The sequence below is a fragment of the Triticum urartu genome, chromosome 7A (assembly GCF_056163025.1).
Source record: "Triticum urartu cultivar PI428250 chromosome 7A, HENAU_Tu73, whole genome shotgun sequence".
Taxonomy (NCBI): Eukaryota; Viridiplantae; Streptophyta; class Magnoliopsida; order Poales; family Poaceae; genus Triticum; species Triticum urartu.
In genome coordinates, this window is record NC_141879.1 from 269,060,988 (window position 1) to 269,133,076 (window position 72,089).

Genomic DNA, 72,089 nt, shown 5'->3' on the forward strand with positions numbered 1-72,089 from the left:
CAAGGTTCCGCCTCGTGGCGGCGGAGTCTCGTCCGGGAAGATGGCTTATGATTTTTTTTTCTCATCGAAAGACTCCATATAGCAGAAGATGGGCATTGGAGGGCCACCAGGGGGCCCATGAGGTAGGGTGCGCGCCCAGGGGGGTAGGGCGCACCCCCCACCCTCGTGGGCAGGGTGTGGCCCCCTGGTGAGCTTCTTGCGCTCAGTATTTTTTTTATATTCTGAAAGTGACTTCCGTGAAGTTTCAGGACTTTTGGAGCTGTGTAGAATAGGTCTCTAATATTTGCTCCTTTTCCAGCCCAGAATCCCAGCTGCCAGCATTCTCCCTCTTTATGTAAACCTTGTAAAATAAGAGAGAATAGGCATAAGTATTGTGACATAATGTGTAATAACAGCCAATAATGCAATAAATATCGATATAAAAGCATGATGCAAAATGGATGTATCAACTCCCCCAAGATTAGACCTCGCTTGTCCTCAAGCGAAAGCCGAAATCAAAAATATGTCCACATGTTTAGAGATAGAGGTGTCGATAAAAATAAAATATGGACATGAGGGCATCATGATCATTCTTAGAACAGCAACTTATATAATTCTTGTCATATGATCTCTTATGCTAGGGTAATAATTCAATCACAATTTCAAGTATGAATCATAAACTTCATTGAAAACTAACAAACTATAATCTCATTCATTGGAGCAATTGCAATTTATCATAACATAGGAAAGAGTCAATATAAGAGCTTTTCAGCAAGTCCACATACTCAACTATCATATAGTCTTTCACAATTGCTAACACTCACGCAATACTTATGGGTATGGAGTTTTAATCGGACACAGAGAAAGATAGGGGCTTATAGTTTTGCCTCCCAACGTTCTACCTCAAGGGTAATGTCAACAATAATAGTTCATTAAAACTCACATCCAATTAGCCATATATACCAGGATCTTTCCAACATGTTTTGCTTGCCAAAAGATAAAATGTAAAAAGGAAGGGTGAAGATCACCATGACTCTTATGTAAGGTAGGAGATAAAAGTAATAGACCCTTCGCAGAGGGAAGCAGAGGTTGTCATGCGCTTTTATGGTTGAATGCACAAAATCTTAATGCGAAAGAACGTCACTTTATATTGCCACTTGTGATATGGACCTTTATTATGCAGTCTGTCGCTTTTATTTCTTCCATATCACACGATCGTATAAAGCTTATTTTCTCCCACACTAATAAGTCATACATATTTAGAGAGCAATTTTTATTGCTTGCACCGATGACAACTTACTTGGAGGATCTTACTCAATCCATAGGTAGGTATGGTGGACTCTCATGGCGAAACTGGTTTAAGGGTGTTTTGAAGCACAAGTAGTATCTCTACTTGGTACAAAGAATTTGGCTAGCATGAAGGAGAAAGGCAAGCTCAATCATGTTGGATGATCCATGACAATATAATTTATCTTAGATGTAAGAAAACATAACCCATTATGTTGTCTTCCTTGTCCAATGTCAAATCTTTAGCATGTCATATTTTAATGAGTGCTCACAATCATAAAAGATGTCTAAGATAGTATATTTATATGTGAAGACCTCTCTTTCTTTATTACTTCCTATTAATTGCAACGATGACCAAAACTATGTTTGTCAACTCTCAACAACTTTTATTCATCATACTCTTTATATGTGAGCTCATTACTCTCCATAAGATCCATATGATCTCTTTGTTTCCCCCTTTTTTCTCTTTTCTTTTATTCACTCAAGATCATGGCAAAATAATCAAGCCCTTGACTCAACACTAATATTTATTATATATAGCTCATGGACTCGATTACATAGAAGGATCATAAAGCAAAACTCACAAATAGATCATACTAAAAAGCTTTTATTCTACTAGATCAAGATATTATCAAAATGATCGAACTAAGAAAAACGATAAAGATAGAAGTGATGGTGATACGATATCGGGGCACTCCCCCAAGCTTGGAAGTTGCCAAGGGGAGTGCCCATACCCATGTGATTATGTCTCCTTTGTTGGTGAAGAAGTTGATGGTTTTGTTGATGGCGTAGGCTTGTCGTCCTTCTTCCAAGGCATAGGCTCACCATCATAGAAAGATGATCGAGTCTCCTGAAACCTCAAATCTACAGCCAAACTCATCCTCTTGAATCTATATTCATACTCACAATTTTGATTTTGCAGGTCATAGATCTGGGCTTGGAGGTGCTTGATTTTCTCATGAAGCTTGAAGATGGCCTCCCGAATGTCCTTGACGTCTAGCTTGTGATTGTTGGTGAACTCCGTGAGCATAATGTGATTGGAATCGAGTCCACGCTCCACCATCTCCTGACACTTGAAAACTTCTTGCTCCGATGCCTCGAGCCTTGCCTCCGTGCTTCTGGTCTTCCTTGGTCCCTCGACATCGCGGATGTGCAACAACCCCTCACGCATCTCAATGGTTTGAGAGTGTTGCAGCACTTCCACGGGGTAGGGGTTGATGACCTTCTCGAAGAACTGGTCCTTGGGGGCACTTGAAGATGACATGATGACCTGGATCTGTCAGAAAAATAGCTTGAAACAAAGACAGGAGATTTTTGCGTGATACGGTGGTAAAACCTTCGGGAGGTTATATAATGAATTTTTACCAACCAAAATATGTGTCATGTAAGAAAACGGAGTCCGGAGAGCACACGAGGTGCCCACGAGGTAGGGGGCGCACCCTCCACCCTCGTGGAGCCCTCGTGTCCTTCCCGGACTGCTTCTTATTTTTCTATTTTTCTAAATATTCCAAACGGAAGAAAATTGCCATTAGAACTGTTTTGGAGTCGGTTTACTTACCGTACCACATACCTATTCCTTTTCGGAGTCTGAAACATTCCGGAAAATGTCCCTTATGTATTCCTCTGGGGTTACGGTTTCAATAACATTGGTTTCAACATTTATAGGATTACCTGAGATATAATGTTTAATTCTTTGACCGTTCACCACCTTTGGATTTGTGCCTTCGAAGTTGTCGATTTTTATGGCACCGGAACGATAGACCTCCTCGATAACGTAAGGATCTTCCCACTTAGAGAGAAGTTTTCCTGCAAAAAATCTTAAACGAGAGTTGTATAGCAATACATAGTCACCTACATTAAACTCACGCTTTTGTATCCTTTTATCATGCCATCTTTTAACTTTTTCTTTAAATAATTTGGCATTCTCATAGGCTTGGGTTCTTCATTCATCAAGTGAGCTAATGTCAAATAACCTCTTCTCACCGGCAAGTTTGAAATCATAATTGAGCTCTTTAATAGCCCAATAAGCCTTATGTTCTAGTTCGAGAGGTAAGAGACATGCTTTTCCATAAACCATTTTATACGGAGACATACCCATAGGATTTTTATATGCAGTTCTATAGGCCCATAATGCATCATCAAGTTTCTTGGACCAATTCTTTCTATATCTATTAACAGTCTTTTGCAAAATTAATTAGAGCTCTCTATTACTCAATTCTACTTGACCACTAGACTGTGGGTGATAAGGAGATGCAATTCTATGATTAACATCATATTTAGCAAGCATTTTACGGAAAGCACCATGAATAAAATGTGAACCACCATCAGTCATTAAATATCTAGGGACTCCAAACCTTGAAAAAATAACTTCTTTAAGCATCTTAATACAGGTGTTATGATCAGCACTACTAGTTGGAATAGCTTCTACCCACTTAGTAACGTAATCAATAGCAATTAAAATATGTGTATAACCATTAGAGGCAGGAAAAGGTCCCATATAATCAAAGCCCCAAACATCAAATGGTTCAATAACAAGTGAATAGTTCATAGGCATTTCTTGACGTCTACTAATATTACCAATTCTTTGACATTCATCACAAGATAAGACAAACTTACGGGCATACTTGAAGAGACTAGGCCAATAAAAACCGGATTGCAATACCTTATGTGCAGTTCTATCTCCAGCGTGATGTCCTCCATAAGCCTCGGAGTGACACTTGCGTAGGATCTATTCCTGTTCATGCTCAGGTACACAACGTCCAATAACACCATCTACTCCTTCTTTATAAAGATGTGGGTCATCCCAAAAGTAATGTCTCAAATCATAGAAAAACTTTTTCTTTTGCTGGTATGTGAAACTAGGTGGTATAAATTTAGCAACAATATAATTAGCATAATCAGCATACCATGGAGTAGTACGAGAAGCATTTATGACATTTAATTGTTCATCAGGAAAGCTATCATCAATAGGTAGTGGGTCATCAAGAACATTTTCTAACCTAGACAAGTTGTCTGCAATGGGGTTCTCAGCTCCTTTTCTATCAACAATATGCAAATCAAATTCTTGTAGCAAGAGAACCCATCTAATAAGTCTAGGTTTAGAATCTTTCTTTTCTATAAGATATTTAATAGTAGCATGATCAGTGTGAATAGTTACTTTAGAATCAATAATATAAGGTCTGAACTTATCACAAGAAAATACAACTACTAAGAATTTCTTTTCGGTAGTAGCATAATTTCTCTGAGCATTGTCTAGAGTTTTACTAGCATATTGAATAACGTTTAATTTCTTATCAACTATTTGCCCTAGAACAGCACCTACAGCATAATCACTAGCATCACACATAATTTCAAAAGGTAAATTCCAATCAGGTGGCTGAACAATCGGTGCAGAGATCAATGCTTTCTTAAGTATTTCAAATGCTTCTACACAATCATCATAAAAAAACAAATGGTATATCTTTTTGTAATAAATTAGTCAGAGGCCGAGAAATTTTTGATAAGTCCTTAATGAACCTCCTATAAAAACCGGCATGACCAAGGAAACTTCTTATACCTTTGATGTCCTTGGGACATGGCATATTTTCAATAGCATCAACCTTGGCTTTATCAACCTCAATACCTCTTTCAGAAACTTTATGCCCCAAGACAATACCTTCATTAACCATAAAGTGGCACTTTTCCCAATTGAAGACAAGATTAGTTTCTACACATCTCTGCAAAACTCGGTCAAGGTTGCTTAAGCAATCATCAAAAGAGGATCCATAGACGGAAAAATCATCCATGAAAACCTCACAAATCTTTTCACAAAAGTCAGAGAATATAGCCATCATGCATCTTTGAAAGGTAGCAGGTGCATTACATAAACCAAAAGGCATACGTCTATAAGCAAAAGTACCAAAAGGGCAAGTAAAAGTAGTATTTGATTGATCATTGGCTGGCACAGGTATTTGAGAGAAACCAGAATAACCATCTAGAAAGCAAAAATGTGTATGTTTGGATAATCTTTCTAGCATTTGATCGTTAAAAGGTAAGGGGTAATGATCTTTTTTAGTAGCTTTATTTAATTTGCAGAAATCAATTACCATCCTATAACCTGTAATAATTCTTTGCGGGGTCAACTCATCTTTATCATTAGGAATGATAGTAATACCTCCCTTCTTAGGGACACAATGGACAGGACTTACCCACTGACTATCAGCAAGGGGATAAATTATACCTGCCTCAAGAAGTTTTAGTATTTCCTTTCTTACCACTTCCTTCATCTTAGGATTCAGCCGTCGTTGATGATCACGAGCTGGTTTGGCATCTTCCTCCAAATTTATTTTGTGTTGACACAGAGTGGGACTAATGCCCTTAAGATCATCAAGAGTATATCCAATAGAAGCAAGGTGCTTCTTCAGAGTTTTCAGTAATCTCTCTTCTTCATGCTCTGAAAGGTTAGCACTAATAATAACAGGATATATCTTTTTCTCATCAAGATAAGCATATTTAAGAGTATCGGGTAAAGCTCAAACACGGGATCACCCTGATACATCTCTAACGTATCTATAATTTTTGGTTGCTCCATGCTACTTTATCTACTGTTTTGGACTATATTGGGCTTTATTTTCCACTTTTATATTATTTTTGGGACTAACCTATTAACCGGAGGCCCAGCCCAGAATTGCTGTTTTTTGCCTATTTCAGTATTTCGAGGAAACAGAATATCAAACGGAGTCCAAACAGAATGAAACCTTCGGGAACGTGATCTTCTCACCGAACGTGATCCAGGAGACTTGGACCCTACTCCAATAAGTTTCCGGGGAGGTCACGAGGGTGGAGGGCGCCCCCCCTGGGCGCGCCCCCTGCCTCGTGGGCCCCTCGGAGCACCACCGACGTACTTCTTCCGCCTATATATCTCCATATACCCTAAAAACATCCGGGAGCAACATAGATCAAGAGTTCCGCCGCCAGAAGCCTCCGTAGCCACGGAAACTCAATCTAGACCCGTTCCGGCACCCTGCCGGAGGGGGCAATCCTTCTCCGGTGGCCATCTTCATCATCCCGGTGCTCTCCATGACGAGGAGGGAGTAGTTCTCCCTCGGGGCTGAGGGTATGTACCAGTAGCTATGTGTTTGATCTCTCTCTCTCTCTCGTGTTCTTGAGATGATGCGATCTTGATGTATCGCGAGCTTTGCTATTATATTTGGATCCTATGATGTTTCTTCCCCCCTCTTCTCTCTTGTAATGAATCGAGTTTCCCCTTTGAAGTAATTTTATCGGATTGAGTCTTTAAAGACTTGAGAACACTTGATGTATGTCTTGCCGTGGATATCTGTCGTGACAATGGGATACCACGTGCCACTTGATGTACGTTTTGGTGACCAACTTGCGGGTTTCGTGACATTGGGAACCTATGCATAGGGGTTGGCACATGTTTTCGTCGTGATTTTCCGGTAGAAACTTTGGGGCACTCTTTGAGGTTCTTTGTGTTGGTTGAATAGATGAATTGAGATTGTGTGATGCATATCGTATAATCATACCCACGGATACTTGAGGTGACATTGGAGTATCTAGGTGACATTAGGGTTTTGGTTGATTTGTATCTTAAGGTGTTATTCTAGTACGAACTCTAGGGCTGTTTGTGACACTTATAGGAATAGCCCAACGGATTGATTGGAAAGAATAACTTTGAGGTGGTTTCGTACCCTACCATAATCTCTTTGTTCGTTCTCCGCTATTAGTGACTTTGGAGTGACTCTTTGTTGCATGTTGAGGGATAGTTATGTGATCCAATTATGTTAGTATTGTTGAGGGAACTTACACTAGCGAAAGTATGAACCCTAGGCCTTATTTCCTATCATTGCAATACCGTTTACGCTCACTTTTATCATTAGTTACCTTGCTGTTTTTATATTTTCAAATTACAAATACCTTTATCTACCATCCATATTGCACTTGTATCACCATCTCTTCGCCGAACTAGTGCACCTATACAATTTACCATTGTATTGGCTGTGTTGGGGACACAAGAGACTCTTTGTTATTTGGTTGCATGGTTGCTTGAGAGATACCATCTTCATCCTACGCCTCCTACGGATTGATAAACCTTAGGTCATCCACTTGAGGGAAATTTGCTACTGTCCTACAAACCTCTGCACTTGGAGGCCCAACAACGTCTACAAGAAGAAGGTTGTGTAGTAGACATCAAGCTCTTTTCTGGCACCGTTGCCGGGGAGGCTAGGTAAGTGAAGGTATATCTTTAGATCTTGCAATCGAATCTTTTTGTTTCTTGTTTTAGCACTAGTCTAGTTTATAAAAGAAAACTACAAAAAAATGGAATTGAGTTTGTCTCATACGCTTCATCTTTTTAATATCTTTCGTGAGTATGATGGAAAGGATAATTGTGCTCAAGTGCTAGAAGAAGAAATCTACAAAATGTTTGGCACTAAATCTTTGAATGATGAGCATGATTGCAATGTTGTTAGTACGAATTCTTTGAATATCCATGATGCTAATGATGATTGCACTAGTTATGATGAAAATACCTCCTATAAACATGTCAATTTTTGTGGAGTAGATTGGGTTTGCAAGTACACACCAAATAGGGAAGATAGATATTGCAAGAGGCATAAGTACTTAGAAACTAAATAGTTGCAAGAAAGTCTAGATGAATGTGCTGAAAGATTCAATATTTTTCGTGCCCCTTGTGAACTTTGCAATGAACATGGTCATTTAAAGCTCCAATGCTATTTGTTTCATGATCAAGTCGTGTCCAAACATTGTGATAATTTGATTACCCTTGAGCATCATAAAGAGCTTAGCCTTCTTTTGGGTTATGAAGAAATGAAACGTATAACTGAGGGTATTCCAAAGTTTAATCTTGATAGAGTTCTTGATTTTGATCTAGAGAATATTTATATGTATTGTGCGGTGAATTGCATTGAAAACCCTTATATTGCCAACTACATAAAGAAAAGGAAACAAATAGAAGATGGAGAGAATACTAATGAAAGGGAAGAGACTTCCCAATATCCTCCTATTATCTCTTATGATGAATCAGGCAACGAGGAGGAGCCTCCTATTCAACCAATCTCATTAATAAGGAGCTCCAAAAAGAGGACTGAACCCACACACGATGTGGTAAAGAAGAAGAAAAGAAAAAGGAAGAGAGGTAAAAAGGTATCTCTCCCAAATAAAGTTGCTCCTATTATTGTTGTGCCTCATGAAAATGAAGATGATACACTTGATGATGATCTCGTTATGCCTATTGCTTGTTGTCATGATTATGATTGGGAAGATAATGATACTTCTTTAGGCCCAATGAAAATCTTTTGTGACAATACTGGTGCAATTGCCTTGGCAAAGCAATCCAGATTTCACAAGAGAACCAAGCACATCAAGAAACGCTTCAACTCCATCCGGGATCAAGTCTAGGTGAGAGACATATATGCAAGATACATACGGATCTGAATGTTGCAGACCCGCTGACTAAGCCTCTTCCACGAGCAAAACATGATCAGCACCAAGACTCCATGGGTGTTAGAATCATTACTGTGTAATCTAAATTATTGACTCTAGTGAAAGTGGGAGACTGGAGGAAATATGCCCTATAGGCAATAATAAAGTTATTATTTATTTCCTCATATCATGATAAATGTTTATTATTCATGCTAGAATTGTATTAACCGGAAACATAATACATGTGTGAATACATAGACAAACATAGTGTCACTAGTATGCCTCTACTTGACTAGCATGGTTAAGTTTCCTAGACATAGACATGAGTTAAGTTTCCTAGACATAGACAAAGATGGTTAAGTTTCCTAGACATAGACATGAGTTGTCATTTGATTAATGGTATCACATCATTAGTAGAATGATGGGATTGACTTGACCCATATCGTTAGCTTAGCACTTGATCGTTTTAGTTTACTGCTATTGCTTTCTTCATGACTTATACATGTTCCTATAACTATGAGATTATGCAACTCTCGAATACCAGAGGAACACTTTGTGTGCTACCAAACGTCACAACGTAACTGGGTGATTATAAAGGTTCTCTATAGGTGTCTTCGATGGTGTTCGTGGAGTTGGCATAGATCAAGAATAGGATTTGTCACTCCGATTGTCAGAGAGGTATCTCTGGGCCCTCTCGGTAATGCACATCAATATAAGCCTTGCAAGCAATGCAACTAATGAGCTAGTTGCGGGATGATTCATTACAAAACGAGTAAAGAGACGTGTCAGTAACGAGATTGAGCTAGGTATTGAGATACCGACGATAGAATCTCGGGCAAGTAACATACCGATGACAAAGGGAACAACGTATGTTGTTATGCGGTTTGACCGATAAAGATCTTCATAGAATATGTAGGAACCAATATGAGCATCTAGGTTCCGCTATTGGTTATTGATCGGAGACATGTCTCGGTCATGTCTACATAGTTCTCGAACCCGTAGGGTGCGCACGCTTAAAGTTCTGTGACGATCGGTATTATGAGTTTTTGTGTTTTGATATACCGAAGGTACTTCGGAGTCCCGGATATGATCACGGACATGACGAGGAGTCTCGAAATGGTCGAGACGTAAAGATTGATATATTGGATGACTCTGTTCGGACACAGGAAGTGTTTCGGGAGGTTTCGGACATATACCGGAGTACCAGGGGATTACCGGAACCCCCTAGGGGATGTAATGGGCCCATTGGGCCTTAGTGGAGAAGAGGAGGGGCGGCTAGGGCAGGCCGCACGCCCCTCCCCCTCTAGTCCGAATTGGACAAGGAGGGGGCGGCCTCCCTTTCCTTCCACCTCTCTCCTTCCCTTTCCCCTTCTCCTACTCCTACTAGGAAAAAGGAGGAGTCCTACTCCCGATGGGAGTAGGACTCCCCCCTTGGCGCGCCCTCCTCCTGGCCGGCCACGTCCCCCCCTAGCTCCTTTATATACGGGGGCAGGGCACCCCAAAGACACACAAGTTGATCATTGATCTCTCCCATCCGTGTGCGGTGCCCCCCTCCACCATATTCCACCTCGGTCATACTGTAGCGGTGCTTAGGCGAAGCCCTGCGATGGTAGCTTCATCAACATCGTCACCACACCGTCGTGATGATGAAACTCTCCCTCGAGCTCTACTGGATCATGAGTTCGCGGGACGTCGCCGAGCTGAACGTGTGCTGAATGCGGAGGTGCCGTACGTTCGGTACTAAGGATCGGTCGATCGTGAAGACATACGACTACATCAACCACGTTGTCATAACACTTCTACTTAACGATCTACGAGAGTACCTGGACGAAACTCTCCCCTCTCGTTGCTATGCATCACCACGATCTTGCGTCTGCGTAGGATTTTTTTTCAAATTACTATGTTCCCCAACATCATCCGTGAGGTCCGGTACCTGAAGTGGCTGGCGAACCCCGTAGTTGTGCCCAAGAAAGGTGGGAAGGAACATATGTGCATCGACTTCACCAATCTCAACAAAGCCTGCCCTCAAGACCCATTCCCACTTCCGCGCATAGACCAGATCGTCGACTCCACCGCCGAGTGCGACCTGTTGTGTTTTCTAGATGCCTTCTTAGGTTATCACCAGATCAAGATGGCGGTGGAGGATGTGGAGAAGACGACCTTCCTGACCCCGTGCGGGGTATACTACTACACCTGCATGCCGTTCAGACTGCGCAACGCTGGGGCAACCTTCCGGCGACTGATGCACATCGCCCTGGGCCAATAGCTCGGGAGGAACGCTGAGGCCTACATCGAAGACATCATGGTGAAGTCGCGGGAGGTGAGGGCCCTCATACAAGACTTGGAGGAAACTTTCGCCAGCCTGCGACAGGTGGACCTGCGGCTCAACCCAGAGAAGTGCGTGTTTAGCGTCCCTTCGGGCAAGCTATTGGGTTTCCTCGTGTCGCACAAGGGGGATCGAGGCAAATCCGGAGAAGGTCAAGGCAATAGAAGACATGAGCCCGCCCCAAACTTTTAAGGAAATGCAGAATCTCGCGGGTTGCGTGACCTCGTTGGGGCGCTTCATTTCCAAGCTAGGAGAATGTGCCCTGCCATTTTTCAAGCTGATGAAGAAGGGCCCATTCGAATGGACCCCGAAGGCCGACTTGGCGTTTTGAGACCTCCAGAGATATTTGACCAGCCCTCCGGTGATGGTCGCGCCTCGACCCCTCGAGCCCCTGGTGCTCTAATTGGCCGCCACGCCCCATTCAGTCAGCGAGGCATTGGTGGCTGTCCGGGAGGAGCGCCAGGCCAAGGATGCGCCATGTAACGTCGTACCTCTAGCCAGGACGGCGCGGCGCCGGATCGGCACCGCTGAAGCCACGACGATGCCCTCGGACGATCAGACCCCGCAAGATGGCATGTCTGGGCCTATGTAGGCCGTGGTGAGCAACCAAGCTCCTGAGGTCCCCATACCTCGGGAGGCGCCACAACCTCCTGAGGCCACAAGCTGCACCGACGCTCCCACCCTCGTCGAGCACCCTCTACTTTGTTAGCACAGTACTATGGGGCGCAAGGGCACGATACCCCATGCCCCAGAAGCTCCTGCTCACTCTCCTGGTGGCCTCATGCAAGCTGCGTCACTATTTCCAAGGCCACCCAATTAAGGTCGTCTCAGCCTACCCACTGGAGAGGGTGCTCCGGAGCCCCAATGCAGCGGGAAGAGTCACCGAGTGGAACATTGAGCTGCAGGTGTTTCAGCTGGAGTTCGGCACAACCAGGGTCATCAAGGGGGTGGCCCTCGCCAACTTTGTGGCAGAATGGACCAACGCTCTGGAACCCGAAGCGAGCGAGAACCGATCCCTTTCGCTAAGAAGTGAAGCACCAGACGGCTGGGTCATGTACTTCGACGGCGTTTTCGCACGCTAGGGCGCGGGGACTGGAGTCGTGCTCATCTCGCCCACTCAAGACAAGCTCTACTATGCCGTGCAACTCTGCTTCTAGCGGGGCGAGAAGGCCTCCAACAACATCGCGAAGTACGAAGGCTTGATCGCCGACCTCAAGGCTGCGGCGGCCTTGGGGGTGAAGCGCCTCACCATCAAGGGCGACCCTCAGCTCCTCATCAACTTCTCCAACAAGGTATACAAGCCAAAGGACGAGCACATGGAGGCATACCTCGCGGAGGTATGCAAAATGGAAAAGCAATTCTTGGACCTAGAACTGCAGCATGTGCCATGCGACACAAACAAGGAAGCAGATGATATCACCAAGAGGACATCAAGGCGACAGCCCCAGGAGCCTGGCGTCTTCGAGGAGCGGCTCTTTAAGCCTTCAGCGGCCCCTCCGGCTGCGGAGCCTATGCCACTTTAGGAGGAGCTCCCACCGCCACCAACCTTAGGAGCTCCCGCCTGTGGCCTGACCTCAGGAGCGCGCTTGCTCTTTGCGCTTGAGACTCAGGGGGTGCTGGACTGAAGAATTCAAGGCGTACCTGCTGCGGGGGACACTGCCGGAGACAGAGGAGGACGCGGAGCGCGTGGCCCAACAAGCTACGGCGTATTGCATCTAGGATGGTGAGTTGTACAGGAAATGACCCAACGATGTTTCTTTGCGATGCATCTCCAGGAAGCAGGGGGGCGAGCTGCTAGCTGACATACACGGCGGGGACTACGGGCATCACTCGTCGTTGCGCACCCTGGTTGGCAAGGCGTTTCGCAACGGATTCTACTAGCCCATGGCACTCAACGATGCAACCGAGCTGGTGAAATCCTGCGAGGCTTGCCAGTCCCATGCCAAGCAAATCCACCAGCCTGCTCCGGGCCTCTAGACCATCCCACTTTCGTGGTTGTTTGCGGTCTGGGGGCTGGATATCCTGGGTCCATTCCCTCGAGTGCCAGGGGGCTACCGCTACCTCTACATCGCCATCGACAAGTTCACCAAATGGGCGGAGGTGGAAGCCGTCTGCACCATCCCAGCTGGGTCAGCAGTTAAATTCATCAAGGGCCTAGTGAGCCGGTTTGGGGTCCCTAACCGCATCATCACTGATAACGGCTCGTAGTTCACTAGCAGTCTCTTCAAGACATATTGTGCTAACCTTGAAATACAGATTTGCTATGCTTCGGTAGCGCACCCTAGGAGCAACGGCCAAGCCGAGCGCACCAACGCGGAGGTCTTGAGAGGCCTCAAGACCAGGACCTTCAAGAAGAAGCTCGAGGCCCGCATCAGGGGCTGGCACGATGAGCTCCAGTCCGTGTTGTGGTCCATCTGCACCACTGCCACCAAGCCAATAGGCGAGACCCCGTTCTTCCTCGTCTTCGGAGCAGAAGCGGTTCTCCCACACGAGGTCGGGCATCGTTCCACAGGACGCCATGCGGGGGATGGACCTTGTGCTGGGGGAGGAACGCCGCCGTGCAGCCTCGCTCCGGGCGGCAAGGTACCAGCAGGCGCTGCGATGGTACCACTGTCATAGTGTCCGCTCCAGGATGCTCGAGGTGGGCGATCTCATCCTGAGGCGGGTGCTCTCCAGGGAAGGGCTGCACAAGCTCTCACCCATGTGGGGGCCCATTTAGGATTTCCCGTGTCTCCAGGCCTGGCTCCGCGCACCTGGAGACATAGGACGTGATCCCCATCCAAAACGCCTGGAACATCCAGCACCTCTAGAGGTTCTACCTATGAAGCAAGGCCCAATGCCTGTGAAGGTCTCCGCTCGTGACACTCTCACGTAATAATGAGTGGGGCTGTGCATGCTACGGAGTCTCCGGAGTGCTGTCCTCGGGCCTCAAGGGCTCCCTCCCACATCCTAGTGGCAGCACTTAGCTCCGCGCTGGTGAGAAGACTAGACTAGGTGCCGGACGCGGCTGTTCATTTGCTTTATGTAGTTGGTTTGTGTCCCTTTTTATGAAAATTTGGAGTTCCGGCGTTTCTCGATTGCTCGGTTGAACCCTTTCTTTCTCTACTTCCTCGCTCGGTTCTTTGTTTTGCACAAGGGAGGGTGGCAGTTGCCCGACGCTCTCCCTCGCGTACCTCGCGCGGGGGCTGGACAGGTGTGTGTGTGTGTGTGTGTGTGTGTGTGCCGAGCTAACCTAAGCCATGGGCACGCCTAGCTAGAGCCCTATCCTGTCGCTCCAGAGCTTTGGCTCTCCTGACCTTCCCGAGGCACTCTCGATTGAGCTCGTGGTTGGCGCACCCCCACCCCTAAAAAGTTCGTGCCCCACGGGTACCGCGATGTGGTGCATTGGGCCATGATCATGAGGCCTCGTGCGAGGAAGGACAAGGCACCTGACGGGCATCTTAACAATTTATGTGGCCCTATGACGCCTCCTGAGGGCAGCAACTCCCGAGCCAGCAACAAGGAGGGCTCATCAGGTGCCAGAAGGCGCGCCCGCACGAGACGGGAAACTACCATGGGCGCATTCATCTAAGTTATCCCTCCATGTCTACATAAAGCATGAACGCCATAACACAACATAGGAATGGTAAACATAACACAAAGCAAGATAAGCACTACGGTCATTACACGCCCTCGCAGGGCCCCATACTTGTTTCTTGTAAAATGCAGGAAGAAAGGAAAGGATAAGCAAAAATGGCCCTCATGGCGCAGGTGCTCAGAAGGATTGGCCCCCGAACTCAGCCAAAGCCCTCCTCGCGCTTCACTGGAGCACGACGATGGGACGACCCACCACCATCCTCGAAGCGAGCCCGACGACGCGGCGGCTGGTCGTAGCCGCCACTGCTGGAGCTCTCGTCGGAGGAGGAGCTGTCGTGGCCAAACGAGCCATGGTCGCCGCCGGGGGCAAGGTCGCCCTCTTCCTCGTCATGAACGTCGCCAAGGCCAACCGCTCTGTCTCCCTCGCTGTCTCCAGGGCAGCACCCGGCGTGGCAACCATCTTCCTCAAACACCCTCACGAAGAGGGTCGCGACCCCGTCGTATTTGAAGTGGAGGGTGCACCGCCTGCCCAGGCCGCGCGCGCAGGCAAACGCCTGCCAGCCGCGGGCTAGGGCTACGTTGCCCGCGACGGAGACCTCCACCGCGACCCACGAAGCCTTGCTCCAGCAGCCATCGGCCTGCAGCCAGAGGCCGCCGGGACCCAAGGCCGGCAGCTCGACAGCAAAGGAGCGTGGAAGTTGAAGCTAGGTGTCGGCCGGGTTCTCCGATCACACGATGAACTCCGGCAGCACCTCCGCCGAGTGGAAGCGCGGTCGGGGAGGCCGGGTGACCATGGCGCGCCTCCTTTCGTGGATAGGACTACTGCATCTTGGGTGGCTCCCGCCGCGCGAGGGGACGTCGCCATGGCCGCCAGGAACGGCGCCAGACCCCGAAGAAGTTCGCTCGCACCGCGGCCACGACAGGAGTCGCGGCGTGCTTGCGGGGGCGGCCACGACCCCTCTTGGGCGGCGGAGAGTCGGGCCCCTCCTGGCGCACCTTCCCCTTCTCTGCAGCCGTGAATCTCTTCGTCGGCGCCATGGGTGTCGCTGCAAGATGACAAAGCAAAGAGGAAGAAGAGGAAGCAAGCGGGACGGAGGAAGAGATGAGCAACGGGGGCTCCGCCCCTCCGCCAGAGAGAGGCCAAGCGCCGGCCTCCATGATCTAAGGTAATGATGATTTTCTTCTGCATGCAGCAGGGTCTCGTCAAGTCGGGCAGTTACGAAGGCAGCATGGGGAAGCGGAGACGCCCACGACCTATCAATCGCCACGTGTCAATCGAGGCCATAGGCTATTGGGGCCCGCGACGCTCCGCACTTGCCCTTCGGCTTCGCCTCGAAACCAAGTCCGGGTGCGCCTTGGGCCCGGGGGCTACTTTCGGCATCCTAGGAACGGGGGTACCCAGACTTGCCTGCCTGCAGCCCAGGGCGTGGCTCCTCCAACGGCCTGGTACGTCCCATCTTCACCAGCAACCACTCAAGACCCTCGCGAGGGGCCAAGCCTCGCGAGGCGAACGATACCAAGACCTCCCCCGGGGCGGCCTCGTTAGGCAAGATCCTGAGGAGCGGAGATATCTATGCAAGGTGCACCTCGCGAGGTCCGCGTGACGTGAGCCATGACGACCAAGGCCAGGCGGGCGCCAGCGGGCGCAAGGTGCCAGTTTCCTCTTTGGTGCTAAGGAAGCAGGCGCAGGCGAGGAGTCCCGAGGCATCAGGCAAAGATTTCTGTATCGGTGCAACAAGACGAAGACCAGCAGGATGACAGGATGGAGGTCACCGCGGAGCCCACGGCAGCGTCACCACCAGAGCCTTTAGCAGGCGAAGACCACCTTTTGTCAGGATAACTTCCACTACTTGTCTCCCTTCGAAATTGGCAGTTGTGGGATCCCTTCCTGCCTAAACATTTGGGAAGAGGACCAGGGCCTCTATAAATAGGGCTAGCCACCACCATAGTCAAGGATCGGCTCATCTTGGATCGGATCCACTCCATCAAGGCCACCTCACCAGCTCATCGAGCTCAAGAACACCTCTCCTTAGAAGGTTGTCCGTCCACTGTACTAGTTCATCCTCAGCCCACAAGGAAATCCACCACACCACCCTCGAGTAGGGTATTACACCACAACAGTGGCCTTGATACGTCTCCAATGTATCTATAATTTTTGATTGCTCCATGCTATATTATCTACTATTTTGGACATTATTGGGCTTTATTATCCACTTTTATACTATTTTTGGGACTTACCTATTAACCGAAGGCCCAGCCCAGAATTGCTGTTTTTTGCCTGTTTTAGGGTTTCAAAGAAAACGGAGTCCAAACGGAATGAAACCTTCGGGAACGTGATTTTCTCAACGAACAAGACCCAGGAGACTTGGACCCTATGTCAAGACAAAAAAGAGGAGGCCACGAGGTAGGGGGCGCGCCTACCCCCCCCAGGCGCGCCCTCCACCCTCGTGGGCCCCCTATTGCTCCCCCGACGTGCTCCTTCCTCCTATATGTACCTACGTACCCCCAAACGATCAGATACAGAGCCAAAACCCTAATTCCACCGCCGTAACTTTCTGTATCCACGAGATCCCATCTTGGGGCCTGTTCCGGAGCTCCGCCGAAGGGGGCATCGATCACGGAGGGCTTCTACATCAACACCATAGTCCCTCCGATGAAGTGTGAGTAGTTCACCTCGGACCTACGGGTCCATAGTTAGTAGCTAGATGGCTTCTTCTCTCTTTTTGGATCTCAATACAATGTTCTCCCCCTCTCTTGTGGAGAACTATTCGATGTAATCTTCTTTTTGCGGTGTGTTTGTTGAGACCGATGAATTGTGGGTTTATGATCAAGTCTATCTATGAACAATATTTGAATCTTCTCTGAATTATTTTATGTATGATTGGTTATCTTTGCAAGTCTCTTCGAATTATCAGTTTGGTTTGGCCTACTAGATTGATCTTTCTTGCAATGGGAGAAGTGCTTAGCTTTGGATTCAATCTTGCGGTGTCCTTTCCCAGTGATAGTAGGGGCAGCAAGGCACGTATTTTATTGTTGCCATCGAGGATAACAAGATGGGGTTTTCATCATATTGCATGAGTTTATCCTTCTACATCATGTCATCTTGCTTAAGGCGTTACTCTGTTTTCATTAACTTAATACTCTAGATGCATGCTGGATAGCGGTCGATGAGTGGAATAATAGTGTAGATGCAGGCAGGAGTCGGTCTACTTGTCTCGGACGTGATTCCTATATACATGATCATACCTAGATATTCTCATAACTATGCTCAATTCTGTCAATTTCTCATAAGTAATTTGTTCACCCACCGTAGAATACTTATGCTCTCGAGAGAAGCCTCTAGTGAAACCTATGGCCCCCGGGTCTATCTTCATCATATTAATCTCCTACTACTTAGTTATTTCCTTTGCTTTTATTTTACTTTGCATCTTTACCACAAAAATACCAAAAAAATTATCTTATCATATCTATCAGATCTCACTCTCGTAAGTGGCCGTGTAGGGATTGACAACCCCTATTCGCGTTGGTTGCAAGGATTTATTTGTTTTGTGCATGTACGAGGGACTCGTGCGTAGCCTCCTACTGGATTGATACCTTGGTTCTCAAAAACTGAGGGAAATACTTACGCTACTTTGCTGCATCATCCCTTCCTCTTCGGGGAAAACTGACGCAGTGCTCAAGAGGTAGCAAGAAGGATTTCTGGCGCCGTTGCCGGGGAGTTCTATGCAAAAGTCAATATACCAAGTACCCATCACATACCCTTATCTCCCGCATTACATTATTTGCCATTTGCCTCTTGTTTTCCTCTCCCCCACTTCACCCTTGCTGTTTTATTCACCCTCTCTCTCTCTCTATCCTCCCTCTCTTTCTCTATTCACCTCTTTTTGCCCGCTTGCTTTTGTTTGCTTGTGCGTTAGTTTGTTTGCTTGTCGTTATGGCTAGTCCTTTACCTTCTGCCTCTATGTCTAAAATTGGGGAAATTATTGTCGATATGGAAAATAATAATATCATGAAAAATTCTGATACTCCTGCTAAAGAACCACCCATCTTACATACAAAAAAATCCGTGTTGGTAGTGGTAATATTTTTGGAAAATGAGTTGTTCAAGATTTCTTTACTTGTGCCGGTGCTTTACCTTCTATGGGTAGTTCCATCCTTCATAGAACTAGTAGTCTTGCGGACACTATTGCCATGCTTTTAGTTGAACTTGAAAGACAATTCATGCACATGCACCCTTGCATACAAAGGATTTTCCTAGAATTTTCTAACATTGAACATTCTTCTGTTAAGCGTGCCGCTACTATCTTTTTGGCTCGTGAGTTTAGATTCATAATAAAAGAGGCCAAAGAAATCTTTGCGCATTATAGGGTGGACGCTTGTTGTCCTTCCATAGAGGCCATCCTCTTTGATCAAGAATAAATAATGCGTTTTCAATCTCTAGACTATGTTGCTTTCAATGAAAATCTTAGAAAAAGGGTTCCTACCAATGTTTTAGTTGATAGAATTTCTGAACTTAATGATGATTTGGCTATTCGAAATAATTAACTAGGATATTCTCTTGAATATAGGCTCACAAAGTTCTGTCAAAAGAATGCTTACTATGATGAATTGGTTGTGCAATACGAAGGACCAAAGGAGGAACCTATACCTCCTAAGGTTGATCTTGGGGACTTTTACCCCATTAAATTTATCCCTTTTGGTTACTTTTTCTTGCCTCAGAGAAAACTTGCCGCTGAACATAGAGAATATGAAATGAGTTTTAATGATCTATCTTATTATTATGGCAATACCTAGATTTATCCTTGCTTGTTATGCCTAGCTAGGGGCGTTAAACGATAGCGCTTGTTGGGAGGCAACCCAATTTTATTTTTATTCCTTGCTTTTTGCTCCTGTTTAGTAATAAATAATTTATCTAGCATCTGTTTTGGCTGTGTTTTTTGTGTTTAATTAATGTTTCTGCCAAGTAGAACCGTTGGGAAGACTTGGGGAAAGTCTTGTTACACTTGTTGTAAAAAACAGAAACTTTAGCGCTCACGAGAACTACTGCCATTTTTATTTGGAAAGTGATATTTAGTTAATTATTGTTGAAGATGATTAATAGATAAATTCCTCATGTCCATAAATTTATTTTAGAATTTTTGGGGTTCCAGATCTTGCGCTAGCTACAGAGTACTACAGACTGTTCTGTTTTTGACAGATTCTGTTTTTCGTGTGTTGTTTGCTTATTTTGATGAATCTATGGCTAGTAAAATAGTTTATAAACCATAGAGAAGTTGGAATACAGTAGGTATAACACCAATATAAATAAAGAATGAGTTCATTACAGTACCTTGAAGTGTTCTTTTGTTTTCTTTCGCTAACGGAGCTCACGAGATTTTCTACTTTAAGTTTTGTGTTGTGAAGTTTTCAAGTTTTGGGTAAAGATTTGATGGATTATGGAACAAGGAGTGGAAAGAGACTAAGCTTGGGGATGCCCATGGCACCCCCAAGATAATCTAAGGACACCTAAAATCCAAAGCTTGGGGATGCCCCGGAAGGCATCCCCTCTTTCGTCTACTTCTATCGGTAACTTTACTTGGAGCTATATTTTTATTCACCACATGATATGTGTTTTTCTTGGAGCGTCTTGTATGATTTGAGTCTTTACTTTTTAGTTTACCACAATCATCCTTTCTGTACACACCTTTTGAGAGAGCCATACATGATTTGGAATTTGTTAGAATACTCTATGTGCTTCGCTTATATCTTTTGAGTTATATAGTTTTGCTCTAGTACTTCACTTATATCTTTTTAGAGCACGGTGGTGGATTTGTTTTATAGAAACTATTGATCTCTCATGCTTCACTTACTCCCTCCTTCCACCTATATAGGGCCTAATGCGTTTTTCAACATGACCTTTGACTATTGATAAGATTAATAATACATGACATGCATAATGTGAAAATTATATCATTCAAATCTCCTTTCACATACGAATTTGACGACATGCTTTGTGTAAGTTGCATGTCATATATTTTTGCTATAACATTTGGTCAAAGTTGGCCTCGAAAAATGCATTAAGCCCTATATAGATGGAAGGAGGGAGTAGATTATTTTGAGAGTCTTAAATAGCATGGTAATTTACTTAAATAATCCCAATATGCTTGGTATTCAAGAATAATAAAAGAACTTTCTTATGAGTGTGTTGAATACTAAGAGAAGTTTGATGCTTGATGATTGTTTTGAGATATAAAGATGGTGATATTAGAGTTATGCTAGTTGAGTAGTTGTGAATTTGAGAAATACTTGTGTTAAAGCTTGTGATTCCCGTAGCATGCACGTATGGTGAACCGTTATGTGATGAAGTCAGAGCATGATTTATTTTTTGATTGTCTTCCTTATGAGTGGTGGTCGGGGACGAGCGATGGTCTTTTCCTACCAATCTATCCCCCTAGGAGCATGTGCGTAATACTTTTCTTTGATAACTTGTAGATTTTTGCAATAAGTATATGAGTTCTTTATGACTAATGTTGAGTCCATGGATTATACGCACTTTTCTCACCCTTCCACCTTTGCTAGCCTCTCTAATACCGCGCACCTTTCGCTGGTATCATACACCCACCATATACCTTCCTCAAAACAGCCACCATACCTACCTATTATGGCATTTCCATAGCTATTCCGAGATATATTGCCATGCAACTTTCCACCTTTCCGTTTATTATGACACACTCCATCATTGTCATATTGCTTAGCATGATCATGTAGTTGACATCCTATTTGTGGCAAAGCCACCATTCATAATTCTTTCATACGTGTCACTCTTGATTCATTGCATATCCCGGTACACCGCTGGAGGCATTCATATAGAGTCATATTTTGTTCTAAGTATCGAGTTGTAATTGTTGAGTTGTAAGAAAATAAAAGTGTGATGATCATCATTATTAGATCATTGTCCCAGTGAGGAAAGGATGATGGAGACTATGGTTCCCCCACAAGTCGGGATGAGACTCCGGACGAAAAATAAAAAAGAAAGAAAGAAAAGAGGCCATAAAAAAGAGAAAAGGGCCCAAATAAAAAAAATAAAAAATGAGAGAAAAAGAGAGAAGGGACAATGTTACTATCCTTTTACCACACTCGTGCTTCAAAGTAGCACCATGATATTCATGATAGAGAGTCTCCTATGTTATCAATTTCATATACTAGTGGGAATTTTTCATTATAGAACTTGGCTTGTATATTCCAATGATGGGCTTCCTCAAAATGCCCTAGGTCTTCATGAGCAAGCAAGTTGGATGCACACCCACTTAGTTTCTTTTGTTGAGCTTTCATATACTTATAGCTCTAGTGCATCCGTTGCATGGCAATCCCTACTCACTCACATTGATATCTATTGATGGGCATCTCCATAGCCCGTTGATACGCCTAGTTGATGTGAGACTATCTTCTCCCTTTTTGTATTCTCTACAACCACCATTCTATTCCACTTATAGTGCTATATCCATGGCTCATGCTCATGTATTGCGTGAAGATTGAAAAAGTTTGAGAACACCAAAAGTATGAAACAATTGCTTGGCTTGTCATCGGGGTTGTGCATGATTTAAATATTTTGTGTGGTGAAGATGGAGCATAGCCAGACTATATGAAATTGTAGGGATAACTTTCTTTGGCCATGTTATTTTGAGAAGACATCATTGCTTTGTTAGTATGCTTGAAGTATTATTATTTTTATGTCAATATTAAACTTTTATCTTGAATCTTTCGGATCTGAACATTCATACCACAATTAATAAGAATTACATTAAAATTATGCCAAGTAGCACTCCGCATCAAAAATTCTGTTTTTATCATTTACCTACTCGAGGATGAGCAGGACTTAAGCTTGGGGATGCTTGATACGTCTCCAACGTATCTATAATTTTTGATTGCTCCATGCTATATTATCTACTGTTTTGGAGATTATTGGGCTTTATTATCCACTTTTATATTATTTTTGGGACTAACCTATTAACCGAAGGCCTAGCCCAGAATTGTTGTTTTTTTGCCTGTTTAGGGTTTCAAAGAAAAGGAATATCAAACGGAGTCCAAACGGAATGAAACCTTCGGGAACGTGATTTTCTCAACGAACAAGACCCGGGAGACTTGGACCCTACATCAAGACACGAAAGAGGAGGCCACGAGGTAGGGGCGCGCCTACCCCCCCCCACAGGCGCGCCCTCCACCCTCGTGGGCCCCCTGTTGCTCCACCGACGTACTCCTTCCTCCTATATGTACCTACGTACCCCCAAATGATCAGATACGGAGCCAAAACCCTAATTCCATCATCGTAACTTTCTGTATCCACGAGATCCCATCTTGGGGCCTGTTCCGGAGCTCCGCCGGAGGGGGCATCGATCACGGAGGGCTTCTACATCAACACCATAGCCCCTCCGATGAAGTGTGAGTAGTTCACCTCAGACCTACGAGTCCATAGTTAGTAGCTAGATGGCTTCTTCTCTCTTTTTGGATCTCAATACAATGTTCTCCCCCTCTCTTGTGGAGAACTATTTGATGTAATCTTCTTTTTGCGGTGTGTTTGTTGAGACCGATGAATTGTGGGTTTATGATCAAGTCTATCTATGAACAATATTTGAATCTTCTCTGAATTCTTTTATGTATGATTGGTTATCTTTGCAAGTCTCTTCGAATTATCAGTTTGGTTTGGCCTACTAGATTGATCTTTCTTGCAATGGGAGAAGTGCTTAGCTTTGGGTTCAATCTTGTGGTGTCCTTTCCTAGTGACAGTAGGGGCAGCAAGGCACGTATTGTATTGTTGCCATCGAGGATAACAAGATGGGGTTTTCATCATATTGCATGAGCTTATCCCTCTACATCATGTCATCTTGCTTAAGGCGTTACTCTGTTTTCATTAACTTAATACTCTAGATGAATGCTGGATAGCGGTCGATGAGTGGAGTAATAGTAGTAGATGCAGGCAGGAGTCGGTCTACTTGTCTCGAACGTGATGCCTATATACATGATCATACCTAGATATTCTCATAACTATTCTCAATTCTGTCAATTGCTCAACAGTAATTTGTTCACCCATCGTATAATACTTATGCTCTCGAGAGAAGCCACTAGTGAAACCTATGGCCCCCGGGTCTATCTTCATCATATTAATCTCCTACTACTTAGTTATTTCCTTTGCTTTTTTACTTTGTTTTTATTTTACTTTGCATCTTTACCACAAAAATACCAAAAATATTATCTTATCATATCTATCAGATCCCACTCTCGTAAGTGGCCGTGTAGGGATTGACAACCCCTATTCGCGTTGGTTGCGAGGATTTGTTTGTTTTGTGCAGGTACGAGGGACTCGCGCGTAGCCTCCTACTGGATTAATACCTTGGTTCTTAAAAACAGAGGGAAATACTTACGCTACTTTGCTGCATCATCCCTTCCTCTTTGGGGAAAACCAACGCAGTGCTCAAGAGGTAGCAGGCATGAATCAGTATAAACTCTCGTGTCACTTGTTCCTTGGGTTTGGCGAACTAGGCCTGGAGACCATTGCGAGAGTGAGCGAGGAAGAGAGAGAGAGAGAGATCTTCGTGCGCACCCCAGTGTTCGAACCTCAAGTGTTTGCTGGAACCCACGATCCGACAAATAAATCTTGTTGCAACGCACGAGCATTGTCGTAGTATTTTATAAAGGACCATGGAAAATTCTATACCCATAACAGAATCCCCAAAAGTTGCCATGTTAGTTTGGACAACAAAATTTCCAAAATTTGTTTGTCTTTCATTTATATTGTAAGTGCCATGGCATTTATATATTTTTTAGACCATGCAATTTTATTAATTAGAACATGATAGTTTTTAGGTAGCATGGAAATTTAATTATTTTATTAGACCATGACAATGTTGGTTGTTAGACCATGGCAATTTATTTAATTTAGAACATGGCAAATACAATATCTACACCTTGGCAATTTTGTTAGTTAGAGCATGGCAATTTAATTAATTAGACCATTGCAGTTTTTAGGTACCATGACAATTTAGTTATATTAGACCATGACAAGTTTAATGTTTATACCTTGGCAATTTTGTTAGTTGAGACCATGACAATTTTTATTGTCTAAATATTTTTCCTACTTGTTTGAACCATGTCAACTTTCATTGGACTATTCATGGCAGTTTTATATATAACATTTTGTAAAATACTCTATATATATACTATCATATTTATTGACATGACATCTTTTTTCCTATCCATGTCAATTTGTATATATATTTTGGCACGTGTCTACTATACTATATGACAACTACTTCATTTTTATGTACACATGCTTTTGTCTGTTTTTAAATTCATGACTATTTTGTACTAGATTTTCTTAGACGCATGGCAACTTGGATAGCTAGTTTTCATCATCTAAACATGTCAAAAATATGTAGAGGATATGGACATGTATTTTCTGGATCGTTGTCTATATGGCGGCTTCACTACAAAAGGATGATAAATTTGTGTATCTTTTGCCAATTTAAGTTGGACGCAGATATGAAGTTTTTCCCTAGGCCCATTTCTCTGGAGTTAAAACCGGGCTTGTTTTGCCCATATTTTTTGGGTGACCTTATTATGTTGTCTGTTAGCGATAAGTTTGTTGACATTGCATGGTTTGCACTGAAGGGGTCGGTGTAGCGAACAAAACCATTTGATCCATCAACCCTCCCAGCATGAACGGATCATCCATTGCGAGGTCCCTTGAAATTTGTCATTCCACAATTATTAGGGCATTGAGAAATAGAGGTTTTGAGGGCCAAATTTGTCCAGTCCAATTGAAACAGCATAAGAAAGGGCCAAATATGTCTGGCCCGATGAAGTATGTGGCAAAAGTGTGCTCTGGCTATTGCACATGCCAACACTATTACGGAACAGAAGAGAAGTAGAACGGCAAGCTGTATGGGCCTAGGGATAGTCCGTAGACACGGATGCGGGAGCAGGCCATCCAACACTACCCGCACACATCCAAACCTATTTTTTTAAGTTTGCACGCTCAAATAGTCGCATATAGTCTAAAATAGTTCAAATGTTCAAATGTGGCAGTAGTTCCTATTTTGTAAAGTTCAAATATTAGACTCCAATATTGTTGTTCCCCTTAACCGCACGTAGATGCTCAATCAAATCTTCCTTCAGTTGCTCGTGAGTTGCTCGATGCATAATTTGTTAATGCATTTGAACAAACTCTTCAAACATGGCCAGATTCTGATCGGGAAGTTCGATAGGACCACTCATATTCTCAAATTCAATAGTTGCGATAGCATCCTCACCCTCATCCTCCATGATCATGTTGTGCATGATCACATAACAGATCATCACCTACCACAAGGTCTTCGAATCCCATTGTTTAGCAGATCCACTAGCAACTGCAAAACATGCCTGTAGAACTCCAAATGCCCTCTCAACATCATTTCTAGCTGCTTCTTGTCTTTGGGCAAAGTGAGATTTTTTCTGGCCAACTAAGCTAGAGATGGTGTTGACAAAGGTAGCCCACGGAGGATAGATACAATCAACCAGATAGTAGTCCATGTTGTACTCATGCCCATTGACAGTATAGTGGCAAGGAGGAGCTCTCCTTTAGTTAGTCTAGCAAACAATGGTGATCGCTGCAGCACATTCATGTCATTGTGAGACCTAGGTATGCCAAAGAAAGCGTGCCAAATCCAAAAATCATGTGATGCATCTGCTTCATGAATGATGGTGAGCTTCTTAACATGACCCTCATATTGTTGTTGTAAAGCTTTGGGACATTTCTTTCATTTCCAATGCATGTGGTCAAGAGATCTGAGGAAATCTGGCCACCCTCTTGCTTCTGAAATTGCCAAGATCCTCTTGGTGTCTGCCACAGTTGGTTCTCTCATGTACTGAGGTCCAAACACCTCGACCACGGCAGTTGCAAACCTGACTGTGGCATCTTCGCATGAGCTCTCAGACATCTGTAGGTACTCGCCCCATGAATCATCGGCCGTGCCATATGCAGTGTGGTCGTGCACTTCTCGTAACCAGAGAACCCAATCCGTCCTAGGGTGTCCTTCTTCAAGATGAAGTAGTCATGAAAGGACCAGACACCATGGTAGAGATGATCTAAGACATTTTTGTGCATCCGAAAGCACCGACGAAATTTGTCAGCGAAGAGGGTATTGTGGGCAAAGTAGTCGTCCGTCAGCGTCAAATGGCCACGCGCCCGATTGCGGTTGAGCACTCGATAACCCTTGATCAGACCCTTGCAATTGAGAACATAGTCCTCCGCATGCCCTGCGTCTGCAAGCACAACCTACATCATCGCCATCTCATTCGTGTAGTCCTCGTCGGACGACGAGCCTGAAGACTCAACACAGTGCTCGTATATGTACTCCATATCCGTTTCCATTGCTTCAAAGAAGGGGCAAAAAAATTTAGCTCAGGCAGTTCACCGAATGGTTGTCGAGCATGGCGAGCGTCGTAGGAGCGGATGGTACCTAGGCGGCGATCGGAGGAGAGGTATGGAGCGTCGACGGAGGAGAAGTGGCGTGGAGTCCGGGTGCATCCTTGGAGGTGACAGACTCGCCGAGTTCCGGCAAGGGTGTGGCTTGGCTGCGGGGTGGTGGAGCTGTGGCGAAGGCAACAGAGAAAAACCGAAGAAGAGAAAATGAGAGGATAGGGGTGCGGGTCCGAGAGGGATTTTGGGTGGGCCGGGGTGTCGGAGTCCTACGTGACTACTGACCGGACTCCCGCAAAATCCCCAGTTTGTCTCATGTTTGCCGGAAAGAATACGTCTGAATCACTCAGCGACCGAACATGATCCCCATTGAATGGCTAAGCACCGTGCAGTCCGGACGGATGCCCTAAAATATAGGGATAAGTATATTTTTTGTCCTCAAACTCTGGCCATAGTATAAAAATCGTCCCTCAACTTCAAAACCACTAAAACCTAGTCCCTCAACTATTTCAACCGGATACTTTACGTCCCTCACGACGCTTAAAGTGGTTTTGGTATGACGTAGACCCGATTTTGACTAAAACCGTCCAAGTGGCCTAGTTTGTCCAGTTTGGTAACAGCGAATTTTATGTCCAGAATTGTATGTGCTGTGTAAGCTGACCTAACTGAATGAGATTCATAGCAGATTGTTCACATGATTTTAGAGCATTGTGTAAACTGAATGCATGGCAGATTGTTCACTTGTTCATAGATGATTGGACAGAGTACTGAAATGAACAGATTGCATGAAAAACATAATCTGACATAACCGTAAAGTACTGATTAGTCTTACAAGCAAACCACAAACAGGAATTCTCAAAGTCTGACAAAGTAAATGAGAAATAGTCTGACATAACCACAAACAGGGATTCTTACTGCCAGCCATAAAATTTATTGTTATTGAACTGGACAAACCAGGCCACGTGGACAGTTTTAGTCAAAATTGGGTCCGTGTCATATCAAAACCACTTTAAGTGTCACGAGGAACGAAAAGTATCCGGTTTAAAAAGTTGAGGGACTGAGTTTCAATGATCTCGGAGTTGAGGGACGATTTCTATACTATCGTCAGAGTTCGAGGATGAAAAATGTACTCCCTTCATTCCACAATGTAGTTCTTCCTCTATCCACGTGCTTCAACTTTGACCGTAAATTTGACTACCAAGACCGATTGCGGCGGGAGCAAAAATTATATCAGTGAATTCGTATTCGAAATAAGTTTTCAATTATATAATTTTTTCTCCCGCCGCAGTTGGTCTCGTTGGTTAAATTTATGGTCAAAGTTGAACCTCGAAAAGCGCGGACGCACTATATTTTAAAATGGAGGGAGTACTTATTCCTAAAATGAAGTACTTGGTTGTATGGAACCCCTGCTTGGATTTGGGTCTGAACTCTGGTCAGTATCCAACAGTATCTCCCATGTTCGTGCGCGTCTAGAATCAGCACCACGGCTGCTCGTACGTCTGCTTTCCATGTCTTCCCCGGGTTCAGACTGAGGGGCCATGCGCGACCCACACCCGGCAGGCGGCAGCGACCGGAAGGTCTCCCCGCCGGCCGGATCGCTCGGAAACGGAGGTGAGAAACGGACGTCGACCCGAGTAAGCGGGTCTCCTGTCCCCGACAGCGTCGCGCTCCAGCAACAAGGCTTCGAGTACTGAACGGATGGATACACTCCACTCCCTCCCTCGGTAACTGAACTGAAAGCGCATATGCAGCATGGGCATGGGCCTTATCGCTTTATCGGCCTGTCGCTTGGACAAGTCCCTTTTCGTTTTCTTCATCTTGAACCTGATGGATTCTCCTGGTCCTGGAGAAGTGAACATACGACGAGAACGTGTGAATGCCTTGATTTGCTAGTGCTCTGGACACTCGAGTGTTCGCTTCAGTGGCCAGCTGTGTTTCACACCACTGTTCGTTTGTTGCAGCACTACTAGTCACTGCTACTTCGGTGCATTACTTGATTACGATCGACAGCGTGTGTAACATAATACAACAGATATGCTCATATACACGTAGATACACTTAACCCTAAGGCATACATGTATACCTTATCCCTATGAGCACCTCCGAATTACTGAGCCGGCACATCTTTTTAAGATAGACGAAATAAGAAAATTCACTTTGAAACATGAGAGCATATGCTCCTTCATTGAAAAAAAACTTTTCAAAATGTCAAGAAATTTCAAAGAAAAATTTAACACATACATCTCGATATTCTATGTGCACATGTTTTGTGTCTTGTGTAAAACAGACAAAAATGTCTCGTGAAAAGTTCATTTTAACACTAAAAATTGTTTTTTTAAACACAGGACACAAAAGTCATCTATTTCTCGCGAAAACGACTTTGTGAGCATGTAGAATCTCAAGATGTACGCAAAAAAAATTAGATTTTTTGGCATTTCAAAATACGAAATGCGTGAAATTAATTCAGAAAAATACAACCGGCAATGCTAAGTCTAGGACTTAAATCCTGATGGGTTAGCCTAAGTAATCTAGCCATCTGAGTTAGGTTTAGTTCCAGTTTGGGTAGGAGTTCATGTGCTTCTGACATGATTAATGTTCCACCGATGTTGACAAAATTTAGGTCCTGTTTGGTTCTAAATAATTCACTAACTTATAAGTCGAAAAATATAAAAAATGACTTATTTTGCCAAACGGACCTAACTTATAAGTCACCCCTCTTTTATATGGGTCTCATCACCTTTACATTAAAAAACAAGATGAAAAGATGTGCTCAGATAACTTATAAATTAAGTGACAACCAAATAAACGTGAGTTATAAATCACTGATTTTAAATCATCTAACTTATAAGTCAAGTAATTTATTAAAACCAAACAAGACCTTATTTTCTGGTTGACAAATTTCCCGCTCGTCTTCGTGTAGCCCCAGCACGGGCAAAGCCGACTGATCTTTAACACGCTTGGAACCGTGTCCGAAGACCAGGACGACGACGCCGATCACACAACTGGCGTCGGGAAGGAGCCGGGCAATGGATTAGTGTCACCCTTACAAAAAGCCTTTGTATTCTGGAGAAAATTCCTTATTTGACACTGTTTTAAAATCTGGTTTCTTATTTAACACTGGAAAAGTTTTTCTTTTCTATTTGATACTAGTCCTAAATTTTATTCCCTATACGATACTTTCGTCCATTTTAAACCTAAATGACACCCGAAAAGACGATTTTATCCCTTATGCGGTATGTGTGTGCGCGCGCCCATGTGTGCTGTTGTGTGTGTGGGTGCACGCGCACATGTGTGATGCTGCTGCTGTATGTATGTGTGCATGTGTGCTGCTGCCTGTGTGTTTGCTACTGCGTGTGTACGTGCGCGCGCGCGTGTGTGCTGTTGCATGCCTATGTGTTGCCTGCATGTGTGTGTATGTGTGTGTGCTGCGTGCATGTGTGTTGCTGTGTGTGTGCGCACATGCGCGTGCGTGTTGTTGCGTGTGTGTGCGTGTGTGTGTGCACGTGCGCGTGCGTGTTGTTATGTGTGTGTGCGCGTGCGTGTGTGTTGGTGCATGTGTATGTGTTGTTGCATGTGTGCTCCTGCCCTCGCACTGATGCTGCGTGTGTGCGCTATTGTCCCCCCACACACACACACATACGACATGAGGGGCAAAAGAGTCTTTTAAGATGTTATTTAGGCTCAAAATAAACAAAAATGTTATATAGGGAATAAAATTTAGAACTTGTATCAAAGAGGGAAGAGAAACTTTTCCCGTGTTAAATAAGAAAACAGATTTTAAAATAGTTTCAAATAAGGAATTTTCTGTGACTGGAACTTGGAAGAGTCGTCTGGGTCTGGGCTCTGGCATGGACATGTGTGGACGGCAGGCCAGATTAATTAGGCTTTGGATGGAGGAGCATCTCTCCATCCATACAGACAGGATCGTTCCTCGTCCTCGTCTATCTCTATCTATCCTGTAGAACCGCCGGGCAGCTGACCGGTGCACGTAATGCGTCTGATTCTCCTGCGAGGTTGCATGGTGTCACACTCAATCACTCTGGCGTCGACGTCAATCCCAGCTTATAACGGGAAAGAGCCGGCGCGGAAATGAAAAGAATGATATGCTCTGTTGACTTCTCCTACGCCATGCATGGACATCCATCGATGATGGGGCCAAAGCCAAGGCACCGGTGCTTCTCTTCTGAAGCAAGGGAGTGGCAGCAGAAACCGAGAAAAGGCAAGCTTCTCGGTGACGCGGAAGCATCGCTTCTTGGCTCCTTTTTGATCTTGTCTGATGGTTCTGTTCCCATGAATTAGTAGGTGTTCCGTCTTTTTTATTACTCCCTTCATCTCATAATATAAGGGGTAATATAAGACGTTTCTTGACTAGTGTCAAAAAAAGTCTTACATTATAAAACGGAGGAAGTATTTGATTTGAGGAACTGAATTAGTTTTATCTGTTTTATCCCACAATTTTTTTTTCTGTTTTATCTGTTTTTTTAGGGGTTTGTGCTTTGCCTGCTTCTCTAGCCACGCCCGACGTTTAAGCCCCTCGCCTCGCGGCCCGATTCATGGGGACCTCCTATTTAGCCCAAACCCTATTTTCTATTCCTATTTTTCCTTTTTTATTCAAAACATTATAAAAATTTCCTATAAAACATGATTATTTTCAAATTTCTAAACAATTTTCCAGTTATGCAAACTTTCTAATATTTGTTAGTTTTCTTAAATTTACAAACATTTTTAAATTTTTGTCAACTTTTCAAATTTCCCAGACATTTCTAAATTTTGGGAACTTCTTTAAATTTGTGAAACTTTTTCAAATATGTGATTTTTTTAAAAAAATCGACCTTTTTCATTTTCGCAAAATCTTTCAAATTTATGAGTTATTTTTTCAATTTTTTGAACTTCCTTCGAGTTCACCAACATTTTTAGAATATTTTCGTTCTTTTAATGCAAGATTTGTTTTTCCAAATTCATGATTTTTTCCTGAATTTATGAACTTTTCTAAAGAAAATAGAATCCGTAAACTTTGCTTGCTTTCAAAATTATTTTACAGCAGTATGATACCAACAGGTCAGTTTTTTGTTTCCTACCAAACCAACAGCAGAAAACACCAAAACAAAATCATAGAGGGTAAAGCGAACAGCTGGAGCGAAGTTGCACCACGGCCCGCTTGCATGCGCGCGAGCGCCAGCTTGCTAGTTGGCGCTTCCGGCCCGGCCGGTCAATTGGCGCAGCACGCGCCAAGGAAGCCCCCAATTATCTTGTTTCGTTTTTCTTTTTAATTTTTTAAAACTTTCCAAAATTCAAAAAATACTAATTTCAAAAATTTTTTGGATCCAAAAATTGTCCCTGAATCTGAATAATGTTCACCAATTTTAAAATGTTCGTGATTTCAAAAAATGCTCATTATTTCAAAAATACTAGTGAATTTGCATATTGATGAACATTTTTAAACATTACACTGAACAAAAAATTGCATACGATGAACAAGTTTTTTAAAAAACATGGACGAACAAGTTTTGAATTTGATGAACATTTTTTGAGATCAATGAATAAATTTCGAATTTGATGAATATTTTTTTCAAATGATGAACAATTTTTGAATTTGGTGAACAAAAATTGAACAGGTTGAACAAATTTTGGATTTTGCTGAACATTATTAAATCCCGATGAACAAATTTTCAATCCGATGAACTTTTTGTGAATTTGATGAACAAAATATAAATTCAATGAACATTTTCTGAATTCGATGAGCAAAAAAATGTTCATGGATTTGAAAAGAAAACTCATAAAAAGGTGAAAAGGTAAAAGAAGAAAAAAGAAAAGTAAAGAAAAAAACGAAAATTATAACGAAAGAAAAAAAACAAATGGAAAACAGAAAAAAGAACAAAAAATAAAAAAGAATGAAAAACCCACTAGGAAAAAAAAGAAAACCAGAAAAAACTGGTTCAGGGAAAAAACTGATTCAGGTTTTTTTCGTTGTTTTTATTTTCGTTTTGTTTTCTTCTTTCAAAAATGTTTGGGACTTCAAAAAAAGATCTGAACTTCAAAACATGTTCAATCTGTTTTTTCTATAATTTGAAAAAAGGTTCAAAAACCTAAATATTGTTCCGCATTTCAAATAATGTGAAATTGAGAAATGTTCCTGGATTTCGAAAAATGATCTAAATTTTCACAAATGTAAAAGATGTGCCTAAATTGTAAAAGAATATTCATGAATTCAAATAGATGTTCACGAATTAAAATAACTCTGGAATTTCAAAAACAAATCTCCAATTAGAAAAATGTTCGCAAATTGAAAATGTTCATGAGCTATTAGATTTGGACCCAATTTGTAAAAACCATTCATGAATTCCAAAATGTTTGCTAATTTTAAAATAGGTTCATTGATTCAAAAGAACATGGATAAAAAAAGTTCATAAATTTCAAAATTGCTCCAAAAATTCAAGCAATCTTCACGAACTTCAAAAAAATGATCACGACTTCAAGAAAGGTTTATGAATTTCTGGAAATATTCAATCAAAAATGTATGTGAATTCAAAAAATGTTCTATACTTCAGAAATAGTCACAAAATTTAAAAATGTTCGCATATTGAAAAAGAAACGCGGCTTGCGAGCACGCGGGCGCTCATTTGTTCAATCGAGTGGACCTTCATGTTAGAAAAGTATACCCTAGAAAGTGCAACCAATCTTCCACCATGCCCTTCCACCTCCCTCGCGTCTACGGTACGTTACCAAATAAACCACCCACGATCTTGTCCATGTGCATTAATTTGAGGTTTTAATTTCTTTTAAAGCCATAACTTTTTGCTCGAGTATCGGAATTAAAAAACATTTTCATCGTTAGGTTTCTCACGATGCCTTCTTTCAAACTATATCATGTATAGGTATGTTCGTCAATTTGTTGTGTGGACAACTTTGGGTGCTATGACAACAACTTTAGCGTTATAGGGAGTTAGCTCCTTTTTTGCCTAGAATGACTGCCAATTAGGTTGGTTTGTGTAAAAACGAGAAAAACACAGAAAACATGAGGTGCCTTTAGTGCTACATGCATGCAACTTCACTGCACTATGTGTACCTGTGAATTTTGCTAACATTATCCCAACTTGCCTATCCTGACTAGTCGGTTGCCTATGGTTGTTGGTCAGTTGCCTATAGTTGATACTCGGTTGTGCACAAATACTACGGAATTGCGTATGATTGATGCCCATTTGCCTGCTATTGGTAATTAGTTGTCTATCATTGTTGCTCAGTTGACTAACTTTGCAAATTAGTTGCCTACATTTTTGTGAGTTTGCGTATTATTGTTTTTCTAAGTTGTCTACAACATTGTGGAGTTGCCTACCGATGATACTTAGTTGCCTTCCATTAATATTTCAGTTGCCTACAATACATTAAAATTTTGCCCATTAGTGTTGCTAAGTTTCTTGTCTATGAAACTAAGTTGCTTACCATACCAAAATTTGTTGCATGCAACCAAGGATGATGTTAATCTACTCACTAATCATGACAGGCAACTTAGGATCATCTTAGAGTACCTCAAAAACTAAGTTGCCTATAATATTTATCAACTTGAACGAGAAGCTAGTTATAGTAGGAAACTTAAAGGCGAAGTTAGTTAACTTAGTAATCATGGTATCCAACTTTGAAGGAATTTTAATGATAGGCAATCATACTACGCAGACAGACAAGAAGTTACTTTCCTATAACACCGAAGTTTCTTCCATACCATCCAAGTTACTCGTGGAAAAAGTTAGTTGAAACATACTCATATAGTCATACGTGATCTAGTTTTGAAGAGTCCGTCATGGGGAACATAGAAGTGAAAACAAAACTTAATTTTTAACGCCTGGTTCAAAAGTTATAGCTTATTAAAAATTTAAAGATGCAAATTAAATGCATGCAGATTTATGCCTTTCCAACATGTGAAGTCACCGGACATTCTTTGCATGTGGTTTCACGTGTGAAGAGAATTCACGGGCTAACACACCGTAACACCCAGGTGTAATCATGCTACAGTAATCTCTGAGACCAAGCTAATCATTTTGCTATAACAGTGCTTGGTCACTTGATCAATATTCCATTTCAAATTCCAGCTGAATTCAATTTCAAATTGTGTGTGAATTTCTAAAATGCTCAAACATGAAAACTAAAATGTTCATCATGTGTAAAATATTCTCTTGGTAATCTTGGTGGTGAACCAACATTTTTGCAAAATGCCTAAGTGGCCTAAGCTACTTGAAACAGTAACCTAAACAATAAATTAAACGCCTTTTTAATTTATAAAAATTGCAAACTGTTTCAAAAGCGTCACAATCTTTTTGTGGCAGTGCACAATAATTCTAGGAAAATGTTTTCGTCAGTACCATATTTTTGCAAAGTCAATTGTGGCTATAAGAAAATGCAAAAGCCACTGATAAAAAAAAGAGAAAAGGAAAAGGAAAAGAAAAGGAGAAGGGGCGGGAGAGCCCCTGGCCTTCCCATGGGCCTCGGCCCATCTAGCAGGCCGGCCACACTCCCCCCCCCCCCCGGTCGCCTCCTCCCCCTCGCACTGTTCCCCGACCCGAGTCGCTACATGTGTTGTCCCCGCCGGACCCGCCTCGCCGATGTCGCCCGGGAGAGGGGGTAAGGCCTACACCTCCTCGCCTCCTCGATCCCCGCCTCCACTTGCACCACCCCACTCCGCCTCTCCCTCTCCTCCCGCTCACTTCCTCTCCCCCCTCGTCGAGCGTCTCCGCCGTCGCGCCTCCGTCGTTCCCGTGACCACTGCCACCGCCTCGGCGTCTCCCCGGGTTTGCCTGCTCCACCGTCGACTGCTGCGTCGACTAGTTCCACCCGACGGAGCCAGGACCCCCCTGCACCGAGCACCACGACCTCGTCTTCAACCTTGGGCCGCCGGCGATCCCCTTCCTCCCCGGCGAGCTCTGCTGCTCCTAAGCCACCTAGGGTCTTTTGTGACCGCTCGGTGAGCTCCACACCCTCCTTCCCCTCCCTCTGGCTACCCTCCCCTCCCCCTAGCTAGCTGCTCCTACGTCGCGCCATCGCCGCGTCACGGTCGCCGCCATGGCCGATGTTGGCTGCGGTCTCGTGCACCGTGTACTGCTGCCCGCATGCGGACACAGACACGCGAGCACCGCCCCAGCACGCGCCCAGGGCCGCCTGCGGCGTCGCTGCCTTCGCCCACTTGCGGCCTCGCCGCCGTTGGCCCCTGCATGCCCGCGCTGTCACCACTGCAGCTGCTCCTCGCGGTGCTCCATCCGTTGCCGCTATGCTAGTGCACGCTACTGCCGTTGTTCCTTGCTTCTCTTGCTGCTGCTTGCGTGCTGCTGCCGGGTACTGCCGCCGTTTGCCGCAGCTGCTGCCCTGTTCCACCGGCGCTGCCTGCTACTGCACCGGCCACACCCTGCCCGCGCGCGACCCGCCGCCCCGCGCTGCTCTCCCGCTCAGCCGCAGCCCCCTGCCCCGCCACGCTCCCGCCACAGCCGCCCCCTGCCGTCCCCGAGCGCCATCGCGTTGCTTGCTGGTGCTCGCCGGTGGTGCGCCCACGCTTTTCGTCACCGACCGCTCCTGACCTCGCCGCCGGCAAAGATTCCGGCCGTTTCAGCCCGCGCCACCAGCATGAGTGGACGCGGCTCAGCCTCGCCGTTCAAACGCGCCCTCGCACGCTCGGAACCGAGCACCATAGCGCCATTCCGACGCTCTCCGACAAACTCGCCGCCGCAGGAGGCTCGCCGGAGCTACTCCGGCGCCGGCCCTGACCTGGCATGGCATGGGGCCCACCCAGTGCCGTTGACAGTGGGCCCCTGCACCTCTGTTTGACCTCGTTGACCACGGTCAACGCGGGGTACTATTCCCCAGCACTGACTAATGGGGCCCACACCCCTAATTAGGTTAGTCAAACGTTTTTAAAAATAAACCTAATTAGTTTAGTTAATTAGACACTGACAGGTGAGCCCAGTAGTTTTACTAACTAAATTTAGATTAGATTGAACTCTGTTTAACCCACTGTCTATGACAGGTGGGTCCCCCATGTCAGTTTTGACCAGTCAACCGGGCTGTGGATTGCTGATGTCACACATACGTCATGCTGGCGCAATAATTCCTTTTTGTTAAATAATAATTCCAGAAAATACTTTAATCTTTAGAAATTCGTAGAAATTAAACCGTAGCTCGGATGAGAATGTTTTCTATATGAAAGTTGCTCAGAAAAATCCAACAAATCCGAATGCGCGGTCCATTCACCTGTCGCATGCCCCTAGCATGCTGAACATGGAACCGTCCCCTTTCTTTCATCTGTCCGGAATTCGTCTAACGCCGGGAGTTCATCCTCGGATGTTTATCCCCTCCTCTTGCAACGTGTAGTACTACATTAGGACAACCCTAGCTCTGCCTATCGTCATGTAATGCTTAGTGATGCATCTGTTTGCTCTGTATTTACTGTTTCTTCCCCCTCTTCTCTCCGGTAGACCCCGAGACCGATGCCGCCCCTGTGTTTGACTACGTCGACGACGACACTTCTTCCTTTTCAGTAGAACTTCCAGGCAAGCAAACCCCCCTTGAGCATTCCGATATCGCCCATTTCTTTCCCTCTCATACTTGCATTAGAACTGCTACCGCTTTATGTATGATCCTACTCTGATGCATAGCCTATTTTTGTTACTTGCTTATTGTTACCTTACCTTCTTATTCTAAACTGCTTAGTATAGGTTGGTTAGTGACCCATCAGTGACCCCCACCTTGTCCTTGTTGCCCCTGCTTCATCATCGAAGACCCGATTAACGGGATTGAAGACCAGGCCCCGGCACCGCACATCACTTTCCCCTTTTGTTGCTCGACTCCTTAGAGTTACCATCGAGTGCCGAGGGTGGAACCTCTTACATCACTCCTATTGAGATCTCTGTAGTGTAGCTATTCGATCGTGGTCATCGAGGGTGATTTCCTCCTTAACCACTTCCGATACGGTTCTGTCGTGCAACCCCTCAAGTGTGAACCTCGAGGGTGGATCCTCTTACGTTCACCTTGGTGATTACATCGAGTGGAATTCACCGAGGGTGATTCCTCGGGTTTTCCCCTTGGTGTTGGACACACAATTACTATGGTTACTATGACATTACACTGAACCATGTTACTAAAGACGGGTCGGCCCTGAGGGGTACCCGCGCATGCTTAATAGCGAGTGATGTGGAGTCGGGTTGACCTGGAAGGTGCCCGCGAGATACTTATGAGGCGTGGCCGGGCATTCTTAGCCCTTGCCGCAAGTACTCGAGATGGGGCGACGGGGTCACATCTTTCGTGAGTCTCTGCTCGTGACCGCACTGTCAACGCACTAACGGTTTGGATATTTGATCCGAGAGGCCTCTGGCCTGATAGCACTAACCATCACGTGGGCATAGTATGGGCGTTCTGCGTCGTATACATCAGCCGAAGCTTAATAGACGTCAGCGACTGAGCGGCGCGCGCCGGGTTGGACTGCGTAAGCACCTGCCTTTTTGAAGGAGGTAACTAGGTCTGCTCACCGGCCTAGCTACCTCCTTCAAAAAGGCAGGTGCTTGATCCCTGGGCATAGGTTTAGTCCAGCGTGCTGACCTCTCTTTTAAGCCTAGGTCGGGTTGCGGCGTATTGTTTGGCCGAGGCCGGGCATGACCCAGGAAAGTGTGTCCGGCCGGAGTTAATCGAGCATGGTGGGTAAGTTGGTGCACCCCTGCAGGGAAGAAACATCTATCTATAGCCTATCCTACGGCAACGGACACTTGGAGTTGTATCCCGATCGATACAACTAGAACTGGATACTTGTGATGAGAAATGAATGGATATGAGAAATGGATAGTATGGCTCTGGGATTGCTTTCTCGCTGGAAGTCGAGAAAGGATCTCTGGTCGAGGTTGATAACACTACTACTACTTACATTATGTTGATCTGTACTCTTCTAAATGTTGCAAGATGCTTGAAGATACTTGAAGATGCTAGTCTTCGATAGGCTAGGCTTTCCCCTTCTCTTCTGGCATTATGCAGTTTAGTCCACAGATACAACCCATTCGTTTGATACAGATGCATACTTAGTTTAGATCTGATGTAAGTCTTGCGAGTAATTTGGATGAGTACTCACGGATGCTTTGCTACCTCTTTTCACCCATACCCGATTGTTGCGACCAGATGACGGATCCTAGGAGCCAGACGACACCACTGAAGACTACTTCTACCCCGAGAGTGCCTACAACTACGTGACGGCCGCTGACGACTTGGAGTAGTTAGGAGGCTCCCAGGCAGGAGGCCTTGCCTTTTCGATCGTTGTTGTTTTTGTGATAGCCTTCTTAAGGCAAACTTGTTCAACTTATGTCTGTACTCAGATATTGATGCTTCCGCTGACTCTTGTGTATTCGAGCCCTCGAGGCCCCTGGCTTGTAATATAAAGCTTGTATTATTTTAATTTGTGTCTAGAGTTGTGTTGTGATATCTTCCCGTGAGTCCTTGATCTTGACCGTACACATTTGCGTGTATGATTAGTGTACGATTGAATCGAGGGCGTCACGAGTTGGTATCAGAGCCGACTGCCTGTAGGTAGCCCCCTTTCCAACTCCATGGCCGAAGTTGAGTCTAGTCAATTAGAACTTTTACTAACATGGTCGTGTGTCTTACGGGCCCCCGTCGCCATATGGGTGGTATTAGGATCTTTTATTCCTCGTCTATACTCTGGGACTCTGATCTCTATTCTATTCAGGTTAAAATGGTTTTACTAACTCTAACATTAGGATCCCGTGACCACATTCACCCCAAATCTAGATAGACCATAGTTTTCCTTAGAATAGTATTCTGGATAGTACACACACTGTCATGATGACTACTATGTGGTATCCAACATACCTCTTTCATTATGCATGTTTCATCATGAATGATACTTGTGTTTGCAAATGCTCAACACTGAACGACCCCCTGTTACATGTTAGCGGGATGGTTAGACTCGCTGGTCGTGGCCGTGGTGGCAACGCTCCACCACCGCCCGAATTCTTTGCTGGAATGATGCAACAATTTGAGCTGAACCGCCAGTTCATGGAAGGAATGATGTCTCAGTTTCCTCGTCCGGACATGAATCAACAACCAACCCCCGTAACTCTGCAGGACTTCATGCGCCTCAACCCAACTAATTACCGTAGCTCAACTCAGCCACTTGATGCTAATGACTGGCTCCGCGACATCACGTATGAACTGGAGTATGCTAGTGTGGCCCCTGCTAGCTATGTCACCTTTGCAACATTCTTTCTGAAGGGTCCCGCTGCTCAATGGTGGGACAGCCACAGGCGTACCCTGCCTGCTGGAACGGTCATCACTTGGCCGGATTTCCAAGCTGCTTTCCATGCCCGCTTCATTCCTCAGGGAATCATGGACAGGAAGAAGCGAGAGTTCTGCAACCTCACCCAAGGCAACAATACTGTAGATGCTTACCAGCGGGAATTTCTGGACTTGTCTCGTTATGCTGAAGAAGATATTGCAACTGATGCTCATAGGAAAGAAAAGTTCCGTGATGGACTTCACCCTGATATCAAGCTAGCACTCCTCGCTCATGACTTTGCCGACTTCGCCACCTTGGTGAACAAGGCTATTTAGGTTGAGACTGGCCTTCAGGAACACCGGGGATCCCTCAGGTGCAGCCGTGATGCTGGCTCATCTTCGGGCCCGTCAGCACAGAAGCATCAGATATGGATTCCCCACAGCTTGTATCGTCCAACTGCACCAACACCAAGACAGTCCTATGCTGCTCCGTGTTTGCCTCCTCCACCAACGAGGCAGCCTCTTCGGACTGCACGACCCCAAGCTCCTGCTCCCAACCCCAATGCTGGTCTGTGCTTCAAGTGTGGCCTTCCAGGTCACCATTCCAGGAACTGCCCTCAGAATCAGAATCAGCTGGCCCTACATTCTAATGCTCGTGGTATCAATCAACCCCGCAACCATAATGCCAGACCATATGGTCGTGGGCAGGCTAACAACATTGATCTGAATGAAGCTCAAGACCAGCCTGCTACTCTGATGGGTACTCTCCTTGTTAATTCGGTACCAGCTGCTGTTTTATTTGATACAGGGGCATCTCATTCTTTCATATCAGAAGATTTTGCATTCAGGCATGGCATTAAATACGAAGAGATGCACATTCCATTAGTGGTAAACACCCCCGAGGGCCAATGTTGGACCACTATGGTTAGCCAGGACGTCGTCATTGAGATTGAAGGGTTAGAGTTTCATGCCTCTCCCATTATCCTAAAGTCTTCCCGTATTGACCTCATTCTGGGAATGGATTGGTTGAAAGCACATACCGCTTCTATGGTTGTGCCACTAAGACCGTTCACCTCCTACATCCTTCTAGTGAGATAGTAAGCTATCATGCTTGACTTGTTTGAAATGCTGAAGCACGGCTTTATGCCTTGAATGCGTTGAATGCAGCACCTCTTGAGGGAATTGAAAAGATTCCAGTTTTTCACGACTTCCTAGATGTCTTTCTAGAAGAACTTCCAGGAATACCTCCTACTCGGGCTATCGAGTTCGTCATCGACTTGAAACCAGGCACCGTTCCTATCCCCAAACGACCCTACAAGATGCCACCTCATGAGCTCCTTGAACTTAAGGAGGAAATTGACAAGTCTCTTCGCAAGGGTTTCATTCGTCCAAGTTCCTCAGCTTGGGGAGCACCTTCTCTCTTTGTGAAGAAGAAGGATGGAACGAACTGTTTGGTCCAAGACTATCGTCCTATCAACCAAGCTACAATTCAGAACAAATATCCCCTTCCTCGGATCAATGATCTGTATGATCAACTGGCTGGTTCATCAATATTCTCTAAACTTGACTTGAGGTTGGGTTACCACCAGATCCGTGTTCGCGAAGAGGATATCCCAAAAACCGCATTCGTCACTCGTTATGGTTCTTACGAGTACACCGTCATGTCTTTTGGCTTGACCAATGCTCCAGCCACATTCTCCCGTCTGATGAACTACATATTCATGGATTACCTCGACAAGTTCATCGGATGATATCCTGGTATATTCAAAGAACAAAGAAGAACATGCTGAACATCTTCGACTTGTTCTAGAGAAGCTTCGAGAACATCAACTTTATGCCAAGTATTTCAAGTGCGAATTTTGGTTACCTGAAGTCACCTACCTTGGTCATGTCGTCTCCAAGGATGGTATTGCCTTCAACCTAGAGCGAGTTCAGGCTATTCTTGACTGGACCCCTCCGAAGACTGTCAAGCAAGTCAGAATCTTTCTCGGACTAGCCAGCTATTGTCGTCGCTTTGTCGAGAACTTCTCCAAGATCGCCAAGCCACTGACCAATCTGCTACACAAAGGCGTTAAGTTCGATTGGACAGACAAATGTCAGGAAAGTTTCCAGGCACTCAAGGACAAGCTGACATCTGCCCCAGTGCTTGCTCCACCTGATTCTCGCAAAGACTTCGTCATCTATTGCGATGCTTCACGTCAAGGATTAGGTTGTGTCCTAATGCAAGAGCGCAGAGTGATTGCTTATGCCTCCCGTCAAGTGCGCCCTCACGAAGAGAACTACCTAGTTCATGACCTTGAGCTTGCTGCGGTTATCTATGCACTGAAGCTATGGCGACAGTACCTTCTCGGTAATCGTTGCGAGATCTTCACTGATCATCAGAGTCTGAAGTATTTGTTTACTTAGCCAGATCTGAACCTCCGTCAGCAACGATGGATGGAAGCTATTGCTGACTACAACTGCGGTATATCCTATACCCCTGGTAAGGCTAATGTAATGGCCGATGCCCTGAGCCATAAGTCTTATTGCAAAAACCACATGGTCTACAAAGCTCAACCCCGCCTTTATGAAGAGCTATGCAAGCTGAACCTTCAACTAGTTCCATAGGGTTCTCTGAATAACCTTGTCTTGGAACCAACTCTTCTGAAAGCAATCAAGTCTGCTCAAGCCAAAGATGCTCATGTTGATCTGATGAAAAAGGATCTTGCCTTAGAGAAATCCAGAGATTTCTCACTTGGTGAAGATGGAACCTTGTACTTCAGAGATCGCATTGTAGTACCCCGCTTCGAGCTTATGACAGAGAAGGTGATGAAAGAAGCGCATGACACCCCTCTCTCTATTCATCCGGGAAGTACCAAGATGTACTTAGACATTCGTCAGAAGTATTGGTGGTCCAAGATGAAGCAAGATATTGCTCGATATATCGAAGAATGTGACATTTGTCGTCACATCAAAGCAGAACATCAGAAACCGGCTGGACTTCTGCAACCTCTCCCTATTCCTGAATGGAAGTGGGATAAGATTCAGGTGGACTTCGTCACTGGCCTTCCCAAGTCACAGAAAGGTAACGATGCTATCTTTGTCATCATCGACCAATTCTCGAAGGTTGCTCACTTTCTGCCAGTCAAGGAGACTATCATTGCTAGTCAATTGGCAAACTTGTATATCTCCCGAATTGTGTCACTCCACGGCATTCCGAAGGAGATTAGTTCAGACCGTGGTAGTTTATTCACTTCGAAGTTCTGGGATAGTTTCCAAGAGGCAATGGGAACTCATATTACCTGGAGCACTGCTTATCATCCCCAATCCCAAGGCCAAGTCGAGCGAGTCAATCAAATTCTTGAAGACATGCTTCGAGCTTGTGTTATTTCTTTTGTCAAGAAGTGGGAAGAATCTCTCCCTTATGCAGAGTTCTCTTATAACAATAGTTATCAAGCCAGCCTGAAGATGGCACCCTTCGAAGTGCTATATGGATGTAAGTGCCGAACCCCTCTGAATTGGTCAGAAACTGGGGAACGGACGCTCATTGGTCCAGACATTATTCAACAAGCTGAAGAGCGGGTTCGCATTGTCTGGGATAATCTCAAGGCGGCCCAGTCCCGCCAGAAGAGCAACTATGACTGGAAACACTGGGGTTCAACTTATCAACCTGGTGAACAAGCTTATCTGCGTGTCACTCCCTTGAGAGGCACTCATCGGTTCGGAGTCCAGGGCAAGCTTGCTCCACGCTACATTGGTCCCTTCTGCATCCTCGCCCAGCTCTCTCACGTCCATGATGTCTTCCATGTGTCGCAACTTCGTCGATGCTTCAAGGATCCGAAACGTGAAGTGGATCCGGAATTGATTGAAGTTCAAGATGATCTCACATACAAAGAGCATCCGATCTGCATTCTTGAAGAAGATGAACGTCGAACACGCCAGAAGGTTACCAAGTTCCTCAAGGTGCAATGGTCAAATAATTCTAAAGATGAAGCCACTTGGGAACGCGAGGATAACCTCCATGCTGAATACCCCGACTTGTTCCCTTCTACCTCTTAATTCTCGGGACGAGAATTTCTTTTAGAGGAGGAGAATTGTAACACCCCGATGTAATGATGCTACAGTAATCTCTGAGATCAAGCTAATCATTTTGCTATAACAGTGCTTGGTCACTTGATCAATATTCCATTTCAAATTCTAGCTGAATTCAATTTCAAATTGTGTGTGAATTTCAAAAATGCACAAACATGAAGACTAAAATGTTCATCATGTGTAAAATATTCTCCTGGTAATCTTGGTGGTGAACCAACATTTTTGCAAAATGCCTAAGTGGCCTAAACTACTTGTAACAGTGACCTAAGCAATAAATTAAACGCCTTTTTAATTTATAAAAATTACAAATTGTTTCAAAAGCCTCACAATCTTTTTGTGGCAGTGCACAATAATTCTAGGAAATTGTTTTGGCCAGTAGCATATTTTTGCAAAGTCAATTGTGGCTATAAGAAAATGCAAAAGCTACTGATGAAAAAAAGAGAAAAGGAAAAGGAAAAGAAAAGGAGAAGGGGTGGGAGAGCCCCCGGCCTTCCCATGGGCCTCGGCCCATCCAGCAGGCCGGCCACACTTCCCCCCGGTCGCCTCCTCCCCCTCGCATTGTTCCCCGACCCGAGTCGCTACAGGCGCCGTCCCCACCGGACCTGCCTCGCCGGTCGCCCGGGCGAGGGGGTAAGGCATGCGCCTCCTCGCCTCCTCGATCCCCGCCTCCACTTGCACCACCCCACACCGCCTCTCCCTCTCCCCCCGCTCACTTCCTCTCCCCCTCGCCGAGCGTCTCCGCCGCCGCGCCTCCTCCGTTCCCGTGACCACAGCCACCACCTCGGCGTCTCCCAGGGTCTGCCTGCTCCACCATCGACTGCTGCGTTGACTAGTTCCACCCGGCGGAGCCAGTACCCCCCTGCACCGAGCACCACGACCTCGTCTTCAACCTTGGGCCGCCGGCGATCCCCTTCCTCCCTGGCGAGCTCTGCTGCTCCTAAGCCACCAATGGTCTTTCGTGACCGCTCGGTGAGCTCCACACCCTCCTTCCCCTCCCTCTGGCTACCCGAGTCCTCCCCCTAGCTAGCTGCTCCTACGTCGCGCCGTCGCCGCGTCTCGGTCGCCGCCATGGCCGATGTTGGCTGCGGTCTCGTGCACCGCGTACTGCTGCCCGCGCGCGGACGCAGACTCGCGAGCACCGCCCCAGCACGCGCCTAGGGCCGCCCGCGGCGTCGCTGCCTTCGCCCACTTGCGGCCTCGCCGCCGTTGGCCCCTGCACGCCCGTGCTGTCACCACTGCACCTGCTCCTTGTGGTGCTCCATCTGTTGCCGCTATGCTACTGCACGCTACTGCCGCTGTTCTTTGCTTCTCTTGCTGCTGCTTGCGTGCTGCTGCCGGGTATTGCCGCCGTTTGTCGCAACTGCTGCCCTGTTCCGCCGGTGCTGCCTGCTACTACAGCGGCTACGCCCTGCTCGCGCGCGACCCGCCGCCCCGTGCCTCTCTCCCGCTCAGCCGCAGCCCCCTGCCCCGCCACGCTCCCGCCACAGCCGCCCCCTGCCGTCCCCGAGCGCCGCCACGTTGCCTGCTGCTACTCGCCCGTGGTGCGCCCACGCTTTTTGTCGCCGACCGCTGCTGGCCTCGCCGCCGGCAAAGATTCCGGCCGTTTCGGCCCGCGCCACCACCACGATCGGATGCGGCCCAGCCTCGCCGTTTGAACGCGCCCTCGCACGCTCGGAACCGAGCACCGTAGCGCGATTCTAACGCTCTCCGACAAACTCACCGCCGCGGGAGGCTCGCCGGAGCTACTTCGGCACCGGCCCTGACCTGGCATGGCATGGTGCCCGCCCAGTGCCGCTGACAGTGGGCCCCTGCGCCTTTGTTTGACCGCGTTGACCACGGTTAACGCGGGGTACTATTCCCTAGCACTGACTAATGGGGCCCACACCCCTAATTAGGTTAGTCAAACGTTTTAAAAATAAACCTAATTAGTTTAGTTAATTAGACACTGACAGGTGGGCCGAGTAGTTTTACAAACTAAATTTAGATTAGTTTGAACTCTGTTTAACCCACTGTCTATGACAGGTGGGTCCCCCATGTCAGTTATGACCAGTCAACCGGGCTGTGGACTGCTCACGTCACAGATACGTCATGCTGGCGCAATAATTCATTTCTGTTAAATAATAATTACAGAAAATACTTTAATCTTTAGAAATTCATAGAAATTAAATCGTAGCTCGGATGAGAATGATTTCTATATGAAAGTTGCTCAGAAAAATCCAACGAATCCGAATGCACGGTCCATTCACCTGTCACATGCCCCTAGCGTGCTGAACATGGAACCGTCCCCTCTCTTTCATCTGTCTGGAATTCATCTAACGCCGGGAGTTCATCCTCGGATGTTTATCCCCTCCGTCTGCAATGTGCAGTACTACATTAGGACAACCCTAGCTCTGCCTATCGTCATGTAATGCTTAGTGATGCATCTGTTTGCTCTGTAGTTACTGTTTCTCCCCCCTCTTCTCACTGGTAGACCCCGAGACCGATGCCGCCCCTGTGTTTGACTACGTCGCCGACGACACTTCTTCCTTTTCAGTAGAGCTTCCAGGCAAGCAAACCCCCCTTGAGCATTCCGATATCACCCATTTCTTTCCCTCTCATGCTTGCATTAGAACTGCTACTGCTTTATGTATGATCCTACTCTGATGCATAGCCTGTTTTTGTTACCTGCTTATTGTTACCTTACCTTCTTATTCTAAACTGCTTAGTATAGGTCAGTTAGTGACCCATCAGTGACCCCCACCTTGTCCTTGTTGCCCCTGCTTCATCATCGAAGACCCGATTAACGGGATTGAAGACCAGGCCCCACACATCACTTTCCCCTTTTGTTGCTCGACTCTGTAGAGTTACCATCGAGTGCCGAGGGTGGAACCTCTTACATCACTCCTGATGAGATCTCTGTAGTGTAGCTATTCGGTCATGGTCATCGATGGTGATTTCCTCCTTAACCACTTTTGATACGGCTCTGTCGTGCAACCCCTCAAGTGTGAACCTCGAGGGTGTGTCCTCTTACGTTCACCTTGGTGACTAGATCGAGTGGAATTCACCGAGGGTGATTCCTCGGGTTTTCCCCTTGGTGTTGGACACATAGTTACTATGGTTACTATGACTTTACACTGAACCATGTTACTAAAGATGGGTTGGCCCTGAGGGGTACCCGCGTGAGCTTAATAGTGAGTGATGTGGAGTCGGGTTGACCTGGAAGGTGCCCGTGAGATACTTACGAGGCGTGGCCGGGCATTCTTAGCCCTTGCCACAAGTACTCGAGATGGGGCGACGGGGTCACATCTTTCGTGAGTCTCTGCTCGTGACCGCACTGCCAACGCACTAACGGTTTGGATATTTGATCCGATAGGCCTCTGGCCTGATAGCACTAACCATCACGTGGGCATAGTATGGGCGTTCTGCGTCGTATACATCAGCCGAAGCTTAATAGACGTCAGCGACTGAGCGGCGCGCGCCGGGTTAGACTGCGTAAGCACCTGCCTTTCTGAAGGAGGTAGCTAGGTCTGCTCACCGGCCGCCCACGCAACGTGCAGGAGTTCCCAGGGGGATGGCCCATGACCCCTGGGGCATAGGTTTAGTCCGGCGTGCTGACCTCTCTATTAAGCCTAGGTTGGGTTGCGGCATATTTTTTGGCCAAGGCCGGGCATGACCCAGGAAAGTGTGTCCGACCGGAGTTAATCGAGCATGGTGGGTAAGTTGGTGCACCCCTGCAGGGAGGAAACATCTATCGATAGCCTGTCCTACGGTAAAGGACACTTGGAGTTGTATCTCAATCCATACAACTAGAACTGGATACTTGTGATGAGAAATGAATGGATATGAGAAATGGACAGTATGGCTCTAGGATTGCTTTCTCGCTGGGAGTCGAGAAAGGATCTCTGGTCGAGGTTGATAACACTACTACTACTTTACATTATGTTGATCTGTACTCTTCTAAATGCTGCAAGATGCTTGAAGATACTTGAAGATGCTAGTCTTCGATAGGCTAGGCTTTCCCCTTCTCTTCTGGCATTCTGCAGTTTAGTCCACAAATACAACCCATTCGTTTGATACATATGCATACTTAGTTTAGATTTGATGTAAGTCTTGCGAGTACTTTGGATGAGTACTCACGGCTGCTTTGCTACCTCTTTTCCCCCATACCCGATTGTTGCGACCAGATGACGGATCCCAAGAGCCAGACAACACCACTAAAGACTACGGCTACCCCGAGGGTGCCTACTACTACGAGACGGCCGCTGACGACTTGGAGTAGTTAGTAGGCTCCCAGGCAGGAGGCCTTGCCTTTTCGATCATTGTTGTTTTTGTGCTAGCCTTCTTAAGGAAAACTTGTTCAACTTATGTCTGTACTCAGATATTGATGCTTCTGCTGACTCTTGTGTATTCGAGCTTATGTATTCGAGCCCTCGAGGCCCCTGGCTTGTAATATAAAGCTTGTATTATTTTAATTTGTGTCTAGAGTTGTGTTGTGATATCTTCCCGTGAGTCCTTGATCTTGATCGTACACATTTGCATGTATGATTAGTGTACGATTGAATCGAGGGCGTCACACACACTCAGGAAAAAGAATCCCACTATGCATTAGGGACCACATGAGGAAGGGAGACAGGGGGACAAGACTATGCACTCACTTCAATGGAATAGGGCAGTTGCATTTTAAGAATTTAGTTTTTTTAAATCATTAATTTGAAAATTGTTCTCGAGTTTTTTTAAATACAAATTTAAGCATTGTTGTCATTTAAAAAAACTCATGAATTTGAAAATTGCTCATGTTTTTCAAAAACTGTTCATGATTTTTTTAAAGTTCATAGATTTAAAAAGGAAAAAATAGAAAATTAATAGAAAAATCAGAACCAGACTAAAGGCCAAGTCCATTACAATAGTCGGGATTGCACGTTTGGTCGCTAACCCCCAACCTACGCGCGGAATAGTACCCACGCTTGTGCCTCACCATTGCTTGTGCGTTGCTCGTGAACAAACTCACAGGTATGAAACTTCATCATCCTTTCATTTATCTCCTAAAAGATCATGCATTACCCCCCCCCTCGATGCACTCTGTCCTTTAGGTTGTTGATGTCCTCACTTTGTTTATGACCAAGTTGTAAGGGCATATTTATCCCTTAGTAGTTTTGGTGATTGATGACAATGTTTTTGCGGACTGTCGTGTGCATTGAGCATTTAAGATATATCATGTCTAGGCACAAGACAATTTGGTGCCCCTCGAGACTATTGAAGACGGCGTTTCTCTACATTTTTCGGTGCTTTGAGTCATAGGAAAGCCTTACTATTAAGAGGGGGTCCGCGTTGGAAAGGTTTGGGTGGAATCAACACGCACACGTCTGTTCCTTTTGCACCACCTTTCCTTTGGCTCTTTGTAGCATTCACCATTTCTCCGAATCTCTGCAAAAAGTTTGACTTCGAGTGTTGCTGAACTGAGGCATGCAGTAGTACTATTCCTCAGAGTAGTAGTACCGCACGCTCTTGCGGTAGTACCGGCCTTGGGCACGGTAGTACCGCAGGTACTCGTGGTAGTACCGCTTCTCTGACACGGTAGTACCGTGGCCGCAGGTCTGGCTTAGCAGCACAAGCGGTAGTAGGGGCAGATATAATTTTTTACATCCGCGCCCTACGCGGTAGTACCGCTCCTGGCTTCCGGTACTACCATGTCGGATTTGTGCATAGATCTTAACTCAGCGGAATTTGCCACGGATGTATTTTTATATGTCCGTGCCTTCCCAAATCTAGACTATCCCTGCCTTGCGGTAGTACCGCAAGGGGGAGCAATAGTACCACGCCAGCGGTTCAACCGCCCTCTGCTTCGTCGCATCAGGGCTGTGTTGGATATTGCTGCATGGGCGGTAGTACTGCAGTGCCTTGCGGTAGTACCACGGGCTCTTGCGGTAGTACCGCGTCTCCGCTGCGGTAGTACCGTGCGTCGCAGGCTGAGTTGGTGGATAATGATTGGATTTTCTCTTCCACTATAAAAGGGAGTCTTCTTCTCCGAGTTGACTTACCTCTTCCACCCCAAGCTCCATGTTGCTCTAAGCTCCATTTTCGCCCGATCTCTCTCCCTAGCCGATCAAACTTGTTGATCTCCTAGGGATTGGTTGAAAAGGCCTAGATCTACACATCCACCAAGAGATATTTGATTCCCCCCACTAATCCCTCACGGATCTTGTTACTCTTGGGTGTTTGAGCACCCTAGACGGTTGAGGTCATCGCGGAGCCATACTCCATTGTGGTGAAGCTTCGTGGTGTTGTTGGGAGCCTCCAATTAAGTTGTGGAGATTGCCCCAACCTTGTTTGTAAAGGTTCGGTCACCGCCTTCAAGGGCACCAATAGTGGAATCACGGCATCTTGCATTGTGTGAGGGCGTGAGGAGAATACGGTGGCCCTAGTGGCTTCTTGGGGAGCATTGTGCCTCCACACCGCTCCAACGGAGACGTACTTCCTCTCAAAGGGAAGGAACTTTAGTAACACATCCTCGTCTTCATCGACTCCACTCTTGGTCCTCTCACCCCTTTACTCGTGCAAGCTTATCAAGTGTTACATCCCTTGCTTTCTAGTTTACTTATTGTTGTTGAATCATATAGGTTGCTCACCTAGTATATCTAGACAACCTACTTTGATGCAAAGTTTAAACTGGTAAAGAAAAGCTAAAAATTGTTAGTTGCCTATTCACCCCCCTCTAGTCAACTATATCGATCCTTTCAATTGGTATCAGAGCCTCGTCTCTTTATTAAGGACTTTGCCGTCCGAAGAGTATGGTTGACACCGTAGACGGTGAGGAGGGGCACCCCGGTGTGATTCCGTCCTCTTCTACGGCCGATGGGGGAACCTCGATCTCTCATGAGGAGCTCAATGTGGGCTTGGACACATTTAAAACCTCCATGACGGCCGAGGTCAAAGGCGTGCTTAAGGATTTTCTTGATGGTCTTAAATTGTCCACCACACCATTGGAAGTGGTTGATCCCACTAACAAGGTGACAGTTGCTAACTCCAACAAGGGGGAAGCTTCTAGTGATAAAGTTCCTTTGTCTAGTGGTAAAAGTGGAAATGTCATCTTTGCCCATGTGGAACCTCCACTTACCTATGGAGGACCGATTCCCTCCACTCATTTAAATCATGTCGGTTCTCCTCCTAAGATTGTGAAAAATGAGGATTTTGATGCTTGGGTCTACCGCTTTAAACGTCATTTAAATCATGTTAATACTAACCTTTGGAGAATCATTGAGCAAGGTTCTATCCGCATGACCCAAGCAACTTCACCCAAAGAGAAGTCACGGATCATCAATTCAACGAGAATGCTCTCTACATCATCCAAGATGCAATCCCTCCCGAAGATATTGCACATCTCCGACCATTCACCGTGGCAAAGGAAGCATGTCACCATGCTGTTTCCCTTTACAGGGGAAGCGCAAGCATTCAACGCTCCACTATGAAGTGGTGCAAGATGAAGCCGATGAATTTGCTACGAATGAAGGTGAAGAACCCCGTGAGCTCTATCGGAGACTAACCACTCTCGCGGTCTCACTCCGAGATCATGGGAGCAAGGATACAAATGACAATTGGATCAAGCGGAAATTTCTCAAAGCCATGATGCCTTACCATAAGGCCATGTCCTTTGTGATCCGTCAAAGGCCGGACTTCCACACCTTGTCCTCAAGTGAAGTGTTGGATGAGTTTGTGGCAATGAGTATCTTGGACAAGACCGCCGACAATGCGGTATTGCATTCTCAAATAGCAAAGAAGCCCAACCTTGCTTTGAAATCCAAGGCTAGTGTGGAAGAAGAGGAGGAAGAGGAAGAAGAGGAGAGCAACCCCGAGGATATGAAATATGATTATCATGAGCACATGGATCTCGCTTCAAGACAATTTTGGAGCAAGAAGAACTCAAGGCCCAACTTCAACAAGAGCAACTCAAGTGGCACCAAGGGAAAGCAACGTGTGAGGACTTGCTACAATTGTGGCAATGTGAGCCACTTTGTTATGGAGTGCCCCTATGAGACGAGGGAAGACAATGGTGGCAAGCTCATCCGGAAGGACAAGGCCAAGTCTTTCCCCAACAAGAATCACTTCACCAACAAGGCTCCTCCCAAGGGATTGGTGGCACAAGAAGAGTACAATGAGGATGATGATGATGAAGACGGTGAGATGATTGCCATGGCCTCCGTGGCCATTGCAACAACCCCACGGGCGTCCCTCTTCGACTCACCCAATGAGAACATCACCGCCAAGTGCCTCATGGCTAAAGCCACCAACAAGGTAACCCCCAGCATCAAAACTACCATCATTACTCATCCTTCTTTGACGGATTGCATTGATGAAAGTGGGGGGTCCAACATGGAGGAAAATGAGTTTGAGTCTTTTATGAGTAAGCTTAAGGGTAAATCCAAGAAGCACTTTGTTGCTCTCTTGGAACAACTTGGTGAAGCCAATGACATGATCGAGGCTCACGAAGACACCATCTCTAAGATGGAGGGGCATAGTTGTGACTATGCCGATGAGATATCGGATCTCTCTAATGCTCTTGAGGAAGAGTTTGGTCATCGCTTGGCTCTTGAGGAGTCACACAACGATGACCATGCTAAATTAAAGAAAGATCTTGCTAAATTCCGAGAAGGACAAAATTGGTGTTGATCTTGATAGACTCAAGGAGGAGTTTGATATACTTGACAAGGCTCACAAGGCCTTGAAGAGTACTCATGCTAGTCTTAAAGAGTCTCATGATCAACTCCAAGTGAGGCTAACCAAGGAGAAAGCCACTTTTCCTCATATGGTTTTAATTGATAATGCAAATGCTACTAACCCTTGTTGTGAGCATGTGCATCTTGTTGAGGAGAATACAAAGTTGAAGGAGCAACTTGAGAAAGGCCTTGTGTCGTGCATACAAGGTGAGAAGAACCTCAACGATCTTTTGAGCAATCAAAAGGAAGTTGTGGCCAGGGAAGGGATTGGGTTCGCAACCAGGTCCAAGAACAAGAAGAAGAATGACAAGGCCAAACGAACTCCTCCTCTCATGCAAACTTTTGTCAAAGAGGGAGAGGATGCCTCTAAGGATAAGAAGAACAATGTGAAGGGTGGTGGTGTCAAGAAGGGCAATGCCACACCTTCCAACAAAGCCGATGACTTTAACCCTTCCTATGTGTTATGTCGTGCTAGTGATGGACATGTTTAGGCTAAATTTGTTGGTTCTCCTTTGAGTACATTGAATGGTCTATTTGGGTTCCTAAGACCCTTGTCACTAACATCAAAGGACCCATTACAAAATGGGTACCTAAAACCAAGCATTGATCTCATGTAGGTGTTTGCTTTCGGAGGGGGATCATGGTTGATCGATAGTGGAGCCACTAATCATATGACCGGAAGCAATGACTTGGTGGTGGACGTGCAAAAGGCTCCATCTATGCCCACCAATGTCGAGTGGGGTGATGCCTCGTCCTCTAAGGTATTGGGGCTTGGCAAGGTTGTCATTTCTCATGATCTCACGATCGGAAAGGTCATGCTTGTTGAGTCCCTTGCATACAATTTACTTTACGTTTGTCAACTTGCAATCATGGGCTTTTCCACTTCTTTGATATTGATACCGTGGCCCTCTTGTGGAGCAAGACTCTTAAAGTAGCCTTTGTTGGGCATGTCGAGAATGGTCTCTATGTGATTAACTTTTCGGAGCTACCCACTAAGACCGCGACATGCCTAATGGCTAAAGTTGACGTGGGATGGCATTGGCATCGCCGTATAGCCCATGTCAATATGAGATCTTTGCAAAGTCTTCTCAAGGGGGACCATGTCCGTGGACTAAAAAATGTTAGTTTTGCCAAAGATCGTGCTTGGAGTGCTTGCATTGAAGGAAAGCTATATGAGAAGGCTCACCCTCCCACGACTATCATTTACTCAAAGAGGCCTTTGGAGCTCCTTCACTTGGATCTCTTTGGGCCTCCATCCTTTGATAGTCTTGGGGGTAGAAAGTATTGCTTGGTGATTGTGGATGACTATTCAAGATACACTTGGGTGTACTTCTTCAAGAGGAAGAGTGAGACCCAACAAACCATCATTGACTTTGCAAATGAAGCCCAACGTCAACACAATGCAAAGATCTTGACAATAAGAAGTGACAACAGCACCGAGTTCAAGAACTACACCTTGGATGAGTTTCTTAGTGATGAGGGGATCAAACATCAATATTCTGCACTTTACACCCCTCAATAAAACGGTGTAGCGGAGAGGAAGAACCGGACGTTGATGGATGCGGCAAGAACCATGGTGGTGGAGTTCAAGTCTCCATACAACTTTTGGGCCGAAGCCATCAACACCGCGTGTCATGCTTCCAATCGGCTCTACCTCCGCAAAGGCTTGAACAAGACTCCATATGAGATACTCACCGGTAACAAGCCCAACCTCAAGTACTTTCGGGTGTTCGGGTGTAAGTGTTTCATTCTCAAGAAAGGTGTTCGTTTGTCTAAATTTGAGGCTAGAGATCAAAAGGGCATATTTGCTGGTTATGCTACAAACTCTCATGCTTACCGTGTCCTCAGTAAGTCCACGGGACTTATTGAGAAGACATGTAACATGGAGTTTGATGAGAATAACGGCTCCCAAGTGGAGCAAAGTGGTACTTGTGATGTAGGTGATGAAATTCCTCCCCAAGCCATAATAAGAATGGGTGTTGGTTTTATCCTTCCCATTGAGGAACCCCTTGTGGCCGAAGGAGAAGGACAATGTTCCACTCTAGTGGAACCATCACGAACCCAAGACCCACACGCTTCCGAAGAACAAAGTGAAGGCCCTCAACCTCGTGAACAAGACCAAGGGCAAGATCAACCTCAAGATGGCGTTAAACCATAAAGTGATGCCCAAGGTCAAGTTCTCCCCTCCGAGCAAGTTCAAGATCAAGAGCAAGCTCAGGATCAAGAACAAGCTCAAGAAGACGCTTAAGATGATCAAGTAAGCGCTCCTTAGCTCTCTCCTGAGGAGGAATTGGAGTGTCATGCCGCCAAGATTGCATCCAAGCTATCTACCAAGGGTCATCTCATGACAAATGTGCTTGGAAGCATATGAAAGGGGGTAAGCACTCATAGACAATTGGCAAACTATTGTGAAGATCACGTGTTTGTGTCTTGTGTTGAACCCCAAAAGGTCTATGAGGCGCTCGAAGATCCGGATTGGCTTAATGCCATGCATGAAGAACTCAACAACTTCGAGCACAACAAGGTGTGGAGATTGGTGCCAAGGCCAACGGGGAACCATAATGTCATTGGAACCAAGTGGATATTCAAGAACAAGCAAGATGCTCATGGAATTATTGTCCACAACAAGGCTCGCTTGGTAGCTCAAGGCTACTCCCAAGTCGAGGGTATCGACTACGGTGAAACCTTTGCTCCCATTGCTCGTGTTGAATCTATTCGTTTGTTGATTGCTATGCTTCTCATCATAACTTCAAGTTGCAGCAAATGGATGTGAAGATTGCTTTTCTTAATGGTCCTATTAATGAGTTGGTGTATGTCAAACAACCCCCCCGGTTCGAGGATCCCTATTTCCCCGATCATGTGTACCAACTCGATAAGGCACTCTATGGCCTTAAACAAGCCCCACGTGCGTGGTATGACCACCTTACCGAGTTTTTGCAAGATCGTGGGTTTGAAATTGGGAAAATCGACCCCACTCTTTTTACTAAGAAGGTCAAAGGGGAGTTGTTTGTGTGCCAACTATATGTTGATGAAATTATCTTTGGTTCTCCTAACAAAGCTTTCAATGAGGAATTTGCCTCTCTCATGACCTCGAAGTTCAAGATGTCCATGATGGGAGAGTTGAAGTTCTTTCTTGGGTTCGAAATCAAGCAACCAAGAGAAGGAACCTTCATCAACCAAGCCAAATACACTCAAGACATGCCCAAGAGACTCAAGCTAAGTGAAGTCAAGCCGGCTTCCACTCCAATGCCCGTCAAATGCGAACTTGATATAGATCCCAATGGTAAAGCGGTGGATCAAAAGGTATATCGCTCCATGATTGGCTCCTTGCTTTACCTTTGTGCATCTAGACTGGAAATCATGTTGAGTGTGGGAATTTGTGCACGGTTTCAAGCCGCACCTAAGGAAAGTCACTTTGTGGCGGTCAAGCGAATCTTTCGATATTTGGCTCATACCCCAAACTTTTGCTTATGGTACCCAAGAGGAGCAAACTTCAACCTTGTAGGCTATTCGGACTCCGATTGGGCGGGAGACAAAGTGTATAGGAAGTCAACTTCCGGAGGGTGCCAATTCCTTGGTTGCTCTTTGGTGAGTTGGTCTTCCAAGAAGCAAAGTTGTGTGTCTCTCTCGTCCACCAAAGCGGAGTATGTGGCTGCCGGTAGTTGTTGCGCACAACTTCTATGGATGAGGCAAACTTTAAAGGATTACGATGTCATTTGTGACAAAGTGCCTCTTTAGTGTGACAATGAAAGTGCCATCAAGATTTATCTCAACTCGGTGCAACACTTCAAGACGAATGATAACCCACAAGTATAGGGGATCGCAACAGTTTTCGAGGGTAGAGTATTCAACCCAAATTTATTGATTCGACACAAGGGGGGCCAAAGAATATTCTCAAGTATTAGTAGATGAGTTGTCAATTCAACCACACCTGGAAACTTAATATCTGCAGCAAAGTGTTTAGTAGCAAAGTAATATGATAGTGGTGGTAACGGTAGCAAAGGATAACAGTAGCAAAAGTAATGTTTTTGGTATTTTCTAGTGATGATAGCAATAGTAACAGAAAAGTAAATAAGCGAAGAACAATATATGGAAAGCTCGTAGGCAATGGATCAGTGATAGAGAATTATGCCGGATGTGGTTCATCATGTAACATTCATAACCTAGGGCGACACAGAACTAGCTCCAGTTCATCAATGTAATGTAGGCATGTATTCCGAATATAGTCATACGTGCTTATGGAAAAGAACTTGCATGACATCTTTTGTCCTACCCTCCCGTGGCAGCGGGGTCCTAATGGAAACTAAGGGATATTAAGGCCTCCTTTTAATAGAGTACCGGACCAAAGCATTAACACATAGTGAATACATGAACTCCACAAACTACGGTCATCACCGGTAAGTATCCAGATTATTGTCACTTCGGGGTTAACGGATCATAACACATAATAGGTGACTATAGACTTGCAAGATAGGCTCAAGAACTCTCATATATTGATGAAAACATAATAGGTTCATATCTGAAATCATGGCACTCGGGCCCTAGTGACAAGCATTAAGCATAGCAAAGTCATAGCAACATCAATCTCAGAACATAGTGGATACTAGGGATCAAACCCTAACAAAACTAACTCAATTACATGATAGATATCATCCAACCCATCACCGTCCAGCAGGCCTATGATGGAATTACTCATGCACGGCGGTGAGCATCATGAAATTGGTGATGGAGGATGGTTGATGATGATGATGGCGACGGATTCCCCTCTCCGGAGCCCCGAACAGACTCCAGATCAGCCCTCCCGAGAGGTTTTAGGGCTTGGCGGCGGCTCCGTATCGTAAAACGCGATGAATCCTTCTCTCTGCTTTTTTTCTCCCCGAAACCAAATATATAGAGTTGGAGTTGAGGTCGGAGGAGCTCCAGGGGGCCCACGAGGTAGGGGGCGCTCCCTAGGGGGCAGGCGCGCCCCCACCCTCATGGACAGGTGGTGGGCCCCCTGGACTTCATCTTTTGCAAGGATTTTTTATTATTTCCGAAAAGTTGTTCCGTAAAGTTTCAGGTCATTCCGAGAAATTTTGTTTCTGCACATAAATAACACCATGGCAATTATGCTGAAACAGTGTCAGTCTGGGTTAGTTCCATTGAAATCATGCATGTTAGAGTCCAAAACATGGGCAAAAGTGTTTGGAAAAGTAGATACGATAGAGACATATCAACTCCCCCAAGCTTAAACCCGTGACGCCCCGAGACCGTTGCGCCAGGTGTCTGCCAGTTATTCGCCGTCGTTGCCATGTCTTTTGCTTGCGTGTTGCTTTTCATCATGTCATCATGTGCATTGCATCATCATGTTTTTGAAACTCGCATCCGTCCGGATCTTCCGGTTCTCTCCGTTGTCCGTACTGAGCCCAGACACACTTGCACGCGCCCGCGGCATGTCCGAAATATTATTTTATAAGTGGCGGGAAAATGTTCTCAAATGGGATGAAAGTTGGGGTGCGGTGTTGTTTTGTTGTCAGTAGTCTGCCTGCCAAGTTTCATTGCGTCCGGAGTCCATTTGATGCCCCAACGTATAACTATAGCAGCAGTATAGCCGGTCAAACGTCGGACATTTCCGGTCTCCGGAAACAGTTGCCGGGTTGCATTCCCCCTCTCTCTTCTCAGCCCAACCACACTTTTGACCTCGTTCGCCAATCCCCCTTGCATTAGTGCATCGAACCCCTCACGCGCGTTCGAAAGTTGTCCCGAACCCGACCCGGGCAGTCGTCACCGTTGGATCCGGATCATCCCCAAACATCTACAAAATGTCTCCGTTTTTCTTTTTGGACTCCCTAACTATTTTATTCGCGACCATCCGATTGCATCGTAGGGACCTGATAGCCTCTACCCTAACCTAATTGTCCCAGACCGTTCGATTATAATCGGAGGGTCTAGTTTGCCCTCACGCTCCCTCTTATCATCTACCTGCTATATATAAGCTATTCCATTTCTTGCTAAACCTAGACCCTAGGCAGACCAACTCCCTCCAATTCCACCGCCACTTTGCTTTCCTCGGGATCCCTCCCGATTCAGACGAGCCGACCATCTCCCTCGTTTTTAGCAAGGGTGAGGGAGTCCTGGATTAGGGGGTGTCCGGATGGCCGGACTATACCCTCAGCCGGACTCCTGGACTATGAAGATACAAGAATGAAGACTTCGTCCCGTGTCCGGAAGGGACTTTCCTTGGCGTGGAAGGCAAGCTTGGCGATACAGATATGTAGATCTCCTACCATTGTAACCGACTTTGTGTAACCCTAACCCTCTCCGGTGTCTATATAAACCGGAGGGTTTTAGTCCGTAGGACAACATACAGAACAACAATCATACCATAGGCTAGCTTCTAGGGTTTAGCCTCTCCGATCTCGTGGTAGATCTACTCTTGTACTACCCATATCATCAATATTAATCAAGCAGGACGTAGGGTTTTACCTCCATCGAGAGGGCCCGAACCTGGGTAAAACTTCGTGTCCCTTGCCTCCTGTTACCATTCGGCCTAGACGCACAGTTCGGGACCCCCTACCCGAGATCCGCCGGTTTTGACACCGACATTGGTGCTTTCATTGAGAGTTCCTCTGTGTCGTCGCCATCAGGAAGGATGCCTCGCCCCGTCTTTAAAGACGGCACCATTGCTAAGGGAGCTTTGGCTGTCGGCCAAACCCTCTGGCTAGGTGGTTTTCTTATGACCGCCTGTTCGGCTTCTGCGCCGATGATGACCTCTCGAGCCATCGAAAACAATCTTCATGTCAGCTCGGAACTTGCCGAGCAGTTAGATCCAATGGAGCTCTCCTCCATAAACGACCTCTTGGATCGCATCGCCGCCTTGGGAGTCGCTACGGATTACGACCAAATTGGGCTTAAACCCGATCTGAGAGAGATTAACTCTCCCCAAGTCACCCATCACGTTGCCGTGGTAGAGGGACAGTGCGGCGACCCTTCATCTATCTTAAGGACTAGCTACGTCTGGATTCCCGATCCCTCCAAGCCGGATACCCACGGAGGGGAGGATATCACTCAAGACCTGAACTTAGAGTCAGGCGACGGGCTGGATTCATTGGACAACATCCAGGAATCCAAATTTTCGAGTTTGGAAATTCCTTGGCCTTTGAGCCACAGATGGGGTGAGGCTTCGGATTTAATTCCGCCCACCCTCCCGAACATAAGCGATCTATCCCAAATCAGGCAAGAGCCCGATGAAACAGTACATCATTACTGGGCCAGATTCCTCCTGGTTAAGAACAGGATAAAGGACTGCCACGAGGAAAACGCAATCTCAATCTTTTGCAATAATTGCACGGACAAGGGAATCCTCAACGCCATAAGCCGCCGTGATATTGCATGCTTCGCTGACTTGGCGTCCATCGTGCGAAAGTACTGTGCGATGGAAAGTGCTTGGAAAACCGAAATAAAATTTTGGGACGATCCGGCCCTGAATACAAACCCAGTCCGAAATAAAAGGGTGCATCATCGCCAGACACCCGGGTCAAACACCAAAAAGCAAAAACCCTCTACAGGGCATGGAACCGTACTGGAAGGATGGCTTAATGGACCCTGTAAAATTCACAGTACAGAGGACGCCACACCAACTCACAGCCTTAGAGCATGTTGGATACTCCGGCAGGTGGCCAAAATTGGCGAAAATCTCCTAATTCCAGAGGCCACAGAAAGCCACCCCAGAGACACCAATACGGTATTAACAGTCTTCGAGACTTTCGCATCAAATAATATGAGAAAAAGGACACTCCGCATCCTTGCCGAAGTCTACCAAGTAGCAACAATAAACCCATGGAGTGACACGGCTATTACCTTCAACGCCAGTGATGAACCTAAATTCCGAACAGCCCGAGCACCAGCCGCATTGGTCCTCAGTCCAATAGTGGACGGATTTCGCCTTAACAAGGTACTCATGGACATCGGCAGCGGATTGAACCTCATTTATGAGGAAACCCTTCAAAAATGGAAATAGACTGGAACCGCATTGAGCGAAGCAGCACAACCTTTAGAGGAATAGTCCCCAGTCGGGAAGCGCGCTGCACAGGAAAAATCACACTAGATGTGGTGTTCGGCACGCCGGATAATTAATGGTCCGAAGAGGTCACGTTCCATGTGGCTCCGTTCAGCAACGGTTATCACGCTCTGCTAGGGCGGGAAGAGTTTACAATCTTCCAAGCAATACCCCATTATGGGTACATGAAGCTCAAGATGCCCAGGCCTAACGGGATCATCACTCTCGCTAGTGATCCGGACATAGCACTCCGCGCCGAAAACAAGACAGCCGCACAGGCCCTCGAGGCACTATCCGAAGCCCTAGCGGCTGAGGAACTGACTGCGCTGCGCTCTACGGTGAATAGGGACGATGTGGTACTCGACAAAAGATCCAAGTCCACCTCCTTTAAATCGGCGGACGAAATAGTCAAATTCCAAGTCCATCCAACGGACCCCAATAAAACAGCTTCCATCGGGGCACAGTTAAACCCTGATGTAGACGCTGTTGGGGAACGTAGTAATTTCAAAAAATTTCCTACGCACACGCAAGATCATGGTGATGCATAGCAACGAGAGGGGAGAGTGTGATCTACGTACCCTTGTAGATCGACAACGGAAGTGTTTGGTTGATGTAGTCGTACGTCTCCACGGCCCGACTGATCAAGCACCGAAACTACGGCACCTCCGAGTTCTAGCACATGTTCAGCTCGATGACGATCCCCAGACTCCGATCCAGCAAAGTGTCGGGGAAGAGTTCCATCAGCACGACGGCGTGGTGACGATCTTGATGCACTACCGTCGCAGGGCTTCGCCTAAGCACCGCTACAATATTATCGAGGACTATGGTGGAGGGGGGCACCGCAGACGGCTAAGAATATGATCACGCGGATCAACTTGTGTCTAGGGGTGCCCCCCTGCCCTCGTATATAAAGGAGCAAGGGGAGGAGGCCGGCCGGCCCCTATAGGCACGCCAGGAGGAGTCCTACTCCTACTAGGAGGGGGAAAGAAGTGGGGAGGGAGAGGGAAAGGGGGGCGCCGCCCCCCTCTCCTAGTCCAATTCGGACCAGGGGGGAGGAGGCGCGCAGCCCACCTCTGGCTGCCCCTCTCTCTCTCCACTAAGGCCCATATGGCCCATTACTTCTCCCGGGGGGGTTCCGGTAACCCTCCGGCTCTCCGGTTTTCTCCGAAATCACCCGGAACACTTCCGGTGTCCGAATATAGCCGTCCAATATATCAATCTTTATGTCTCGACCATTTCGAGACTCCTCGTCATGTCCGTGATCACATCCGGGACTCCGAACTAACTTCGGTACTTCAAAACTCATAAACTCATAATATAACTGTCATCGAAACCTTAAGCGTGCGGACCCTACGGGTTCGAGAACAATGTAGACATGACCGAGACACGTCTCCGGTCAATAACCAATAGCAGAACCTGGATGCTCATATTAGCTCCTACATATTCTTCGAAGGTCTTTATCGGTCAGACCGCATAACAACATACTTTGTTCCCTTTGTCATCGGTATGTTACTTGCCCGAGATTGGATCATCGGTATCTCAATACCTAGTTCAATCTCGTTACCGTCAAGTCTCTTTACTCGTTCTGTAATACATCATCCCGCAACTAACTCATTAGTTGCAATGCTTGCAAGGCTTAAGTGATGTGCATTACCGAGAGGGCCCAGAGATACCTCTCCGACAATCGGAGTGACAAATCCTAATCTCGAAATACGCCAACCCAACATGTACCTTTGGAGACACCTGTAGAGCACCTTTATAATCACCCATTTACGTTGTGACGTTTGGTAGCACACAAAGTGTTCCTCCGGCAAACGGGAGTTGCATAATCTCATAGTCATAGGAACATGTATAAGTTATGAAGAAAGCAATAGCAACATACTAAACGATCGGGTGCTAAGCTAATGGAATGGGTCATGTCAATCAGATCATTCACCTAATGATGTGATCTCGTTAATCAAATAACAACTCCTTGTTCATGGTTAGGAAACATAACCATATTTTATTAACGAGCTAGTCAAGTAGAGGCATACTAGTGACACTCTGTTTGTCTATGTATTCACACATGTATTATGTTTCCGGTTAATACAATTCTAGCATGAATAATAAACATTTATCATGATATAAGGAAATAAATAATAACTTTATTATTGCCTCTAGGGCATATTTCCTTCAGTCTCCCACTTGCACTAGAATCAATAATCTAGATTACATAGTAATGATTCTAACACCCATGGAGCCTTGGTGCTGATCATGTTTTGCTCGTGGAAGAGGCTTAGTCAACGGGTCTGCAACATTCAGATCCGTATGTATCTTGCAAATCTCTATGTCTCCCACCTAGACTAGATCCCGGATGGAATTGAAGCGTCTCTTGATGTGCTTGGTTCTCTTGTGAAATCTGGATTCCTTTGCCAAGGCAATTGCACCAGTATTGTCACAAAAGATTTTCATTGGACCCAATGCACTAGGTATGACACCTAGATCGGATATGAACTCCTTCATCCAGACTCCTTCATTTGTTGCTTCCGAAGCAGCTATGTACTCTGCTTCACATGTAGATCCTGCTACAACGCTTTGTTTAGAACTGCACCAACTGACAGTTCCACCGTTTAATGTAAACACGTATCCGGTTTGCGATTTAGAATCGTCCAGATCAGTGTCAAAGCTTGCATCAACGTAACCTTTTACGATGAGCTCTTTGTCACCTCCATATATGAGAAACATATCCTTAGTCCTTTTCAGGTATTTCAGGATGTTCTTGACCGCTGTCCATTGATCCACTCCTGGATTACTTTGGTACCTCCCTGCTAGACTTATAGCAAGGCACACATCAGGTCTGGTACACAACATTGCATACATGATAGAGCCTATGGCTGAAGCATAGGGAACATCTTTCATATTCTCTCTATCTTCTGCAGTGGTCGGGCATTGAGTCTTACTCAACTTCACACCTTGTAACATAGGCAAGAACCCTTTCTTTGCTTGATCCATTTTGAACTTCTTCAAAACTTTTTCAAGGTATGTGGTTTGTGAAAGTCCAATTAAGCGTCTTGATCTATCTCTATAGATCTTAATGCCTAATATGTAAGCAGCTTCACCGAGGTCTTTCATTGAAAAACTCTTATTCAAGTATCCCTTTATGCTATCCAGAAATTCTATATCATTTCCAATTAGTAATATGTCATCCACATATAATATCAGAAATTCTACAGAGCTCCCACTCACTTTCTTGCAAATACAGGCTTCTCCGGAATTCTGTATAAAACCAAATGCTTTGATCACACTATCAAAGCGTTTATTCCAACTCCGAGAGGCTTGCACCAGTCCATAAATGGATCGATGGAGCTTGCACACTTTGTTAGCTCCTTTGGATCGACAAAACCTTCTGGTTGCATCATATACAACTCTTCTTCCAGAAATCCATTCAGGAATGCAGTTTTGACATCCATCTGCCAAATTTCATAATCATAAAATGCGGCAATTGCTAACATGATTCGGACAGACTTAAGCATCTCTACGGGTGAGAAGGTCTCATCGTAGTCAATCCCTTGAACTTGCCGAAAACCTTTTGCGACAAGTCGAGCTTTGTAGACAGTAATATTACCATCAGCGTCAGTCTTCTTCTTGAAGATCCATTTATTCTAATTGCTTGCCGATCATCGGGCAAGTCAACCAAAGTCCATACTTTGTTCTCATACAGGGATCCCATCTCAGATTTCATGGCTTCAAGCCATTTTGCGGAATCTGGGCTCACCATCGCTTCTTCATAGTTCGTAGGTTCATCATGATCTAGTAGCATGACTTCTAGAACAGGATTACCGTACCACTCTGGCGCGGATCTTACTCTGGTTGATCTACGAGGTTCAGTAGTATCTTGTTCTGAAGTTTCATGATCATCATCATTAGCTTCCTCACTAACTGGTGTAGGTGTCACTGAAACAGTTTTCTGTGATGCACTACTTTCCAATAAGGGAGCAGGTACAGTTACCTCATCAAGCTCTACTTTCCTCCCACTCACTTCTTTCGAGAGAAACTCCTTCTCCAGAAAGTTTCCGAACTTAGCAACAAAAGTCTTGCCTTCGGATCTGTGATAGAAGGTGTATCCAATAGTCTCCTTTGGATATCCTATGAAGACACATTTCTCCGATTTGGGTTCGAGATTATCAGGTTGAAGTTTTTTCACATAAGCATCGCAGCCCCAAACTTTCAGAAACGACAACTTTGGTTTCTTGCCAAACCATAGTTCATAAGGCGTCGTCTCAACGGATTTTGATGGTGCCCTATTTAACGTGAATGCGGCCGTCTCTAGAGCGTGTCCCCAAAACGATAGCGGTAAATCAGTAAGAGACATCATAGATCGCACCATATCTAGTAAAGTACGATTACGACGTTCGGACACACCATTACGCTGTGGTGTTCCGGGTGGCGTGAGTTGCGAAACTATTCCACAATTTTTCAAATGTACACCAAACTCGTAACTTAAATATTCTCCTCCACGATCAGATCGTAGAAACTTTATTTTCTTGTTATGATGATTTTCAACTTCACTCTGAAATTCTTTGAACTTTTCAAATGTTTCAGACTTATGTTTTATTAAGTAGATATACCCATATCTGCTTAAGTCATCTGTGAAGGTGAGAAAATAACGATATCCGCCACGAGCCTCAATATTCATCAGACCACATACATCTGTATGTATGATTTCCAATAAATCTGTTGCTCTCTCCATAGTACCGGAGAACGGTGTTTTAGTCATCTTGCCCATGAGGCACGGTTCGCAAGTACCAAGTGATTCATAATCAAGTGGTTCCAAAAGTCCATCAGTATGGAGTTTCTTCATGCGCTTTACACCGATATGACCTAAACGGCAGTGCCACAAATAAGTTGCACTATCATTATCAACTCTGCATCTTTTGGCTTCAACACTATGAATATGTGTGTCACTACTATCGAGATTCAATAAAAATAGACCACTCTTTAAGGGTGCATGACCATAAAAGATATTACTCATATAAATAGAACAACCATTATTCTCAGATTTAAATGAATAACCGTCTCGCATCAAACAAGATCCAGATATAATGTTCATGCTTAACGCTGGCACCAAATAACAATTATTTAGGTCTAATATTAATCCCGAAGGTAGATGTAGAGGTAGCGTGCCGACTGTGATCACATCGACTTTGGAACCGTTTCCCACGCGCATCGTCACCTCGTCCTTAGCCAATCTTCGCTTAATCCGTAGTCCCTGTTTCGAGTTGCAAATATTAGCAACAGAACCAGTATCAAATACCCAGGTGCTACTGCGAGCATTAGTAAGGTACACATCAATAACATGTATATCACATATACCTTTGTTCACCTTGCCATCCTTCTTATCCGCCAAATACTTGGGGCAGTTCCGCTTCCAGTGACCAGCCTGCTTGCAGTAGAAGCACTCAGTTTCAGGCTTAGGTCCAGGTTTGGGTTTCTTCTCTTGAGTAGCAACTTGCTTGCCGTTCTTTTTGAAGTTCCCCTTCTTCTTCTTCCCTTTGCCCTTTTTCTTGAAACTAGTGGTCTTGTTGACCATCAACACTTGATGCTCCTTCTTGATTTCTACCTCCGCAGCTTTTAGCATTGTGAAGAGCTCGGGAATAGTCTTATTCATCCCTTGCATATTATACTTCATCACGAAGCTCTTGTAGCTTGGTGGCAGTGATTGGAGAATTCTGTCAATGACGCAATCATCTGGAAGATTAACTCCCAATTGAATCAAGTGATTATTATACCCAGACATTTTGAGTATATGCTCTCTGACAGAACTGTTCTCCTCCATCTTGCAGCTATAGAACTTATTGGAGACTTCATATCTCTCAATCCGAGCATTTGCTTGAAATATTAACTTCAACTCCTGGAACATCTCATATGCTCCATGACGTTCAAAACGTCGTTGAAGTCCCGATTCTAAGCCGTAAAGCATGGCACACTGAACTATCGAGTAGTCATCAGCTTTGCTCTGCCAGATGTTCATAAGATCTGGTGTTGCTCCAGCAGCAGGCCTGGCACCCAGCGGTGCTTCCAGGTTGTAATTCTTCTGTGCAGCAATGAGGATAATCCTCAAGTTACGGACCCAGTCCGTGTAATTGCTACCATCATCTTTCAACTTTGCTTTCTCAAGAAACGCATTAAAATTCAACGGAACAACAGCACGAGCCATCTATCTACAATCAAGCATAAACAAGCAAGATACTATCAGGTACTAAGTTTCATGATAAATTTAGGTTCAATTAATTTACTTAAAGAACTCCCACTTAGATAGACATCCCTCTAATCCTCTAAGTGATTACGTGATCCAAATCAACTAAACCATGTCCGATCATCACGTGAGATGGAGTAGTTTCATTGGTGAACATCATTATGTTGATCATATCTACTATATGATTCACGCTCGACCTTTCGGTCTCCGTGTTCCGAGGCCATATCTGTATATGCTTGGCTCGTCAAGTATAACCTGAGTATTCCGCGTGTGCAACTGTTTTGCACCCGTTGTATTTGAACGTAGAGCCTATCACACCCGATCATCACGTGGTGTCTCAGCACGAAGAACTTTCGCAACGGTGCATACTCAGGGAGAACACTTCTTGATAATTTAGTGAGAGATCATCTTATAATGCTACCGTCAATCAAAGCAAGATAAGATGCATAAAAGATAAACATCACATGCAATCAATATAAGTGATATGATATGGCCATCATCATCTTGTGCTTGTGATCTCCATCGAAGCACCATCGTGATCACCATCGTCACCGGTGCGACACCTTGATCTCCATCGTAGCGTCGTTGTCGTCACGCCAATCTTATGCTTCCACGACTATCGCTACCGCTTAGTGATAAAGTAAAGCATTACAGCACGATTGCATTGCATACAATAAAGCTACAACCATATGGCTCCTGCCAGTTGCCGATAACTCGGTTACAAAACATGGTCATCTCATACAATAAAATTTAGCATCATGTCTTGACCATATCACATCACAACATGCCCTGCAAAAACAAGTTAGACGTCCTCTACTTTGTTGTTGCAAGTTTTACGTGGCTGCTACGGGCTTAAGCAAGAACCAATCTTACCTACGCATCAAAACCACAACGATAGTTTGTCAAGTTGGTGCTGTTTTAACCTTCGCAAGGACCGGGCGTAGCCACACTCGATTCAACTAAAGTTGGAGAAACTGTCACCCGCAAGCCACCTATGTGCAAAGCACGTCGGGAGAACCGGTCTCGCGTAAGCGTACGCGTAATGTCGGTTCGGGCCGCTTCGTCCAACAATACCGCCGAACCAAAGTACGACATGCTGGTAAGCAGTATGACTTATATCGCCCACAACTCACTTGTGTTCTACTCGTGCATATAACATCAACAAATAAAACCTAGGCTCGGATGCCACTATTGGGGAACGTAGTAATTTCAAAAAAATTCCTACGCACACGCAAGATCATGGTGATGCATAGCAACGAGAGGGGAGAGTGTGATCTACGTACCCTTGTAGATCGACAACGGAAGCGTTTGGTTGATGTAGTCGTACGTCTCCACGGCCCGACCGATCAAGCACCGAAACTATGGCACCTCCAAGTTCTAGCACACGTTCAGCTCGATGACGATCCCCGGACTCCGATCCAGCAAAGTGTTGGGGAAGAGTTCCGTCAGCATGACGGCGTGGTGACGATCTTGATGCACTACCGTCGCAGGGCTTCGCCTAAGCACCGCTACAATATTATCGAGGACTATGGTGGAGGGGGGCACCGCAGACGGCTAAGAATATGATCACGCGGATCAACTTGTGTCTAGGGGTGCCCCCTGCCCCCGTATATAAAGGAGCAAGGGGAGGAGGCCGGCCGGCCCCTATAGGCACGCCAGGAGGAGTCCTCCTCCTAGTAGGAGTAGGACTCCTACTAGGAGGGGGAAAGAAGTGGGGAGGGAGAGGGAAAGGGGGGGCGCCGCCCCCCTCTCGTAGTCCAATTCAGACCAGGGGGGAGGAGGCGCGCAGCCCACCTCTGGCTGCCCCTCTCTCTCTCCACTAAGGCCCATATGGCCCATTACTTCTCCCGGGGGGGTTCCGGTAACCCTCTGGCTCTCCGGTTTTCTCCGAAATCACCCGTAACACTTCCGGTGTCGGAATATAGCCGTCCAATATATCAATCTTTATGTCTCGACCATTTCGAGACTCCTCGTCATGTTTGTGATCACATCCGGGACTCCGAACTAACTTCGGTACATCAAAACTCATAAACTCATAATATAACTGTCATCAAAACCTTAAGTGTGCGGACCCTATGGGTTCGAGAACAATGTAGACATGACTGAGACACGTCTTCGGTCAATAACCAATAGCGGAACCTGGATGCTCATATCGGCTCCTACATATTCTACGAAGATCTTTATCGGTCAGACCGCAAAACAACATACGTTGTTCCCTTTGTCATCGGTATGTTACTTACCCGAGATTCGATCGTCGGTATCTCAATACCTAGTTCAATCTCGTTACCGGCAAGTCTCTTTACTCATTTCGTAATACATCATCTCGCAACTAACTCATTAGTGGCAATGCTTGCAAGGCTTATGTGATGTGCATTACCGAGAGGGCCCAGAGATACCTCTTCGACAATCGGAGTGACAAATCCTAATCTCGAAATACGCCAACCCAACATGTACCTTTGGAGACACCTGTAGAGCACCTTTATAATCACCCATTTACGTTGTGACATTTGGTAGCACACAAAGTGTTCCTCCGGCAAACGGGAGTTGCATAATCTCATAGTCATAGGAATATGTATAAGTTATGAAGAAAGCAATAGCACCATACTAAACGATCGGGTGCTAAGCTAATGGAATGGGTCATGTCAATCAGATCATTCACCTAATGATGTGATCTTATTAATCAAATAACAACTCCTTGTTCATGGTTAGGAAACATAACCATCTTTGATTAACGAGCTAGTCAAGTAGAGGCATACTAGTGACACTCTGTTTGTCTATGTATTCACACATGTATTATGTTTCCGGTTAATACAATTCTAGCATGAATAATAAACATTTATCATGATATAAGGAAATAAATAATAACTTTATTATTGCCTCTAGGGCATATTTCCTTCAGACGCCGCACTGCGAGAGTTCCTATGAGAGAACTGGGACATTTTCGCCTGGCACCCTTTAGACATGCCAGGAATCCCACGCAGGCTGGCCGAGCACAGCTTAAATATCCAAACAGGATTCAAACCTGTCAAACAGGCTCTTCGGCGTTTTTCTGAACCTAAGAGACAGGCCATGGGAGAGGAGCTAGCAAAGCTATTGGAGGACGGATTCATCAGAGACATAAAACATCCGGACTGGCTAGCAAACCTGGTGATGGTACCAAAGAAGGACAAATCCTGGCGCCTGTGCGTTGATTTTAAGGACCTTAACAAGGCTTGCCCAAAGAATCCCTTCCCCCTCCCCCGCATCGATCAAATTATCGACACTACTGCAGGACACGATTCGTTGTGTTTCCTCGACGCATATTCCGGCTACCATCAAATCAAGATGGCAGAACCAGACCAAGCCACAACGGCATTTATCACACCATACGACCCATTCTGCTTCAACACGATGCCCTTCGGGCTCAAAAACGCCGGCGCAACATATCAGCGCATGATTCAGACATGTCTAGCAAACCAGATCGGCAAAACAGTGGAGGCATACATAGATGATGTGGTCGTCAAAACAAAACATGTCGAATCTCTAATAGACGACTTGAGGCTCACATTTGATAACCTCCGAACATACGACATCAAGCTCAACCCGGAAAAATGCGTTTTCGGCGTTCCAGCTGGAAAGCTCTTGGGCTTCACTGTATCCGGTAGAGGAATTGAAGCAAATCCAGCCAAGATCCGAGCTCTGTCGCAACTGGATATCCCGAAGGACCTCAAACAAATACAAAAGTTAACCGGATGCGTGGCGGCTCTAAGCCGCTTTATCTCCCGCTTGGGAGAAAAGGCCCTACCCCTTTACCGCCTCCTTCGGTGCACCGAACACTTCGAATGGACGGATGCAGCCATGGCCGGACTCGACGAAATAAAAGCCATACTGGCAACAAACCCAGTCTTGGCCGCGCCAAACATTGGCGAACCAATGCTATTATACATTGCAGCAACACATCAGGTTGTAAGCGCCGTGCTCGTCATCGAACGAGAAACGGACGGACACAAATTCCCCCTTCAAAAGCCGGTCTATTATGTGTCCACTGTCCTCACTCCCTGCAAATCACGGTACCCGCATTATCAAAAGATTGTGTACGCGGTATTCATGGCATCCCGGAAGCTATGACACTACTTTCAAGAGTGTTCAATAATAGTAGCCTCGGAAGTACCACTTAACGATATTATAAACAACCATGACGCAATGGGCCGGATTGCAAAATGGGCCATTGAGATCCTCCCGTTTGACATAACTTATAAGCCACGGCGAGCCATCAAGTCGCAAGTCTTGGCCGACTTCGTCGTAGAATGGACGGAGGCCGAACTCCCTAAAGAGTACGACACATATTCAAATTGGATCATGCATTTCGACGGCTCCAAGATGTTGGCCGGACTGGGGGCTGGCGTCGTTTTGACGTCCCCCACAGGAGACACGGTTCAATACGTACTCCAAATTATGTGCACGGACTCCAACAATGCAGCCGAATATGAGGCCCTTTTACATGGTCTCCGGATGGCAGTATCCATGGGCATTCAACGCCTAGAGGTGCACCGGGACTCGAACCTCGCAATATCCCAAATAAATAGAGACTTCGACGCCAAGGATCCAAAAATGGCAGCTTACTGCAACGCCGTCCTAAAAATGTCAGCTCAGTTCAAAGGGCTTGAATTCCACCATGTAGCCCGGGAAAATAATCAGGCGGCAGATGTCCTGGCACGCATCGGCGCAAAACGCGATGTAGTCCCCCCCCAACATCTTCTTGGAAAGGCTGTTCAAGC

At 45.7% G+C, this 72,089-nt stretch overlaps 2 protein-coding genes across 2 annotated transcripts; both read left to right on the plus strand.

The window, feature by feature from the left end:
• Window positions 1-39,980: 39,980 nt before the first annotated feature.
• Window positions 39,981-40,634, plus strand: LOC147959281 (uncharacterized). Its single transcript, XM_087532586.1, has one exon. The coding sequence runs from the start codon at window positions 39,981-39,983 to the stop codon at window positions 40,632-40,634; it is 654 nt and encodes a 217-aa protein (XP_087388712.1).
• A 2,523-nt stretch (window positions 40,635-43,157) lies between these two features.
• On the plus strand, window positions 43,158-44,336 carry LOC147959282 (uncharacterized). Its single transcript, XM_087532587.1, has 2 exons — window positions 43,158-43,362; window positions 43,804-44,336. The coding sequence occupies exons 1-2, from the start codon at window positions 43,158-43,160 to the stop codon at window positions 44,334-44,336; spliced, it is 738 nt and encodes a 245-aa protein (XP_087388713.1).
• Window positions 44,337-72,089: the final 27,753 nt, after the last annotated feature.

Excerpts from the sequence above, each read along its gene's own strand:
- LOC147959281 (XM_087532586.1), top strand. The coding sequence starts at position 39,981 with ATGGTTAGACTCGCTGGTCGTGGCCGTGGTGGCAACGCTCCACCACCG.
- LOC147959282 (XM_087532587.1), top strand. The coding sequence starts at position 43,158 with ATGTACTTAGACATTCGTCAGAAGTATTGGTGGTCCAAGATGAAGCAA. Across the intron at positions 43,363-43,803 it reads CCTTCCCAAGTCACAGAAAG|AAACTGGGGAACGGACGCTC; the intron begins GTAACGATGCTA and ends TGAATTGGTCAG.